General features: G+C 37.4%; 1 non-coding gene across 1 annotated transcript; it reads right to left on the reverse strand.

Moving 5' to 3' along the window:
• Positions 1 to 29,006: 29,006 nt before the first annotated feature.
• On the reverse strand, positions 29,007 to 29,138 carry LOC127664266 (small nucleolar RNA SNORA17). The gene has a single exon (XR_007973129.1). It is a non-coding gene; the product is annotated as a small nucleolar RNA SNORA17 (small nucleolar RNA).
• Positions 29,139 to 72,089: the final 42,951 nt, after the last annotated feature.

The raw sequence follows: 72,089 nt of genomic DNA on the forward strand, positions 1-72,089 counted from the left end.
AGGATCATATGGCAAACTAATACAGTAGAGGTTTCTAAAATATATGAAGTTGATTTAAATGAAGTCACCAAAACATGAAAGACAGAGCCACAACTTGACACACGACACCAAAAGCACCTTCCAGTACTGGAAATCAGTTATGACTAATCAAATTATTGCTCAAAGGAGTCCCACAGGAAACTTAATGCAATCAAGACTGTTGTCAAGGCCATAGGTTGCACTATTTTTGACAGTAATACTCTAATGCCTGAGATAACTTGTACACAGTGTATTGACCATGGAGAGTTAGAGCTGGTGCCTACCTAAGAGCCTTTACCACTATAGTATAATGTTCATGGTATAGGAAGCTACTCAGCACACTACCAAAGAAGAAAAATAAACACCTTACCAGTTTAAAAACTCTTCAGTCTATAATGGTGATCTTCCTGAATTCCTTGTGGGTTCAATAGTGGCACAATGTTATAAAAGTAACCAAACAAGATCTGATGTGTTTTAACATCCACTCCATGAGATAGAACCAACATTCAAGACTGCACAGGTGGCCAATAACATTACACTAGATAGTGCAAGGACCTACAGTGAATCCAAATACTCTGATAATGAATCATAGCAATAAAATTAATTCTAATGTTATTCTCCTACAGTCATAGGTGGATACCTTGAACATCTATCATCAGAGAACCTCTTTCCTGCAACAGAGATGCACAAATTCAGATATCTACTGCAAGGCAATGTACAGAGAGTGAAAGACCTTTGAATAATCAGTCCTAAATGGGATGTTTTCATCAAATCCCTTCACCCAGTGCTCAGGGAATTCTGTATAAGAGAAGGCAGAAAGATTTTAAGAGTCAGAAAGAGTTCAGGACACTAAGAAAGCCAGAGATTCTAAGTTTAGCCCATGCACACAAGAAAGCACACAGACCAAGGCATCATGCACAGGACCTACATAGATCTGCACCAGATGGAGTCCTAGAGGTAATAGGAGAATTGGACACAAGCCCCCATTTGTAAACAAGAAGGATATCTTTAACTGATAATAACATGAAAATTAAAGATTGGTTTTCTTCAAAGTAGTCTTACTGGGGAAATCCCTTTTAAGAATAGGTCCCTCAGCTACTTAAAACCACTGAATTCATGAAATAATTAGGCAAATGGAACTAGAAAATATCATCCTGAATGGGAATACCTAATCCCCAAAGAACACACATGGTATACACTCACTGATAAGTGGATACTAACCTAAAAGCTCAGAATACCTAAGACATAATTCACAGACCAATTGAAGCTCAAGAAGAAGGAAGCCAAAGTGTGGATAATTAATTAGGTCCTTCACAGAACAGGATAAAAATACCCATGGAGGAGATACAGAAACTAAGTATGGATCAGAGACTGAAGGAAAAGCAGAGACTGCTCAGCCCAGGAATCCATCCCATACACAGTTACTAAACCCAGACATTATTGCAGATTCCAACAAGGGCTTGCTGACACACGCCTGATATAGCTGTCTCCTGAGAGGCTCTGCCAGTGCCTGACAAATATAGAAGTGAATGCTCACAGCCAACCACTGGACTGAGCACAGAGTTCCCAATGGAGGAACTAGAAAAAGGATCCAAGGAGATGAAGGGGTTTGCAGCCCCATAGGAGGAAAAACAATATGAACCAACCAGTACCCCCAGAGCTCCCATGGACTAAACCACCAACCAAAGAGTACACAAGGAGGGACCCATGGCTCCTGCCACATATGTAGCAGAGGAGGGCCTAGTCGGACATCAATGAGAGAAGAGGCCCTTGGTCCAGTGAAAGCTTGATGTCCCAGTGTAGGTGAATGCCAGAACATGGAAGTGGGAGTGGGTGCATCGGTGAGCAGGGGAAGGGAGGATGGGATAAGGTGTTTTCGGAAAGGAAACAAGGAAAGGGGATAATATTTGAAATGTAAGTAAAGAAAATATCTAAAAAAAAATTTGTCCCATGTTTATCAGGAGATGGCCTACACAAAACTAACTCAAAGGAATTTTTTGGAAGTTTTTTTTTTTGTTTTTTTGTTTTTTTTGTTTTTTGTTTTTTTTTTTTTGTCTAATAATATTGTGTCAAGTTTTTTGTTTTTAAAAAAAAATAAAACCTTACAAATAAAACCTTTATGCATATATCATGGCTGCTAGTTTTTTTCTTTTAAATGGGATTCCTATGTGAGCAAACATATATATCTCTGCAACTATCTGGGGTTTTTTGTTTGTTTCGTTTTTGTCCTTTTCCAATTTGTTTGTATTTGCTTATCTTTTTTATTATTTTTTTATTTTTCATTAGTCTTTAGATGCCTGATTTCTTCCTATCAAGAAATAGAAATGGTGTAGATCTGCAGAGAGTGACGGGGGGGGGGGGGGGACAGAGTGGTGGAAAGGGAAACTGTAAACAGAATGTGTTGTATTTAAAGAAACTATTTTTACTGTAAGAAAAAAAGGAAAAAAATTAAAAGAGAAAGGAAGTTATTATAAAATTTACTGCTATTAGTTGTTCTTCAACCAGAAGAGCCTTCTGAGCTACCTCCTAATATTCCAGCTTTTAGAATCCCCATGCTCAAAACTTCTGAGTCTTATGGCTTAGCACCAACCTCTAGATTCATACCTGCATCTACTTCCTTTCAATGGGCTCAGTCCTGACACTGAATACACATGTGAGTGATGGGCCTGATCTCTACATTCCTTAAGAACTACTTACATATGTGAAACCTAGCTACCATCCAGCTCATGTTTCTGTTCACTGTGTCCCATATGTTCATGGTTCTTTGAAAAATATATTGGGCCTTAGGTTTAACTCCAGACACAATTGTGGTTGCTTTGTATCTCTAGATGACCAGTAACAGTTTCTTAGATTTTAGTCTGTGAACCTACACTTCTCAAATTGAAGTAGGGACTCAAAGTCATATTTCACTGAATCCTAATATGTGAACTATAAGGAATCCTATAAGGACTCATTTCTCATTTGCATTAATTATCAGCTTTTCTGGGAACTGATGTTCAGAATTTCTGTGAACTTTATTTTTAAAAATAACCCCTGTACTTAGTCTATAACTTCCCCAACAAATCATCATCACACAGTTTAAAGCAACATAAACTTATCCTCTCAGTGTTCTGGAGACTAGACACCTTAATCAAAAGTGCTAACAAAATAAAATCCCTCAGACATCTTTTAAGAAACATCTTCTTTGCCTGTTCTAGGTTCTAGAGGATCTGCAATTACTAGCTTCAAATTCAGGATGGTAACTACTTCACATAAGTTATTTTCTGTATCTTAAAAGGACCCTGTATTGGATTTAGAATTCACTAAGTTGATCAAGATGATTTTTTAAATCTTGGCATCATTAATTTAACCTTGTTTTTAAATGTAAAGACTTCTTTTGGATGATTGATAAGACTAGGTAAAGGGCTCAGCGGTGAAATGCTTGCCTGTCATGCACAAGGTCCTAGGATTTTCTCCTATTGTCTTAGTCATGGTTTGTATTTCTGCACAAACATCATGAACAAGAAGCAAGTTGGGGAGGAAAGGGTTTATTCAGCTTACACTTCCACCCTGCTGTTCATCACTAAAGGAAGTCAGGACTGAAGCTCAAGCAGGTCAGGAAGCAGGAGCTGATGCAGAAGCCATGGGGGGATGTTACTTACTGGCTTGCTTTCTCTGGCTTGTTCATCTTGCTCTCTTAGAAAACCCAAGAATACCAGACCAAAGATGGTGTCACCCACAATGGGCTCTCCATGTTGATCATTAATTGAAAAATTGCCCATAACTGGATCTCATGGAGGCACTTCCCCAACTGAAGCTCCTTTCTCTGTGATAGCTGTCATAGGGAGAAATTGGCACGCAACCTTGATTCGTTTTTGGCCCTCCTCAATTTTATCAACATATATCCTGAATTTTGATTGTCTTCACTACTTATTACCCATTCTCACCCTTCTGCCCTTTGTCTAAAACTGTTGTTCTCAACAGCAGTCTCCCTACTTTGATACTTCTCTTTCCATTGACCAACTGAGTCTTTGTGCTCAGCTCCATGATCAGGAGTGGGAGCCATCCCACTTATTGGAGCAAGGACAGTGTACTTGTGACTACACTCTAAAGATAATGATGCCTCCCTTTTCCAATGTCAGTTAATTGCCCACAATCCCCCAGGTAGGGGTGGGACTTCAGGAGCCATCCTCTGTATGAAAGAGTGTCAATGGGCCCAGTCTTGTGGAGGTTTTGTACAGGTTGAGATTGAGTCAAGTAATGACCATAGCACATCCTAGAGATACTATCTTTAGCATTCCTTATTAACCATTAGCTCTTTTTTTTTTACAAGAAAGAAAAATATGTAGTTTTTTCCTTTTTTTATTTTCTATATTCTTTGTTTACATTCCAAATGATTTCTCCTTTCCCAGTTCCCCCCTCCCCATATGTCCCACAAGCCTTCTTCTCTCCACCCATTCTCCAATCACCTCCCTCCTTTTTCTCTGTCCTGGTACTCCCCTACAATGCTGGATCAAGCCTTTCCAGGATCAGGACCCTCTCCTTACTTCTTCATGGGAGTCATTTGTTATGCTAATTGTGCCTTGGGTATTCAGAACATATGGGCCAATTAATATCCACTTATTAATCAGAAATTATAAGCAGAGATTGCATTCCATGTGAATTCTTTTGTGATTGGGTTACCTCACTTAGGATCATATTTTCCAGTTCCAACCATTTGCCTAAAAATTTCATGAATTCATTGTTTTTAATTGCTGAGTAGTATTCCATTGTGTAAATATACCACATTTTCTATATTCATTCCTCCACTGAGGGACATCTGGGTTTTTTTCCAGCTTCTGGCTATTATAAATAAGGCAGCTATGAACATAATGGAACATGTGTCCTTGTTGCATGGCGGGGAATCCTCTTGTGAGCAGTGATTGCTCTTCCAGAGGTCCTGAGTTTGATCATTAGTTCTTATGTGCTTTTTCTGTGCTTTTTCCTGAGCATTACAGTGAGTATTGTTACCATTCTTGTTTAGGACAAAGTACAACCATACATATTTAGAAGAAATGTTGACAAACTGATCATTTACATAGTCTACATTTTAGGTGAACAGCATGCTATTCTGGAGGTCACCAGGCTACTTTACTTCAGGGAAATGAGATAAATGTGGAAAGGAGATACATACTAGTAATTAAAACTTGGGAATTTGTCTGTTGTCTCAGAGTATCAACCATAATATAATGCAGATTGTCCAGATACATCTCCATTCCACTTGTTCTGGACTGTACTATGTGGAAGAACTATTCTGAAGTACCATATAAGGAGGTACATGGTTCATCATTTAGGTAAAATATTCACTATCTTAATTTTCATCTTTCCTGACATATTTTCTTCTAAGAATACTTCACACAGAGATTTGCTTTCCCAGTTTAAGGCATCCAATCCCGTTTCACTGCCCCCTCTCCATCACATGAGACCATTTCTTGACTTATTTCTTACCTCCTTCAAGTATTTATGCTCAGTTTTCATACCCCAACCTCCTGTTATTGTTGCTCCAGGCTGGGTGTATAACGTTCTTTCAATAATCTTTCTCTGTAGGTCATATCCTCTAATCCTTTTATCATTTTTGGATCCACTCCAATTTATCAATGTCTCCTTCTAAAACAAGCAGCCCAAGTGCTCCATGAAGTGCTGTGCACCTTGGTTTTAAGGAGAGAGATAACAGCTATTAACAAGGAAGTCAAGGGATTTTCAGAAACACACTCTGGAATTAATCACACGCATTAAGGTGGCCTTCCCCAGTGTCTTACATACTCTTTTGTGGCTTCGACAACTGCATTAATTTCTTTCAACTGTCAAGAGGAAAGGATAAATCAGATAGTTAAAAGTGTATTAGTTATGGCTAAAATACTAGAAGTTTCCATTTATTCCGTTTGTGCCCGGGCAAGTACTTATGTTCTGCATGTATCTGTTAACTCATTTCATCCCATACTCTTCAACTGTACAGATGAGAAAATGAGGGGTATGAGAAAGTAGGAAACCTTGGAGGTCTATTAAAATGTTAAGTGGGTTTGGAAGATGGATTTGTAAGTTAAGGCACTTGTTATCAATCTGGAAATACCATAGTGAAGGGCAAGAATGGACCACAAAAGTGGTCATTTCACATTTCACACTTCTGAGTATGAACTATAGTGTGTGTGTGTGTGTGTGTGTGTGTGTGTGTGTGTTTGTGTGTCTGAAGATACAATCCTAATATTTAAGAATACGTTTATCTGTAGCATCTATGGGATATGCTTAGGCACTAAAAAAGAAAGTGTGTTGGTTTAACTCCTAACAAATACTATGAGCATTACTTCATTTAAAGGATGCTTCACTAAACACTGAGTTTACTTAGCTATTTTATTTTCTCCAAAATGTTTTGCCTGTCTAGACTTGGCCTTTGAATTAAGAGTAACCTTTCTAGTGGGTCATTACCTTAAAAGGTCATTTACTCTGTAACCAACCCCTAGGGTGCCATTCAAAGGGGGTAATTTCTCAGTGTCCATAATGAGGTTTTCCCACAGCTTTAACTATTGCTTTTTAAAATTCCTTTTTTTAACACAGTAAGATGTAGATGTACTTACAGTTTTTTTTTGCAATGAAGATATGTGTGTGTGTGTGTGTGTGTGTGTGTGTGTGTATTCTTTATCCATACCTTATCTAGGTCATGATGTAATTTTTATAAAGAAATGTAATTTCTGCTTAAGAACTCATTCATAACAAAGAAAAATAGCAACGGAGAAATCCAAAGCTTAGGAAAATATGGGATGAAGATGCCCAATAGATTTTATTATGCAGAGATAAGCTTTTGGCAGAGACAGAAGGTTCAAACCTGTTTATATAAAAGTACCTGAAAGATTTTGAAACTATATTAAAAAGCCCCCAGACCACCTGGATCAGATTTCCACATGTCAGAATTCAGAACTTGCTATTCAATATTAGAATAGTAATAACAAAAAGCTTGAAGAGAATACTTGCTCTCTCACTTGGATTTGTGTCCTAGACTGTTGACAAAAAATTTATTCACGGGAAGGACCCTAGTGCTGGTTATAGTAAGGACACCCTAGTTTGCATAGTTTTCTTTTGTAAGTGAATTTGCTATTCTATTGACGCTGAACATTACTCTAAACATTTATAAATTACTAACGAGTTGGTTACACTGACTATGATAAAAACAAACAAACAAACAAACAAAAAATTACACTTAAATTTAGTGTCTATTATCTAGAGGAAGCCACCAAAGTATTAACAGCTGGATTGATCCAGGTATCTGAGTACTTCTCCAAACCATGACCTTACAGTAAGCTGGGAAGTGTTGGTAGTGACAGAAGATTAGCTAACAAGAAAATAAATGCTATAGAGAAAGAGAGACAAGGAAACAAAATAAACATTACTATGACTTTCTACAGTATCCATGGCCTGTTATAAGTCCTCAACTTTCTCAGTCTTAAATATGTTCTAAACATAATACAATATTTCAATGTCTAATTGTACTATTATTAGCTAAATGCCCAGCAACACAGGTGTCATCTATCTGTGCTTCAATGTTCTTAGATACAAAGTGAGTTATTATGATGACTAAGTATGTGAACTTCTCTACAGACAAGGAATTATTTCTCAGAAGTTAGGAATGTCCCTTAAGTGTTAGCTTCATTGAAGTACAAAACTCCAAAGATGATGATGATGATAACAATGTCAATGACGACGATGATGTGTCATTGGATGTGTGTGTGTACATGCCTCTGTGTGTGTGTGTGTACGTGGCTCTCTGTGTGTGTGTGTGTGTGTAGATGATTCAGAGAGCATCTTAGCTGATTAAAATCACAAACAATGGGTAGTTCATAAATTAAAAAAATTTCTAATAATTGCCCTTATTTTATTTCTTTTAAGAACATGTTTTCAATATTTAGCAGTTACAACACAGGTACTAACATATGCTGTGTCCACATTTTCTTCTTTATCACTCTCAGTGGCTCCATGTCTTGTGAACATTTTCCTTCATCCTCATTAGAGAGATGAGTAAACAGGAGTAAAAGGTTAAGTATATTGTGTAAACTAGCAGAACCAACTAAACAAAGATGATTATCTTACTGGCTATGTCTCTCCATATATTCTGCTTAAGGCCTCTACTTTCTTGTCATTCTGCAGGTAGTATTCAAAGCAAAATTTCATATGAACAAACATATATATATATATATAAACACACAAAACATATATATATATATTTATACAAATACATATACAAAACATAAATATATATATATGTTTTTCTCTGATGCCCCTTTGGTATGTTTTCACTCCCTTCCACTGGATGTCTTGATTTCCAACCATAATCTGCCTTCTATACTGTCCAGTAGCTATACAACTCCAACATGCAAGCCCCTTATCACACTCACTGGCATATGAACTAATCCATATGCAAAAATTATTTCTCCATTCATAATTCAATTGTTACTTTCTGTTCTCAGTCATTAATGAGTGCAGAGAAAGCTGACTAGAACATACATAGTAAGGAATGTTATACAGTGAGAAAAATAATCTGCACATTTTGGAGGATTTTTTTCCATTCAGTACTGGTTAACTGAACAGTTACCACATGGAGTGTTTGATTTTTGAAAAGGTGAAATAGGATTTGGCCTGGACTTGGGAGATATCACAAGGTGAAAAGGTCCCTGTGTTGCCCTTGGCATAGCCCATAAACAATGGTCAGAGTCATATTGCAAGAATTCACACATTCAAAAGTGAAAGGGGGTATGTGCCCAATGAAGACAGGCTTTGGGCAGGACAAAAGCAGCCTTTCATCATTTTATGACAAAAGCCAGAATGTGATTGCAGGAGGGTTACTGTGTGTCATCTCTCCATAGCAGCCTACCAACCCCTTCCTTTTTTAAAAAATAAAATCCAAGAATGAAGCATTGTACTTTAGCTGACAGTCACTGCCTGTGCAACATGGGCTCTGTCTCTTCCTAAAGCCACACTGAGGTGTTGTATGGCATGATATTTGCAGACTAAAGAATGTGACATTTTCGAGATAAAGACAGGCAGCCCTGTGGTAGGATCAGCTGTCTGGAATTGGGTTCAGTTAGAATGATTATTTTCCAGTTGTCCTGTCATCTGTTTCTCTTCCTAAAAGGTTTTTCCTTTGGGGAAAAGTCTCCAGATGCACTTTAAAGTGCTATCTACCTCACACATCCCAAACCTGGCAGGGAGCCTGAAGGAACTGAGAGAGGCTTTTCTATGGAACATAACATCCAAGCATTAGCAGTGCAAGCAGACCCTGGCCTCTCTGCATGCTGCCTGGCTGGCTTCAAGCCTGACGTTGAGTTTCCTGTGTGAAGACCGCCTCTATGGGCAAGTCAGAACCATTCTACAGCCTGGGGTTCCAGATTGAATTAAAAAATGAAAAAAGGGATAGGTCAGGGAACCCCAGCTTACCCCTCTGATTTCTGACTGTGAATGAATGTCATCAGCTATCTACACTTCTTCTGCATCTTCCCTGCCTCTTCAGGATAGACTATTCCCTCAAAGAGAGGACCAAAATAAACCTGTTCTTTTCAAAGTTGGTTTTGTCAAGTGTTTTGCCTAGAATGTGTCAAGTATAAAACTCAGAAAAGTAGCCAACATAACTATCTTGACTCTTGTCTCTTCTGGCATGTATCTATACATGCACATGAAACGTGTATATATGCACTAGTGAATATATGGAAATGTGCAAAGATGAGCTAAATTAACCCCTAAAAATGACTTATTCTTATTCATACCATAGGACATGGGGATTGGAAAAGACTTTTTCAAAAAGTGTTGATCTGGTGAGAAATGAGAAATCCAAAGGCACAACTGTCTCAGAATCTATAGCAAATGTGCTGTTCTCAATTCTAATAATATAGGAAATACAATAGGGGCTTGAAGCAAAACCTAAAGTCTACAGATGAGACTTGGACACTGCACAGATTATATCTTGAAGGATAATACCCCAATCCTCCTAGGCAAAGGCAGTTCTATTTCCTTCCCTATGGCCCAAAATTCTTGTCCTTCCAGAGCTCCACATTCCATTTGCATCTGTGCTAGAGTTACGGTCTCTAGAACAGAGCATCTATCATCACGGGAGAATCCATGGTCACTGTGTTTTGTGTCTCTGCTCAAGGTCCATGAGATGCTGGCATCTTCAACTAATATTTTATCTATGGCAATCACAAATTAAGTTTTTGAAGAAAAATAATTATCCTCAACTCTGGAGGCATTTATGAAACATAGAAATTAAGATATTTGATTAAGACATATGGGTTGAGAAAGAAGGGCATTGTGACACGGCATGAAACTGGAGTAAACAGCATAAGCAAATGTGCACAGAACATGGGGACATCGGACAACTTTAACTAGAGAGAAATGCTATGGTTAAGATTTCACTTCAAGGGCTTCAGGGAGTCATTGTGTGTCTGATCTGTAGATATACAAATTTCCTCAATCAAAAAGTTGCTTCCTGAATACTTCTACATTTGAGTATCTAAGTCAAGAAGATTGGTGCATGTACATGATTCTGCCTATTCAGAGGGGTGATTTCGGAGGGTTATTTGAAGACTTCAAGATAAGCCAGAACAACATGGCACAACCAGATAAATGAATGAAGAAATGAATATACAAACACATAAATGCCATTTTCTACATGGTAGAAACAAACCCCCCATACACACACACATTCACACCAACACACAGAGCATCTTTATTACACACACACACACACACACACACACACACACCCCGAAACAGCAAAGCATGATTTGGGAAAATATTTGAAATTTGTTTTAATAAACGCAGTATGTATTGCAGCAAAGTAGTAGACATAAACTTGGTCATATGTAGAAACTGTTAAAACTGGTACAGTGACACATAGAAACTGATAATAGCATTTTCTGCTTTTATTTATATTAGCATAATTTAAATAATAATCATTTATTTAAGAACCTCATTTCAAGAAAAATATTAATGACTAAGGTTACCAGGGAATCGTATTTGGTTACTATGAAATGAAACAAGAATGAATCTTTCATTAAATGAAAAAGTCAAAATAAAATTGTCTCACAAGTTAACCCTGTTGTTTCTGTAATTTATAATACTGTAGTAACACTTTGCATATGCATAGTGCCTTGCTGAAAACCAGTCTGATTGTGTCATCATGTGATCTTTGGGGAAATGATGACAACAGCTGGGACACCAGAAAAAGTCTAACTTAGTTGGTCCATAATAAGAACTCTTGTGAACATTTCAGTCTCTTTTTCTGACTTCTGAATTTCTTACAATAGTTGAAATATAGGCAGGGAAGAGTAGTGGGGATTCTTACTAAAATCACAAGAAACACCAAGGCCTAAATATATTGTACAGGGGCTACTGTTCATTTGTAGGAGTTCTGTACAAGACTAAAACTAATATAATGAACATGTGTTCATGTGTATGTGTATGTGTGTCCATGTGTGTGTGCATGTGTGTGCATGTGTGTGCATTTGCATGTGTGTGTGTGTGTGTGTGTGTGTGTGTGTGTGCGCGCGTGTGTGTGTGTGTGTGTGTGTGTGTGTATGTGTGTATTAGAAGTGGAATTATGTCAGTGGCTTACAGGATATGGTCTGACAAGTCTGACGATAGCTGTCTCCTGATAAAAAAAGCAAAGAATCTGATGGTTGTTCAATCCACTACGTGGGCTATTTTAGTTGGTCTTCAATCAACATTGCATTATAATAACAGGAAAGAAATACCTCAGTAGCAGGATAGATTAGATGAACTTGTCAATGAGAGTGAGGGCAAAAGCGTCATTCTTTTTTTATGTGTTTATTTGTTTGTTTGTTAGTGGAAGCCATCAAAAGGTGGAGCCCAGATAGACAGTTTCCCACCTCAAATGATAGAATCAAGAACATTTCTCACAGAAATGGCCAGCTGTTTGGATTTCGGTTGATTCCGGATGTTATCAAGTTAACAACCAAAATTAGCCATCACAACTGTAAACACAGAATCCCCAGAGAAAACTAGAATGGAGTATGGTTCACTTTTGCACTCATACCTATCAGTGTAGACATCTACAGAAGTAAAACAAAACAAGACAAAAAACTGAGTACCACACATTTAATTATAGATAATCTCTATTAAGCATTATATATGTGCAAAAATATATATTTGATAAATATACATATATTTATCAAAGATAAATTTCAATGTCCTCTTAAAGTTTGAAACACTTAGGTTTTTTTGTCCTTTTTAATGGTAAGGTTCATTTCAGTTTTATATGGGAAGAGGCTAAGTCAATAGTCTGGAAACAAAATCAACAATTTAGGATCTATAAAGATTTTTTAAAAATTGAAAATGTAAATGCTGGCCTATAGTCCCACATAATCTGTTGTTATCCCTTCTCTCTGCTTTCTTTTCTGTGAACACAGAGATGACAAGCACTGTTTTGTGCTGAAGGAAGCAAGGATATGCATACATTAAACTGTCTACTCCAGCATCATGACTCTTAACTAACAGTCATCCTGTTCACTTCATATGAAATATGATTTGGTACAATTTCTATTATCTTCTTCAAATTGTCCCACAGAGACTCAGAGTATTAGGGACAGAGGTAAATCTATATTCTCCAAAATCCAACAGAAAATATTATATAACAACAATTTGGAGCATCACATTTCATGTTTTTAGGCAAGAGTAACTTATCATGATCCTATATTCACTCTTTCATGTGTGGGACCTCTTTGTATAGATATAGGGATGACAGTCTAAGAAGACATCTATGGGATGAGGAGTCAGAGTTAAAATCCAAGTTCTTCATTATACAGAGGCAAATCTGTGAGCTCTTTTCAAGTATTACCAGCCTCTATTCTTGTGCTTTAGAGGTTTACCCATTAGGTCATTAGATGCATGGAGCTCTATTTTCCTTCTCTATAAAAACAGTATGACACTGGACTAGTGAGTTGTTATAGTTATGCAGCATGAATAATGTAGTAAAAGTAATAATGACCATATAATGGTCATATTTTATATGGTAGTTACTTACCATGATGTAATTAATGCATTCCATCTTCATTATTTAGTATGGGCCTCCTGCCTTATTTCCTGCAGACAGCTGTTTATTTGGGCACCCAGATGCTACCAGCATCATGTCTGCCGTAGCTGAAGACAGCAGAAAAGAAAAGAAGCCATTCACTTAATATGTTCTTAGGAATTTCTCTTCACACTAAAGTAGGTTTCTCAAGAATTGTGATTTAAAATAGGACTGGCCACAATTTCTATAAGAATCAGTTCATTAGACAATGACTGAAACAATCCATAGACAACATATTATAGATAAAGCACACATTCACATCACTCATGGTAAACTATAATTCCTCTTTTCCAAGGAGTAGGAGATGCCTGGATTTGAAGAACAACTTGCCTGGAATCTCAGAAACGTTAGAGGCCAACTGATGGGTCTATTTGAGAATTCTCAACCTTGTGAGTCTATTTTTTTTTTTAATCTTCAAAGTGCCTTGGTAAGAGGCTAGAAGAAAGGACCCGACTAGAGACCTACGTCTGACCCATTACAACCATTACTCACAACTTTATTATCTTGAATTCACTGGTCTTGTGCTGTGAAAAATCCAAACAGAATGGAAAATCACTTTTTAGAGACAGTGAAGCTCTAAGAAGGTTGCTTAAAGTAGAACTGTGTCTGTTGGGAGCTGCACCCTGACAATTTAAAGGATTCTGAGAGCACACTTTGTTCCCATGTCCAGAAGAGGCTCTGTTTCGGACAGCCACTCCATCATCCCTGCTGAGGAGGTACTAACTCACCCCTCCTTTGTAAATAATGAACTACTACATGGCTAGATTCCAATCTACCCAACCCTGGCTTTCCTGATTATTCCCACTCTTGTGGGTAATTGCTTGAGTAAGCTGACCTGCCAATAAAATGGGCCTGCTGAGATTATGGTGTAGAAAAAATTGGGTGTTTGCTTCAGAGCTTCCTTTATGTTTCCATTTTTGATTAAGCTCTGGCAATGGGTACCAGAAAGGATGCTGTTTCCTTGGCAGCAGATCTGTACAGCACTTGCTAATGAGACCACCACAGTGAATTTTCTTTCTGGGGAGATGAGTGGGAATGGGCAAGTCTTGCGCTCAAGTGAAACAGTTGCCCAAGTCTGTCTGCTTAGCTCTCCATTCGGGAGAGTTGTGGAATAATTCTGTTCTGCCAACAAGGCCATCACAACTAAGCATATTGAAGGAAGATCACAGCTGGGGAAAAAAGATCTAGAGATTTATTGAGCTGGGTGTGGGGCAATAATGACTGAATCATTCCGGTAGAGCTATTTTAACCCAAGAGAAATAGCCAAACACTGTGATTAAGATTTGAAAGTACTATGTTTTAGATAGGAGAGAAGATCATACTCAACAAAGAGCTAATGAGTCAGATATACCTCCAAATAATTATTAGTAATGACACACAAAAAAGTGTTCAGAATTACTAAGAAGTAAACTTATCTGTGTGATGCAAATAAACCAAAGTGAAACAAAGTCATTGGATTTAACATGAAGAAACTGCCAGTTTCACAGTAGGTATCCTTAGCTGCTGGCCTGGAACTTACTGTGTAGATCAGATTTGTGTATGTGGTGATCCCTCTGCCTCTGCTTTTTTAGTACAGGACTGCATGCACACACACACACACACACACACACACACACACAGAGAGAGAGAGAGAGAGAGAGAGAGAGAGAGAGAGAGAGAGAGAGAGAGAGAGAGAGAGAGGTTGTGGTGGTCATTAATCATAATTAACAATTGACTTGGGCTAAAACACCACTACAATAGCAATGCACACAATGGGATGGGATGCCTGGAGGGAATTAACTAAATGGTGAAAATATACCAGAATTTGGTCAGATGCAAGATGGAGTGAAAGAGAAAGAAAGAAGCCCCAGACATCCTCTCTCTGTTTCCTGGCCACAATGATGTCAGCTGTACCATGCCACCAAGTTCTTATCCCCCATACTATAACAATATTATGAAGTTATGAGTTAAAATATATATTGGATTTCTTAAGTGTTTTTTTCTAATACAAGATTTTTTTGTTAGATATTTTCTTGTTTACATTTCAAATGTTATCCACTTTCATTTTTTCCCCTCTTAAAACCTCTATCCTATCCGCACTCCCCTGCTCACTAACACACCCACTACCACTTTCCTGTCCTGGCATTCCCCTACACTGAGGCAATGAGCCTTCCCTGGACCAAGGACTTCTCCCAGTGAGGTATGACAGACAAGGCCATGCTCTTCTACATATACTGCTAGAGCCAGGAGTCCCTTCACAAAAATCTACAAAGAAGAACTCTCAATTCTGAACATCGATGCTTCAAATACAAGGGCACCCACATTCATAAAAGAAACTTTACTAAAGCTTAAAGCACACATTGTACCTCACACAGTAATGGTGGGTGACTTCAACACTCCACTCTCCACTCCACAATGGGCAGCTCATGGAAATAGAAACTAAACAGAGAAACAGTGGAACTTAGAGAAGTTATGAACCAAATGAATTTAATAGATATCTATAGAATATTTTACACTAAAATTAAGAATATACATTCTTCTCACCACCTCACAGTACCTTCTCCAAAACTGACCATATAATCAGCCATAAAACAGGCCTCAAAAGATACAAGAAGATTGAAATAATCCCATGCATCCTATCAGATCACCATGGACTAAGGCTAGCTTTCAATAACAACAAAAACAATAGAAAGCCCATGTCACATGGAAGCTGAACAATGCTCTACTCAATGATAACGTTGCCAAGGAAGAAATGAAGAAAGAAATTAAAGACTATTTAGAACTTAATGAAAATAATGGCACAACATACCCAAACTTATGGGACACAATGGAAACAGTGCTAAGAGGAAAACTCATAGCTCTGAGTGCCTCCAAAAAGAAACTGGAGAGAGCATACACTAGCAGCTTGACAGCACATCTAAAAGCTCTAAAACAAAAAGAAGCAAATACACCCAAGAGGAATACACAGCAGAAAATTATCAAACTCAGGGCTGAAATCAACCAATTAGAAAAAAACAACTATACAAAGAATCAACCAATCCAGGAAGCTGGTTCTTTGAGAAAATCAACAAGATAGATCAACCCCTAGCCAGACTAACTAAAGAGCACAGAGAGAGGATCCAAATTAACAAAATCAAAAATGAAAAAAGGAGATATAACAACAGAAACTGAGGAAGTCTATAAAATCATCAGATCCTACTACATAAGCCTATACTCAACTGGAAAATTGGGATGAAATGGACAATATTCTAGACAAATACAAAATTTAAGTTGTTGACTAACTTTCTAGCCAACCTGAAGGCTGAGCAAACTTTAAACATCTCAAAGGTTCTTTATTTAATTCAGATTTCCCTGCCTGTGGAGGCTTGCAATCAGGAAGGGTGGTGGACTTGGCTTTAGAGAGTTGCATGTCTCAAGGCGTGCCCAATGGCAGACCATTATGTTTCTCTAAGAGCAAAAAGTGTTCATGCACATTACGACCGCAGATATTTCATCTGAAATTTTCATGCCCAGTATGTTTTGCTCATAACATTTTTCTTGCTATTTTTGAAAGGCTGTGTTTATTTAAAGACAATTTTAGTCTGTCTGGGCCTGATACTTTTCCATGTAGCTCAGACATTTTTTTTTTCCTTAAGAAATACATGCTGATCAAATGATGTCATTGCTTGTCAGAAGTGAAAATTACAAATCTCAAGAAAATCTCCTGATCTGACCTAAAAGCATGAATTCACTTAGAGATGTCCAAATGCATCTGCCCCAAGTTATAAGCTTGGCAAACGTGACGCAGTTTTTTTTCTTCCCCTTTTCTCATGGAATTGGATAAAAATGAGAGTATCCTGCCTATGTAGAAATTGCCCTGTGCTTTGTATACTCTCTATTCGATCACAAATGGCCTGTGTAAGTCTCTGGGCTTCCTTATTTATAACGACAACCAGGAGCTGGAGCAAAGGTTTAATCATTTCAAGTACTAGGTGTTCTTTCAATGAGGTTCAATTTCCAGGGTCCACATAACAGCTCATATCTGTATATAATTCCAGTCTATAACTTTAATTTCAGGCCTAGGTAATCCAAAACCTACTTCCTCTTTCCACGGGCATTAGCCATGCATATGGCCTTACAAACATACATGCAGGCAGAATTGTCACATATAAAATAAATATTTTCATTTTAAAAACTTAACTTGAAATTCTGAAAATTCAACTTCTGATACTTTGTACCCCATTGATTTTGGTCACGTTGGGTAATACAGTTCCCTTCTCTGTGGCTCAATGTGGGAACTGTGAGTTGGCTAGTGTGTGGGCAATGGAATAAAGATCTCCAAAATTATTAATAAAAGAACGAATGGCTAACTTCCATCCATGGTATAAGAGAAATGATAACAAGGAGGAAACAGACTAATGGAATGTGTGCATCTGATCACACATCTTCCTGTCCTCTATCTTGAATTGCTTCACAGGACATTAAAGAGAATCCTGGGCTTATGTTGGAATGGCTAGCTACCTGATTGCCATGTCAGACTTGAATTAGGAATATAAGAGTTGATGTTTTGGCCTTGTGGTCCAGCTGGACTCCTTAGTGGGAACTTTCAGTAGCTTCCCGTGAGCTTCAGTAGAGTACTGATGACTGTGTTCTCTTATTTTTTTCCAAAGTCTTCCCAGGTATGCAGATAGTGTCTGGGATAAAACAGAAGCTGGATCTGTTTATTACATCTCCTTCTAGTGGATTCATCTATGGCCCATCAGAAGTATGACATTTTTACCTTAATTTGGTTTTCCTGCAGTCCCCCATGCTGACACCTGGAATCACTCACAGATCCATAAGCCATCACTGCTCTACGTTCTTCAGTTCTCCTACCTCCACTCTTGAAGCCTTTCCACATCAGTTGATCTCAAGTGATGAATGTATATAGATTGAGAGACCTTAGACCGGGGAGCACTCTGCTTTGGCCAACTAGGTAGAGATGTACACTGATGACCACTATTAGAAAAATTCAATCAAATGTTCATACTCTGAAGTTGAAAGTTTTGAATTATTCACTTAAAAATATAATACTTTCATTTAGTAAACCAGTATTTTATACCTGTGATCTAATTTCAAACACATTGGCTAAACATTATGTATGCCTGATGCTATTGATTACAGAGTTAATCTCTGCAACCAAGCCCAGCCACTTATTAGCAAAAGCAAACTACTTTTTAAAAGAACTTTTAAAAAGAACTTTCTTCTAGATGCAAAGAGCCTTAATTTTAAAATTGAGTCTTCCTTCTTTTTAGGAAGTTACCTTGGACAAGTTACCCAATATCTATAATCTACATTTGCCTTATTGATAAAAGCTGAAAATATTGTGCTTGCTGCACATGGTGATGGTGATGATGATAGTGATGATGATGATGATGATGATGATGATGATGATGATGGTGGTGGTGGTGGTGGTGGTGGTGATGGTGGTGGTGGTGATGGTGGTGGTGGTGGTGGTGGTGGTGGTGGTGGTGGTGGTGATAAGAAGGAAAGGAAGAGGAGGAGGGTGAGGAGGAGGAAGATTGTGGTAAAATAATATTATTTCCTTCTAGTGGTGTTGTCAAACATTTATAGTAGGTTGTTATATATCATAACATCACTAGTAAGAACTGGAGTTAGCCTTGCAAGTTCTTGGGTCTCATGTGCCTGCTGAATTGCAGTCAGACTATAAGCCTAAACATAATGGAGCTTTCTTCTGCCAAGGTTCCTTCTGCCAGCTTTCCATGTATAGTGTGGGTGTGTGCTTCAATCCCTCTCTAGTGAAAGATCTCTACTTTGGACCTCTGACAACTTGTCTAGCCCCTATTTACTTTGTTCACCAAAAAAGCAGAATCCCACACTGTATACTTTAGGCTAAGTTAGGACATTGATCTTGAACCTACTCAGTGCTCAGAATTCTTTACCCCACTGCCACCAAATCCCTGGAGTGGTTTATTGCCACGCCTGAAAAAAAAGAAACCAACTTATCCACACTGGAAGTGTTAGTTAATTTTTGGTCAACTTGAAACAAACTGGAGTTTCCTGAAGAGGAGCCTCAGTTGAGGATTAGCCTCCATCAAATTAGCCTGTCAGCAAGTCTGTAGAGCACTATCTTTATTGATGATTGATGTGGGAGAACCTAATCCACTGGAAGTGGTACCACCCCTGAACAGATGTTCTCGTGTTGTATACAAAAGGCTGATTAAACCACAGGCAGCAAGTCAGTAAGCAGCATTTTGCCATGGTCTCTGTATCCGTTCATGCTTCAAGGGTCCCGTCCTGACGGAATGGCTGCCTCGGCTTCCATTTGATGATTGGCTGTATCCAATAAGCCAAAGAAAGTCTTTCTTCTGCAGGCTGTTTTGACCTTCCTGTTCATCAGAACAACTGGCACAAACTAGGAAGGCCTGGTAATATTAGACTCACTTGGGTTCCTTGTACCTATCTTCCCCCCTTTACAAAGAAAAGCAAGCACACACAGATTTCATTTTAAATATTAAATAAGGCACTGCACTTGAAGGTTTTCTCCACAGTAAATTGTACTGTAAGCCTTGGTAAATGACAGTTCATAATGTGTGGCTTGTCATCATTTCCCTCTACATCTCTATATTCTGCCCCCCCTCCTTCATCCCCATTGCACTCTCCATGCACTGAGTGATACAAACCAGCCTCATCTGGCTGAATTTATTAGAAGTTGTAGTCTTCATTTTCTACACCTACAAAAAGCAGAGTGTCTTAGTACCACAGCCCTATTATATTGAATATAATATATAAGCCTTCAATAGCCTCTATGATGATTTATCGTACCTTGTCTTTATTGTACTGTAAGACTCATTGAAACATAAGGGTCTCTCCCTGCTCAAGGAAAGGTTTTTCTAAAAATTTAATTTTTTTCTTAGAATCTATCAGGTATCAACATTTTAATATTTTATATACTCCAACCATACCTTCAGGACAAGAGATTTGTTTACATAGCAAATAAGCTACTGGGAATTCCTTTCAGGAGTTTTCATTCTTTGAATAATTCTAATGATGGTTGAGTTCCTGGGAAAATCTTTTATGAAGATTTGTATTATTTATGGGAGAAACAAGAGCGCCCAATTTGTTGAACACCGAGCTATGTTCCAAGCAAGCTCACAGTAAGAAGTCATGAAATGTTGGTGTGAAAAATATGGCTATCACATGGCCTTTAGCAATGAAGCTGGGTATTTTTGTACTAATAAGCCTTATAGAGACTGTAGTATTAGAAGACAAGATTTTTATCAGAAAAAGTAAAAAAAAATGCTAAATCTTCTAAATTCTAAGCATATTTGTGGTATTGACCCATAGGGTAAGTAGAGAGCTGTGTATTTAATATTTGCACCTATAGCATATACACCCTGAGAACAGGTGTGAATTATCCCTTTGCTCATCCTATTACCAACTCATTGACTTTTAAAAACTGGAATTGGAAATAGTTAAGATGATATTTAGATGATCAGTCTGAAGCAATGACCTAGCATTCTCGCTGCTTTTGTAAAGACTGATGAATATATAAAACCCAAAGAGAAAAAGCAAAGAGAGAGAAAAAAGGAATCATGAGGAAAACATAAAATGATGTAAGACAGTCTCAGAGCCTCTGGAAAGGAAGACATTCTCTCTGCCATTATCAATGGAATTTGGCAAATGCATTAGCATTATCAAAACCAGAATCATCCTATTCCTTTTTAAAATTATTATTTAGATGTAGAGTGTGTATAAATTGTATTATAGAGATTTTGTAGCTAGATTGTATAGAGTATATAACATGTATTAGATCTTGCATTAGATGCATAATTTGTCCTTCCGGGAGCTTCTATTTCTGTTTGTCATGTTCCCTGAAGGACCACATTTCACACTTATGTGAAGGTCTTACAACAACACAGTGGTGCCTACTCTTTCATTTAGAATAGAAATACTACCAAGAATTCTAACTGAAGTTCTTCCTATGATAATCTAGACTGCATAATAACAAACTCAAAAACATCAGCCATTCTTTAATCTGAAAGTAATTCCTCTGTTCTCTTTGTGGATGCTTCTAGTCTTTATATGGGCATCTCTGACATCTCATTGCATTGCAGAGGTCAAATCTTCTTCAACATTTGCAGCAGTAGAGACCATAATTTCTCAGAGCTGTGTGCATAAGAAATGTTCTTACCACTCTTGTCTCTCAGAGACATGCTCCCACTTCTCACAGCTGACTACTAGTCTCTTCCGTACCCCATCATAAGAGTTTGTCATTTTTTACCTACTCTTACTTTTCCAATAACAGTTGTGCTAATCATGATTCTACCTTGGATGCCAAAAGATCCATAGAATTTTTCTTTAATAAGATTAGTTTGATAGGGAGATTTTACACTCAATATTTTCAAAGCATTAGCTAAGAAATAAAAAAAATACATAAGAACTAAAACAAGAATTTAATAATAGAAAACACTGTTCTAGAGTACATTTGTTATATATGCCTAGTCTCAAATACTCAAAGTGATTATACAGAAAAATCATGTAGAAATTGTACAAGTGTTTGCTATTATGAGACATTTTCAATCTCCATATGTCGAGAACACTGTTTTCACTTATATTTGCTCTTCTGTTTGGTCTTGTTCTATTAAAGTACATTTTCTTCACTAAATAACAGTGAATATTGACCAGGAAGTTCACCTCCAAAGCTAACAATGGCTCATGACATACAGCTGTCTCAAAAATCTACACATAGGACAGGTATAACAGCAGTTCGTGTCTAAGACCAGCCCTTGCATTGTGGAAGCAAGAACACCAGGATTGCAAGACCATCATTCACCAGTGATTTAGAGGCTTTGCTGGGCTTTATGAACCCAGTCTTAAAAACATTACAGAAACAAATCTTATTCATATCACATTGTGCTTATAAATATGTACAATTTTGTGCTAGAAAATTTTTTTAAAAAAGACACCTCACATTCAAATCATATTCTGAAATAGTGAATTAAATCATGAAGCTCCAAACAGAGAAGTTATGATCTATTATTAAATTCTTGTTTCAGTTCTTTTTTTAATTCTTTTTTATTAGATATATTTTTATTTACATTTCAAATGATTTCCCCTTTTCTAGGCCCCCACTCCCTGAAAGTCCCATCAGCCCCCTTCCCTCCCCCTGTTTTCCCACCCAACCCTTCCCACTTCCCTGTTCTGATTTTGCCCTATACTGCTTCACTGAGTTTTTCCAGAACAAGGGGCCACTCCTCTGTTCTTCTTTTTTTTTTTTAATTTTTTTTATTCAATATAATTTATTTACATTTCAAATGATTTCCCCTTTTCTAGCCCCCCACTACCCGGAAGTCCCGTAAGCCCCCTTCTCTTCCCCTGTCCTCCCACCCAACCCTTCCCACTTCCCCGTTCTGGTTTTAGTTCTAGAAGTGATGAACATGCAGGTTCTCAGCAAAGCTACATGCCAAGATCTTCCTTCTTCTTGAGCGTTCTGTGGTCTGTGAATTGTATCTTGGGTATTCTGAAAATTTGGGCTAATTTCCACTTATCAGTGAATGCATACCATGTGTGTTCTTTTGTGACTGGGATACCTCACTCAGAATGATACTTTCTAGTTCCATCTATTTGCCTAAGAATTTCATGAATTCATTGTTTCTAACAGCTGAATAGTACTCCATTGTGTAAATGTACCACATTTTCTGTATCCATTCCTCTGTTGAATAGCTTCTGGCTATTATAAATAAGCTGCTATGAATATAGTGGAGCATGTGTCCTTATTGCATGTTGGAGCATCTTCTGTATATATGCCCAGGAGTGGTATAGCTGGGACCTCAGGCAGTACTATGCCCAATTTTCTAAGGAACCACCAAACTGATTTCCAGAGTCGTTGTACCAGCTTTCAATTCCACCAGCAGTGGAGGAGTGCTCCTCTTTCTCCACATCCTCACAGGCATCTGCTGTCTCCAGGAGTTTTGATCTTAGCCATTCTTAATGGTGTAAGGTAGAATCTCAGTTTTGTTTTTATTTGCATTTCCCAGATGATTAAGAATGTTGAATATTTCTTTAGGTGCTTCTCAGCCATTCAAGTTTTCTCAGTTGAGAATTCATTGTTTAGTTCAATACCTCATTTTTCAAGAGGAGTTTTTGTTTCTCTGAAGTCTACCTTCTTTAGTTCTTTGTATATATTAGATATTAGCCCTAATCTTACATCTTATATCTATCAGATGTAAGATTGGTAATTATCTTTTACCAAGCTGCCATTTGCTGTTTTCTCCTATTGACAGTGTTCTTTGGCTTACAGAAGCTTTGCAATTTTATGAGATCCCATTTGTAGATTCTTGATCTTAGAGCATAGCCCATTACTGTTCAGTTCAGGAAAATTTCCCCTGTGCTCATGTCCTCTTCCCCACTTCTCTTCTATTAGTTTCACTGTATCTGTTTTTTTTTTTTTTTTTTTTTTTTTTTTTTTTTTTTTTTTTTTTTTTTTTTTTTTTTGTGGAGGTCCTTGATCTACTTGGACTTGAGCTTTGTACAGGGAGGTAAGAATATGTCAGTTTGCATCCTTCTACATGTTGACTGCCAGTTGAACCAGCACCATTTGTTGAAAATGCTGTCTTTTTTCCACTGGATAGTTTTAGCTCCTTTGTCAAATATCAAGTGTTCATAGGTGTGTGAGTTCATTTCTGGGTCTTCAATTCTATTCCATTGATCTACCTGCCTATCACTGTACCAACACCATGCTGTTGTTATCAAGATTGCTCTGTTGTATAGCTTGAGGTCAGGGATGGTGATTCCAGTAGAAGTTCTTTTATCGTTAAGAATGGTTTTCTCTATCCTGGGTTTTTTGTTATTCCATATGAATTTGGAAATTTCCCTTTCTAACTATGAAGAATTAAGTTGGAATTTTGATGGGGATTGCATTGAATCTGTAGATTGCTTTTGGTAAGATGACCATTTTTACTATATTAATCCTGCCAATCCATGAGCACGGGAAATCTTTCCATCTTCTGAGATCTTCGATTTCTTTCTTCAGAGACTTGAGTTCTTGTCATACAGATCTTTCACTTGCTTTGTTAGAGTCACTCCAAGGTATTTTATATTATTTGTGACTATTGTGAATGCTGTCATTTCCCTAATTCCTTTCTCATCCTCTTTATCCTTTGAGTATATGAAGACTACTGATTTGTTTGAGTTAATTTTATATCCAGCCACTCTGTTGAAGTTGTTTCTTAAAGACTGACAATAGGAAAAAATATGTAGCCTGTTTGAGAACTAGTTCAAGAAAAAGATATCTATTACTAATATTTTGAAAAGAAGGAAACAATCTTAAAACATATATTATTGTGTAGAATGCCTTCAGCTTGTAGACATTCCTTCCTTTCTTTAACCTCAGAGATTGCTCTCTCTACAAGAGGACCTAAGCCTGTGAACAGAAGCAAGACTTGTACTGGGGAAGTTATTGTGAGTGCATCCTTCAACTTCTGAAATGACGTACTCCGTAATCCTTGGGAACACCTTAATTCCTCAGTGCCCTCTCCTCTTTTTAACAAGGCTCCTTTACCCTTGCTCTCATTTTTTACCCAGGCCAAGGTGCCCTACTTGGCAACCTCAGTACTTTGTAAAATGTTGTGTTTTAATGTCCTCACTATACTCCAGTCATTTTCTCACCCTCTTATATTTCTTTACATATGAGTAGTGTCCTTTGTTTCCAGGAGTCCCAGGATTTCTACCTAGTCTTGGATTATTAGATGATAGAGACTAATCTATTGACAGAGAGGCTAAAGAGAAAAAGAAGGGGAGGTGAGAGTCTAAGCATTCCTTGTGATATTCAGGAGTTACTTAAAATATGGTCCATGTAACTATACTCAGCATGCAAAGTGACTACTGAGGACTGTTCTGTCTAAATATTGATATAAAATAAAAACTTTATCTGTTTGACTGATAAAGGTTTTAAGATATATGGGGGAAATGTGATTGTGTTTGCAATTTGAAAGGCAGATGACATATAAAGCAGGTATCATTAAAAGAAAAATGATCATGTCCATTCAAGGTCTAGATTACTTACAACCTTATTATGGAGAGAAAATGGTACATTTACCCAACCAACCTTTCAATAAATCACTGTGCGTATATTGTTGATCAATATTTAAAGTTGATATAATACAAACATTAAAAAAAATCAGAAGACCAAATATCACATTGACAAAGACAATCTAGTTAGAAGACTCATCACCCAACTTTAAGACTTCAAAGGCTATAATAATTAAAACACTGTGATGAGGGAACAGACTCACTTGGGTAAGGTGTTCTCACAAATACTTGGTGATTTTATGTGAAAAGGTTGTTCTTAAGATGATATTGAGAACACCTGGGCACTAAATAATGATACCTACTTCATAACTTCCAGTAGATCAGATACAAAACATATCAGAGCACAACATGGGGAACTCAAAGTTATGAAATTGCCTCACAATAATAGTAAACACTAGAAATGACCTTGGCCACAGCCATGGGCTCAGATACAGCTCCTCAAACCTACTGTCAGTGTGCACCACGTCTTTGACTTGAAGATCGTTTTCATCTTTCTGTTCAATATGTTTTCTATGCTCCATTTTAATTTCTTTATATCATAAGCTATTCAGAGGTGTGCTATTTTATTTTTGAACAAGTTTTCAGGTTATTTTGTTTGCTATTATTCATTTAGTTTTTAGCAGGCTTTTAGGCTAGTATTTTGTTTATTATAATTCTGATTATGCTCAATGAACATGCTCTGTAAGAGTTCAAATATTTAAAGTATGCTGAGAATCACTTAACCACTCACTATATGTTCTGGTTCACTAAAGGTTTTGTGAATCCTTGAAAATAATGGAGATTCAGCTCTAGTGAGAAACAGGGTGACACTGGGTCAAGTTTCCATTAAGTCAAGTTTGCCAGGCATGTTCAGATCATCTACATCCTGTCCCCTGTGTGTGTGTATGTGTGTGTGTGTGTGTGTGTGTGTCCTTTCTTCTTACTTCCATATATTAAAAGAAAGTTTTAAATCAGCTTCACAAATGTGTACATGCTTATTTTCCTTTGCATAACTATGTGTTTATTATGTTTTATTCATTTTTGTTTCTTCATGGACTTTAAAATCAGCATGTCTTCCTGGTTAGTTAAATGCTACCATTATTGCATGACATGACAGGTTTACCTTCTCTAATCTATTGCTTTGGTGGGCATTTTAATTGCCTACTATTTTCATTGGAATCATATTTATAGAATATAATTAAATTATATATCAGATATTTCATATATAGCAGTCATTCTCTACACATAGAAGATTCATTTCAGGAACACTTTGCAAATATTAAACCTGCAAATCCTCATTCTCATATACTTTAATCACCTCTATATTATTTATAATAGGTAGTGAAATTAAGTGCTACACCAGTAGTTGTTATGTTCTTTTGTTTAGTGGCTAAACACGGGAAGGACAAGCTTGTACGTGATCATCACAAGTATCTTTCCTCAGAGGGTTTCTGCTGCTCTCTCTCTTCCCTCTTACTCATTTTCATACCATTTATACATATATATATATTTATATATTTATTGTGTTGTTAATTACATGTATGTGTGTGGGAATTCATGCATGTGTGCATTTGAATATGAGTGACAATGGAGTCCTGTAGAGTTGGTTCCAATGAGTTGGGTCCTTAGGATCTGGAGTTAGAGCAGATTGTGAAGTGACCTATGTGAGTACGGGGAACTGAAGTTGGACTTTTTACAAGCCCTGCTTTCACATCCTTATTGTAGAAAAAAGTATTTCTACATAATTATACCTCAAGAGTGTTTAATATCAATGCAATTGCTATTTTACTTTTTTAAAATATATTCATACCTTTTAACTGGAATTTTTTTTTTTTTTTTTTTTTTTGGTTTTTTGAGACAGAGTTTCTCTGTATAGCCCTGACTTGTCCTGGAACTCACTCTGAGAGCAGGCTGGCCTCAAACTCAGAAATTCACTTGCCTCTGCTCTCAAGTGCTGGGAATAAAGGTGTGTGCCACCACGGTCTGGCTTAACTGGAATTCTTTTTTTGACAATGTTAAAATTAACTTAGTCAATTTTAAGTTAATGTGTTTGCTAAAAAAATGGATATATCTGTCATCTTGTCATCTTATTCTTCTTTAATTGTTAGATTATAATATTCTCACATATCATATATCAATCAATCATGTATCACATGTCACATACATTATATCATATATCATATAATGTATTATATATTAAATATTAAACTAACCATTAACTATTGTATATTAAATATTGTATATTATATATTACACATTACACATACATATTACATTTTGCATATTGCATATCGCATATCACATATCACATTATCATATATCATATATCACATTAGCCAAGGCCAGGTTCAGCCTGCTGCCGAGGCAATGTATAGGACCTGGTTTTTTGAGTGTTGCAGCTAGTGAGGAACATCGCCAGTTCTCCTTCTGTACGACCCCAGACCAAGTTCTCCTACCTGTCATAGATGATGAAGGATGAGAGTGAGAGCAGGCTCCCCCCCTCCCCTATGCTACCTCGCAACAGGCAAGAGGCAGACACCCTTGGAAAAGGCTCACCTACGCCCAGAGCCAGCTCTGCTCTCCTATGCTTTAGCAAATGAGGAGCAGGTACAGGTCTCCTCTCATGTCTGCAGGGATAGCTCTCCTGCCTATTGTAGCTCTTCCACACTGACATCCTTGAGGCCAGCTCACCCACAAACTTGCCATCAGGGTCAGCTCTACTCTGCTGCCCAGGGGAGGTGCAGGGATTGCTCTCTAGAATGCTGCAGCAGGTGAGAGGTAGGGCCAGCTCTCCCCTACTCTGATGACCTTGTGCCAGCTTTTCTGTCTACTCTAGGAGGCAAGGGGTGAGGGGAGCATCTCTCCCTGGCCCATATCACCACATGACAGATATATGGAGATACAGGCTCTGCCATACTCAGACCCTCAGGGTTGGCTCAACAGTGCCCCAGACACCAGAATCAGTTTTACTATGCTGCCCAGGCGAGGTGTAGGACCTGCTCTCCTCATTGCTGCAGCCAGGTCTCCTGCCTGATGCAGATGGTGAGGGACAAGGGACCAGAAAGGTCATACCATCTCATGAGAGACACCAGTTGTAGTGCCTGCTAACCTATGCTCATATCCTAAGAGCTATCCCACCCACAACTTCAGCAATGTGCAGAAGCCTCTGTCCTGAGTATTGCAGCTGGTTAAGGTCAGGGTCATCTCTATGCTCCTCCAAGTACCTGCAATCCCTTGTTGCCTATGTGAGGAGAGGGGCAAGTTCTACACTGCGCTCAGACATTAACAGGTCCCCAGGCAGCAGCCCAGACCAGGGACATCTGCCTGGCCTTTAGTGGTAATAACCCCTAATGCTTCAGGTGCACAGATCTAGATGTACTCCCCAGGGGCAGCACAGGCCAGGACCTCAACATGGTCCCAGAAAGCATCACAGGCTACTTACATCAGGCTGTTCTTCACTACTCTGCAGATTCCAGCTCTGCCTTTATTGTGCCCACATCCTTCTGCTTCTCTTTCTTTTCCACTTCTTCACCAAGTACTTGTTCCTCTATGAGGTGCCCAGGATCTCTGAGTGTCTGGGGTCATCTCAGAAATGGTCTCAGGAGTGGTATGTCCTTCATATATCATGGTGCCAGACAGGGATCATCTCCGGTATAGTTTGCCCCCCAAGGCCTGCATGTGCTAGTCTGGTGGTCATCTCAGGGTAGCATCCTGTCTAGGCCACATGCCTCCAATCTGCTGTTCATCTCAGACTTGCTCTTGACCAGCTAGTCCAAGTATCCCCTGTGAGGACCCTCTGTCTTGTCCTGGGAGCTCCTCCAGACCTGCCTAACACCAGATTGGTGTTCATCTCAGGTTCCCTTTGTTCAGGAACTGACTACTAATCATACAGATGTTCTTAGGTCAGAACAGTGAACATATGCATGGCCTCTCTCCTCTCTGTCAGTTATTGACCCACATGTGACACAGCAGCCACATCTGTACTACCTCCAGGGGCAATGAAATGTTCAAGTTTTGCATTTAGTAGGTTCCCTAAAAAAAGTCCGCATGAAGCAACTACATTTTGTGAGTTTTGCTTTGTGACAATAGTAATAAAAAAGGAGGACTGGACTGTAATTTAGGAAAGCACCTGCCCTGACAACACCAGAGAGGCCAACAGAAGGGAATCTTGCTGCCCTGAGGGCAAGAAAGTCTGGGGTTTTTGTTTGTTTGTTTGTTTGTTTTTGTTTTTCTTGATGGATATATGGAGCCCATTAGCTGTCCTTTTTATGAAACACTCAGTAAACTCTCCCACATTAGTTTTCTTCAGAAAAAAATTCCTCGAAGAACACACACACACACACATACACACAAACACACAATAAGACTTCAGTTTAGGCGAGAACCACTAATGTTGGGAAGGGGGACACAGTTTTTTTCATAAAGTCACTAAATGTCCCCACCTTTATACCAATACAACACACAAACATGGTTGTGAGATTCAAAGAAACAAAACCATTTGTTCACAGGAAGTTTACCTGTTGATTTCTTTACAACCCAATGTTCACTCTAGAATCTGAAATATTTCCTTCAATATTAGCTGTCTTCTGGGTGACTGCCTCTGCTTTCTCACAGGTTTCTCAGTCTTCCTAACTGGCTGTTTGTGCAGATCCCATCAGCCCTAGGGATGGACAGTCACCCTGAAATTGGAGCGTCATCTGTCCCCACAGTACACTGGGGATTTTAGTAGATTAAGTGGAGTTGAGAAGTGTGTTGAGGAGATAAAGGATCCGGCGATATCAGGGTTCCGAGTTTGGGGTCACCTCAGAATGATGAGGAATGGGATCACTTGAAACTCTCTCTTGGAAGCCACATAAACCCAACACCGGATTGTAGGTGAGTTTTCTGCCCACTTGCAGCCTTATCCGGCTTGTCTGGCGCTGCTCTGAATCCTGTCTTAAAAGCAGCGTTTGTCGTATTCTTGAGAAAGCCTAAACTTAAGTGACAGGACATAAATAGCTGGAGAGAAAAATCTAGTTCAATATAGGCCACAGAAAATCCAACCCCCCACAAATCCCCACCCTCAAGTCCTAGACACTGGACTAGGTAAAAGCATTACATCACTAACAGCTGCTCTCATTGGCTGACGGAACCTCACAGACCAGAAAGCTGCTCCTGAACTAACTCTTTCTTGTCCCTGTAAAGCATGAGAAAGCAGGATTCCAGAGGCTAGAACAAAGGCCCTGGGCAGTGACACTCTCAGATCAGCGTACCTTACTGGGTCACTGCTTAGACTTCAGTGCCGCTGCTGCTTGAGTACAAGCTAGCTCCTGAGAAGTGGAGAGATACTGGCTTGACTGGGAGTTGACAGAGATCTCCAGTGAACTAAGTACGTCGGCTTTCTTCTCACACTAGTGTTATTGCAAAGATTCTCATTGTAATAAGTTTTGACAAGAGCTGGCAAGGGGAGCAGGTGCCAAGGAATCCAACTAGTCAGAGGCATTAGAGACACTGTGGGCACCAGAGGATAGAGGTGTTTCCATGGGAACCAAGGGAAAGGTGTTTGGTGGTGGCTGTTTAGGAGACATGTTTTCTTGTTTAAGACAGCTGAGGAGCATCTTGCTGTTTTCTCCTTCAGCCTGAGTGGGTAAATCCCTACTCCCCCGCCCCCATCCCCAGCCTTAAATAGGATTTCAGGAATTTAATTTCTCTGCTAACATGGATAATGCTTAAATACGAGGCACGCCAAAATCCCTTGGGAGTGGCGGAGGTATTATTTTGGTAGGTCAAGACGGTTCTACTCACAGAACTCTTTATTTTGGAGGGAACAGTGTTGTGGCCAGGGTCAAAACAGAATCTCTCTTTTGAAAGAAATTTAAAAAGAGCATCTTGAACTTCAAGCGCCCCACCTCTGCTTGCATAAGCGTCTTTTCATTGTGCATTTTCTAGCATTCATATGTCTGACTTCTCAGATGCTTAAGTCCTGGGAATGACCCGGAATCTCAGTAATGTTGAAAAGAGAAAGAATACCTAAATTTTGCAGGTCTTTGCATTATTCTTAATTTATTTTATTTTCAATTAAAATATGATTACATCATTTGCCCTCCCTCTTTCCTCAAAACATCTCCCTTTCAAGTTCATAGCCTCTTTAGTTATTATTTTTGCATACATCTATGAATGAAAAAACATATAAATATAACCTGTTGAGTCTGTTGAGTGCTGTTTGTGTATTTTTAGGGCTTGCCAGTTGGTGTTATATAAGCAACCAGGAGGCTTACTGCATTAAAGGAGATTGTGGATTTACACACTGAGAGTGTAAGAGTCCAGATTACAACATCCAGTCTGTGGCAGATGCTGTCTCTAAGGAGTGAAAGGCTGGAGGTTTGCCTAAGAGCTTCTGCATGTGCTCCTTCATCTTTTTACTCAAACACCTAAGATGAAATGAAGGGTGTGTGACCCATGATGTCCGTGTCTGTTTCTTTCCAGTCTTATGGGCTACAAGATATCAAAAGAAATCATTATGAGCAAATCAAAGATCATGATTTCATTTCAGAGTGTAAGTATGTCCATTCACCCTCTGAGGCACCCTCACTTGGGAAGATTTGGAATGCTGCCACCCTTTGGTAACATTTTTGTTGCTGCAAATACAGAACTTCTTATGGTCCTGTTGGGTTCCTTAGAAGAGCCAACATTGAAATTACTTGCTGCTATTCTGTTCAATTTTATAAAACATCAGTAAACCCTTGTCTTAGTTTCTTTTCATAAAATTGTGATAAAATACCCAGACAAAAGTAACTTAAGAAAGATCTTATTGTAAAGTTCCAGGTTATAGTTCCTCACAGCAAGGTTGTCTAAGGAAATATGTCACCTCACATCCATAATCAGAAATGGAAACCAATGAATGTATGCATAGCACTTGGCACTGTTCTCCCTTCTAGAGCCCACTTTCCAGTCATATATGAGATGGATCTTCCCTCATTATCTAACATAATCAAGATAACTCCCTCACAGACCTAGCCAGAGGCCAGTCTGACAGACAATTCCAAGTTGAGTTATACTGACAACACCAATGATCATAATATTTGAAACACACCACACACACACACACACACACACACACACACACACACACACACCACATACACACAAACCCACACAAGCAAACAAAAAATAACCTCTCAGTTTTCCTAGAATGGTGAAAATTTTACTGATAAGAAATGGAACTTTTAATGTGATGGTGTGGAACATTTTACAGATCTGGTTAGCTATGATGACTTTTTCCATGAAGTTTTAGTGTTTAAATACTTGAAGAAGGTTTACCTTATAAATTCAGTACTATCATTACTATAATATGACATTAACAGTTATAATAGAGAGCAATTGCAAAAATAAAGTATAATCTTCATTATTTTAATTTGTAAGTTGTTCATTCTTTACACATAGACTTTTTGTATTGTGTTTTTTCATGAAATGATAGGGAGGAAAAATGCAGCTATAAGAGGGGAGAGGTTACTGGACCTACTCTATGACTGATGTATGAGGAGAACAATGCACAGCCTTTCATTGTTTACAGTGGAAAGAGAAGACTACCACATCTCCATGGTGTACGGAAGGGAAACATTTTGCCTTCTCCATGGATAAGCATTCTCGTATTTCATCTCCATTTGTGAGTATAGGCTTTTAAAAGGTTTCTTATAACAAGAAGTCAACTTTATTCATCATTTTTAATCTAGTCAAATGAGATGTCCTGAAGGGAATGTCTAGATTAATGGCATTTAGTAATCTGATGAGAATCTTTCCATCCAGATTCCACTCTCAGTTGCATTGTTCAGAGTATTTAAACTATTGACCTATATTATTTGGCCATTTTGAGAATGCCACTTTTATGTGTTCTGTTTTGACTTTTAAAATACAGAGATATTTTTGAATTATTATATTAGACATAAAAATATGTATAATTAACTTATTTGATCTTTATAAAAATCAAATTTTCACCACTGAGAAGGGACTATAGAAAACCTAACTCCGGGAATGTTCTCCATGACTCTCAGTGTAGGAAATAGGAATCTTATTTATTCCATTAACAGGTCCATGGTTCCAATTTATATTACTTGTGATGAAAAGCACATACTAGTTATCCAGATAATCATCTGTTTCATTTATCATTCTACATTTTTGATGTCTCTTCTCATTGAACAACTTAATGATTTCTCATAATATGAATGGCAAGCCTAGGTAACAGCCTGAGATGGCAGCTTCATTCTGGTTTCATACCACTAATTTTTATCTAATCAGGCATCTATTATGTCCTATGCTATGCTTCTCCTTTTGAAGCTATGTTACCAATGTAAAATCTGTTGATAATGGCCCACAGAGGGTAGAATCTCTGCTTTTTATCTTGTCCCCCACCCAGTTTGATGCTTAAAACACATGTTTAATTGGGGTGCCAAGAAGACTCAGCAGGAAGAGGCATTTGCTGCCAAGCTTGTCTCTGATCCCTAGAACCCACACTGTGAAAGGCGATAACTGACTCCCAAACTTTGTCTCTGACCTCTACATATGTGCTGCGGCATGCTAAACAGACAATCAAAAACATAATTAAATAGATGTTTGAAAAAAACTAGTGTGCCATTTCTAGAGTCTGTTCACCATAGAGACTCCAAACCTGCTGTAAGCATGACTGACGTCATGATAGATTCCTTACTTCCAGAGGTATGTATGCAAAGGATAACCTTGGGTGAGGACACCCTGAAATAACCAGCCTGTGTGAGAGATAGAGCTCTTCATCAGCACTGGGAGGGTTTCAGCCTCCGGGAGATCTTCAGCACCTGTAAGAGCCCAAGCCAGAACCCAACCGTATGAAGTAATAAGTGGTGCTTGTTTGTGGTTACTGGACAGTGAGTTTACTTGTTGGGTGGTGTGCTTTCTCCTCTTTCTTTGGTTCCCTATCACTTTTCTTTTTAGTTTTTGAGATTATAATTTTATCACAGTATTTTTCCAAACCTTCACATATATCCCTTCCTAGTCTCCTTTAAATTCATGATGACATTTTTTCCAGTAATGCTGTTGTATCATTCATGGTTATGTATACACATAGGCATTCCCTAATGTAACTAGCTCAGTCTATGTAAAGTAAACTGTATACACATTTTCAGGAGTGACCACTGGGCACTGGGCAGTCCATTGGTGTGTTCCAGGTTTTGTCCATTGCCTTTAGTTCTTTGTGTGTACTGGAGTCCTCCTGGGACTTTCCCTGTTTATTACAATCTGTTACACATGTTATCTTTGTTAAGCTCACTGTTGTACATTCGTGTTAGCCAAAATTGGCATTGTTTTTCTCCTTTTGATTGAAACCAGATAATTTCTATCAATCTCTCTTCAGCTTACCTACTGATTTCTTCCACCCCACAAATATTTTTATGCCTCATTCTCTAGTGTATAATTATCTTCTGTTATGTTTCATCTAATATATGCTAGAATAATATTGGGTCTTTCCATTTGTTTTCTAAAATATTTTCTCCTTATTTAGGGAAGAGGAGAAATCATAAACAAATGGTTAAGGTTTTGTTTACCAACTCTAACATCAGCACCATTCTGCTTAGTGTCCCCCATGAGAAATGAGAAGATTCCCAGTTTTTGCCAAGGAACTTTGGATTTTATTCTTGAAATTTGAGTATTTCACCATGAGTCCCTGAATTTCATTTAAATCTGAGATGGGGGTGTTGAATTTTTTTAGGAAGTAATCACTTCTAGGGAGTCACCTGAATCTACTACATTGAGATAGGGCTAATATTTCAGCATTTCTGGCCTTCAACTATAATGAGTGTGACCTTCCAACATTCTAGAAGAGCTCTCAGGTACAGAGACAAAGATATTAGATCAGAAATTGGAGGATTTTGGAATAGTGGTGTCCACGGAAAATGATGGGTTTTGTCAGTGCCTGCTAGGAGGGGATTTTAGTTTGAGGTGGTAATGTATCGCTCCCTTGACTCTGCTGCTGTTTCTGGGCCACTCAAGTCATTCAAAGCAACTGTCAGCTCTGCTGTTTTCTTTTGTGAGAGAAAATACAGATCAGTAGCAAACTGTAAGTCTTTCTGGGTTTTGTGTCCCTAGTGCTTAAGCCTTCTGTGATTTACAGCAGTAAACAAATTGTCTCAGTGAGAATCAAACTTGAAGCAGTGAGGCAGTAAGGAGGGGAGACAGTTTTAAGAAAGAAGTAGACAGAGCTCAAAAACTTGCACCAAGACCACACAGAGGGCAACAAGTACCCAGTGAGCAAATGTTGCTAGGGTTTCTCCGACTTTGTTTTTCTGTAGAGGGCAGAGAACTCTGAAGATGCCTGCCCTTCAAACACACAGCCAACATAGAGTGAGGGGATGAAAAATACTGAGTCCCCTGGAAAAAAGATGTGTGTGACTGGACCCATTTTCAACAATTTCTTGCCCCAGTGCACTTGAAAATGTATTTTAAGATGCAGAGTTCACACTCTGAACTGTGTGTATAGCACTGAAAAACACAACAACATATCGCATGTTTATCATAAAACTTAGTTCTGCATGTAAGAACAAGAATATACAAACTTGTCACATTCTTTACCTAAGAACTTTGACTATCTGTTTTTCTTCATCTATTTATTTATGGACTTTTGAGTGAGTCATTCAGCAATTTCACAATCATACAGAAGAAAGTAATATCATTTTCATTCTCTAAACATGTATAAAGACTGCCTTTTTTACTTCCCTAGTTTAAATACAAAGTGTGATAATGTGAGCATTCAGAGAGACCATTTTCTAGATGAAGAAAATGTGGAGAAACTTGTATTTTCTTGCAAGTTTTCAATAAACTGGATTTGAATTTTATAGATTCTCTTGTCTATAGATTGCTTTTCTTTTTTTATTTTTATTTTCTATATTCTTTGTTTGCATTCCAAATGATTTTCCCTTTCTAGGTTCCCCCCTCCCCTTAAGTCCCATAAGCTCTCTTCCCTCTGCCCATTCCCCAATCACACTCCTCCCATTTCTCTGTCCTGGTACTCACCTACAATGCTGTATCAAGCCTTTCCAGGACCAGAGCCCTCTCCTTCCTTCTTCTTGGTAATCATTTGATATGTTAATTGTGTCTTGAGTTCGGAGCTTCTGGGCTGGTTAATATCCACTTATCAGTGACTGCATTCCTTGTGTATTCTTTTATGATTGGGTTACCTCACTTAGGATGAAATTTTCCAGTTCCAACCATTTGCCTAAAAATTTCATGAATTCATTGTTTTTAAATGCTGAGTAGTATTCCATTGTTTAAATATACCTCATTTTCTGTATCCATTCCTCCATTGAGGGACATCTGGGTTCTCTCCAGCTTCTGGTTATTATAAATAGGGCTGCTATGAACATAATGGAGCATGTGTCCTTATTGCATGCCGGGGAATCCTCGCAGTATATGCCCAGGAGTGGTATATCAGGGTCCTCCAGAAGTGTCATGCCCAGTTTTCTGAGGAACCTCCAGACTGATTTCCAGAGTGGTTTTACCAGCTTGCAATCCCACCGGAAGTGGAGGAGTATTCCTCTTTCTCCATATGAGTACCAGCACCTGCTGTTTCCTGAGTTTTTAATCTTAGCAATTCTGACTAGTGTGAGGTGAAATCTCAGGGTTGTTTTGATTTGCATTTCCATAATGACTAATGATGTTGAACATTTCTTAAGGTGCTTCACAGCCATGCAAAATTCTTCAGATGAAAATTCTTTGTTTAGCTCTGTACCCCATTTTTAATAGGGTTATTTGGCTCTCTAGAGTCTAACTTCTTGAGTTCTTTGTATATATTGGATATTAGCCCTCTGTCAAATGTAGGGTTGGTGAAGATCTTTTCCCAATTTGTTGTTTGCCGTTTTGTCCTTTTGACAGTGTCCTTTTGACAGTGTCCTTTGCCTTACAGAAACTTTGCAATTTTATGAGGTCCCATTTGTCAGTTCTTGATCTTAGAGCATAAGCTATTGGTGTTCTGTTCAGGAACATTTCCCCTGTGCCCATGTCTTCAAGGGTCTTCCCCAGTTTCTTTTCTATTAGTTTCAGTGTATCCAGTTTTATGTGGAGGTCCTTGATCCACTTGGAGTTGAGCTTAGTACAAGGAGATAAGAATGGATTGATTTGCATTGGCAGGATTAATATAGACTGCTTTTCTTTTCTTAATTTATGAAGATATATAATCTCAGCTTAGTTTTTTATCTTCAATATATTAGTTAAGTGAGTCATTTTAATTTGATTGGCCATGAGTTACACTGTTGGTAGAATCAACTCAGCCTGATCACTGATGATCTTTACCAAATAAGATACACTATATATTTTTATTTCAGAAGATGCAACTATTTGATAGCTCTATTTTATGATTTGTTATCTTCTGGATGTGATATCAGAATTAATAACAGATTTTTAAAGGAGAGAATAATGACCCATTCACTATAATCATGATAACAATATGAATATATAGAGTTATTTTTGGAAAAGTATGAAAACTGACCAGGGACACCAACTTTTAATAATGCATTAAAATACACAGTAAAAGGCTAATAAGAATTTATTTAACAATGTCAGATTTCCTTTATTTTTGAACAATATTTTTTGGTGATTTATGCTCTCAGACAAATTGTCCATTTCTTCTAAGTTCTCAATTTACTTTTAGAAATTCTGACATTGTTGTGTTTGTTTGTTCAACTCTAGTATATCTATGATTAATGTCTCTTCTGATTCCTGAAATGGCCTATTTTTTTAATTGATTGTCCATTTTTTTTGTTTACATTTCAAATGCTATCTCCCTTCCAGGCCTCTGGTCTATGAACTCCCACAGCTCCCCTTCCCTTTGTCTTTAAGAGAGTGCTCTCACACACCCACAAAGTTCTGCCTCACCCCACTATCATTCCCTTCTCTGGGATATCAAGCCTCCATAGGACCAAGCACCTCCTCTCCCACTGATGCCCAATAAGTCCATCCTCTGCTACATATGTAGTGGGAGCCGTGGACCAGCCCATGTATACTCTTCGGTTGGTGGTTTAGTCCCTGGGAGCTCTGAGGGGTCTGGGTAATTGATACACTTGTTCTTTCTATGAGGTTGCATATATCATCAGGTAGATGAGAACATGCTTCATTATGTTTTATTTTATGTGCTCGCTGACACATAGTTCTGTCTGTCTGTCTGTCTATCTGTCTGTCTGTTGTTTGTTTGCTTTATAAGTTGCTAGCTCTTGAATTCTAGGAGCAACATACTAGGAGACTTAGTTACACTAGATTTTATCTTCATTCAGATAGCTCTACAATTTCTGTTCTGATGACTTATGAAGGAGGCTCCTACCTCAGACACCCACCTTATGACTAGTGTAACACCCTTCTTACTTTATGTAAACCTGAGGAGGCTCCACCACAGGGACCCTCAGATGTCTGAAGACCTGGTTCTTTCAAAATATTCTCCTTATAAAACCAAGGTGAAATTCATTACATTCATACTTAGATCAAGAAGAATTAGAGACAATAGGTTTATTTAAAATGTAGCCATTCAAAAATAAAGACAGATTATTTCAGAAATTTTAAGGTAAAGATTTTAATAATTACAGGAGAATAAATTCATTACTAGGTGTCCTATCAATAAATGTTAAATAATATAATGCAAATTAGTGATAGACCCAAACTGTAGAGAAATTTTTATAACTGCATTGAGAACTTTGAATCTTGCCACTTAAAAACCTACAACAGGCAAGAAAAACACAAATAAGCACATATTCAGAAACTGAATTCTAACTTTGTCTCTTGTCTTAGGATTTACTGCTGTGAACAGACACCATGATCATGGCAACTCTAATTAGGACAACATTTAATTGGGGTTGGCTTACAGATTCAGAGGTTCAGTCCATTATCATCAAGGCAAGAACATGGTGGTATCTAGGCAAGCATGGTTCGGGAAAAACTGAGAGCTTATCTGAAGGATGCTAGCAGAGTACTGACTTCTAGGCAGCTAGGATGAAAGCCCTATAGTCCACATCCATAGTGACACACCTACCCCAACAAGGCCACAGCAACTCCAACAGGTCCACTTTCTAATCATTCTAATCCCTGGGCAGAGAATATACAAACCATCACACCTTTTGCACATGTATGGACAGAGATTCCAAAGACAATTACTCAGAAGTATAAAAGTCACTGTTATCAGCATCAGGGCTTTAATATGAGCCAAACAGGGAAAACAAAAACTAGAGATGCTAATATGGATTGAGGAAAGACTACTACAGGACCACAATCTTATATAAAGAACTATAGGCAACTAAGAAATTCTGAGAAAGAGATAAGTAATCTTCTGCACAGAAGAGCACACCAATTAATTGCCCAGTAATGAACAGTCATCCCTGAAATCATTAACAAGAAACATTATGCAGATAGAGTGTGCAGTACACATGTATTTAGAAATTTATAAATTATACACATGTATGTTTATAACAAGAATTAAAGAAAAAGTAGACCATGAATCTGAAAAAATATCAAAAATATATATGGGAGGGTTTGAATAATGAGTGTCAACAGGGAAATGATTTAATTATATTATAATCTTAAAATATAAAATCTTACTTGAAAAATTATGTTCCCATGAAAAAGATTTGAAAACCTCTTCTATAAGCAATGCCTTTTTATTAGTCTATCACACATAAAACTTTGTGGTAGAGTAATTTCACTGGCCAATATGAGATGTATATTTAATCAATACATTCTGACATTTCCATATGTAGTTATACATATTTGCATATTTGTACAACTTATTGAGTTATATTTAAAAGCAGTTCCAAGATGCCTGAAGTGAATCTCATCTTTTCAGGTTCAGTGACAAAACTCACTCAAAGGAAATTGAATAATTTTGAAAGTCCCGTGTCCTTACCAATAGGAACAATAGAATAATATATGATGTCAGAACTTCACAAAATATATTGAGGCTGTGGTTCTGTGGGAGGCTTCCTTAAGGCACTTTTTCTCTTTTTTCTCTCTGGTGGTTGCTGAAAATTCAGCTCTGAAGGTGCTGATTTCCCTCAAACATACTGTGCACAAGTATTTATCCACCTTTCTCCTTCTCATTCTCAAAGGACTTCACCCAAATATGACCAAGAAGTTGGAGCCCATTTGTCACAGTCCTGATGGAAGAATTAACTATTCAGCTAACCCAACCTATGCTGTAAAGTATTTGAACTTTTGCTAAGATCTATAATATTTCAAGGAGTAACCATACAACTACAAAAATATCATAAAAGAAAAAATAGGTCAAGAGCTCAACATTGTTTAGTCTTACAATTTGAAAAGGAAATTATAATCTTCAAATTTTATCCCAGATACCCATAAATGTCCCTATAATGACAAAGCAAATGGATATAGCCAACTATATTTTTGTTCTTAGAAGATGGAAATGAGGGAAATCTTAATGAGTAATTATGGTGGGTGATGAAAGCAAAAGGAAGTAGCAGAGAATGTGAGTGTGGAGCTCTTCCTCAGCTAGAAATCCTGTGTGTGAGAGCTAATTCTGAAGGGCCATTTTATTTAGTATTGATAGTTAATTAGGAAAGCAGGTAAAGGTTTTCCCAAAGATAAACAACCATTTTCTTTCCTAGCTAATAATAGGACTGTGTGTTGGACAGTGGCGGCACATGCCTTTAATCCTAGCACTTGAGAGGCAGAGGCAGGCTGATTTCTGAGTTCGAGGCCAGCCTGGTCTTCAGAGTGAGTTCCAGGACAGCCAGGCCTATACGGAGAAACCCTGTCTTGAAAACCCAAAAATAATAAATAATAAATAAATAAATAAATAAATACATAAATGAAATAATAGGACTGTGGATTAAAACACATGAGTATGACTCTTTAAGAAACTTCTGCATGGCAGGAGGATCAATGGAACAGGATTGAAGATCCAGAAATGAACCCACACACCTATGGCCACTTGATCCTCGACAAAGAGGCTGAAAACATCCAATGGAAAAAAGATAGCCTTTTCAACAAATGGTGCTGGTTCAACTGGAGGTCAGCATGCAGAAGAATGCGAATTGATCCATCCTTGTCTCCTTGTACTAAGCTCAAATCCAAATGGATCAAGGACCTCCACATAAAGCCAGACACTCTGAAGCTAATAGAAAAGAAACTGGGGAAGACCCTTGAGGACATCGGTACAGGAAGAAAGTTTCTGAACAGAACACCAATAGCGTATGCTCTAAGAGCAAGAATTGACAAATGGGACCTCATAAAATTACAAAGTTTCTGTAAGGCAAAGGACACCATCAAGAGGACAAAATGGCAACCAACAAATTGGGAAAAGATCTTCACCAATCCTACATCAGATAGAGGGCTAATATCTAATATATATAAAGAACTAAAGAAGTTAGACTCCAGAAAACCAAACAACCCCATTAAAAAATGGGGTACAGAGTTAAACAAAGAATTCTCACCTGAAGAACTTCGGATGGCGGAGAAGCATCTTAAAAAATGCTCAACTTCATTAGTCATTAGGGAAATGCAAATCAAAACAACCCTGAGATTTCATCTTACACCAGTCAGAATGGCTAAAATTAAAAATTCAGGAGACAGCAGGTGTTGGAGAGGGTGTGGAGAAAGAGGAACACTCCTCCACTGCTGGTGGGGTTGCAAATTGGTACAACCACTCTGGAAATCAGTCTGGCGGTTCCTCCGAAAACTGGGCACCTCACTTCCAGAAGATCCTGCTATACCACTTCTGGGCATATACCCAGAGGATTCCCCACCATGTAATAAGGATACATGCTCTACTATGTTCATAGCAGCCCTATTTATAATTGCCAGATGCTGGAAAGAACCCAGGTATCCCTCAACAGAAGAGTGGATGCAAAAAATGTGGTATATCTACACAATGGAGTACTATTCAGCTGTTAGAAACAATGAATTCATGAAATTCTTGGGCAAATGGATGGAGCTAGAGAACATCATACTAAGTGAGGTAACCCAGACTCAAAAGGTGAATCATGGTATGCACTCACTAATAAGTGGTTATTAACCTAGAAAACTGGAATACCCAAAACATAATCCACACATCAAATGAGGTACAAGAAGAAAGGAGGAGTGGCCCCTTGTTCTGGAAAGACTCAGTGAAGCAGTATTTGGCAAAACCAGAACGGGGAAGTGGGAAGGGGTGGGTGGGAGGACAGGGGAAGAGAAGGGGACTTACGGGACTTTCGGGAAGAGGGGGGCTAGAAAAGGGGAAATCATTTGAAATGTAAATAAAAAATTATATCGAATTAAAAAAAATTTGGGAGAAGACCCCCCTCCAAAATAATACATGCTCAACTATGTTCATAGCAGCCCTATTTATAATAATCAGAAGCTGGAAAGGACCCAGATGTCCCTCAATGGAGGAATGGATACAAAAAATGTGGTATATATACACAATGGAGTACTATTCAGCCATTAAAAACAATGAATTCATGAAATTGTTAGGCAAATGGGTGGAACTGGAGAATATCATACTAAGTGAGGTAACCCAATCACAAAAGACCACTTATCATGCACTCACTGATAAGTGGATATTAGCCTAGAAGCTCAGAATACCCAAGACACAATCCACATATCAAATGATATCCAAGAAGAAGGAAGGAGAGGCCCCTGGTCCTGGAAAGGCTCAGTGCAGCAGTGTAGGGGAATACCAGGATAGGAAAGCAAGAATGGGTGGATTGGGGAACAGAGGGAGAGAAGAGGGGTTATGCGACTTTTGGGGAGGGGAGGATCCTGGAAAGGGGAAATAATTCGAAATGTAAATAAAGAATATATCGAAGAAAAAAGAAAAAAAGAATGCAGTTGAAAAAAAGAAAAAAAGAAACTTCTGCATATTTCTCTTTCAAATTCCAGAAGAGATTAAAACTTCCAAACATTCCTGTGAAGTGTCAAACTCAACCTTCATCAACAGCCTCCTGCAGGAACTCTGCATACCTAAATTGGCAAGAATGGCCACTTGTACCTGACTGGATGAACTCAGAAGGGCAGAAGAGCCTTTGGGGAAGAGGACATAATGCAGCTCAAAACGTCTTTACTCATTAAAGCTAACTTAAGAATAGCTGTGTGAATTAGTGAGCAGAGTGAATAATTGAACACTCTGTTGAAACTTTCATCCAAGGTTTGCCCTAGTCCTGGTGGAGAGAGGGACACTGGTGACAACTTACTCCTTAGCAACCAGGTTCACAAAGTTACTGAAGATGTATATTTTTAAAATGTGTTTTATATCATCAATGTAAACTAAGTAATGAGTTCACTAATTACTGTTAGCAATTATTTTGGAAAGGCCCAAATAGTAGTCACTTTTTTGAACTTTATCTGTTTAGCATTTACTGATCAAAGCAAGTCATCGCCTCAGAAAGACATTGTAATGTTTTCCACATAGAAAGTGTTCTGAAGCTCTGAATATCCAAGGCACAAATTGCATAGAAATGACTCCCAGGAAGAAGTATGGAGAGGGTCCTGATCCTGGAAAGGATTGATCTAGCATTGGAGGGGAATATAAGGACAGAGAAAAAAAGGAGGGAGGTGATTGGAGAATGGATGGAGAGAAGAAGGTTTATGGGACATATGGGGAGGGGGGATCTGGGAAAGGGGAAATCATTTGGAATGTAAACAAAGAATATAGAAAATAAAAATACCAAAAAAAAAAGAAAAAGAAAGTGTTCTCTTCTATGTTGTAGGGCAATTTTGTTCCTCAAAATTTTATGAGTTAGAATCATAAGCCCTTTGTTTCTCAGAATGTGATTACATTGGAAATTTAGACTTATAAAAATATTGAGTCATTATGTTTGGCCTTATTCTAACCTGGCTGAAGAAGAGAGCCAGAAAACATACTCTTCCAGACAGTTTTGTGTGAAGAACCAAGGAGAAGCCATTACTATAAAAGCTGAAAATGGAGGCCACAAAACATACCAGCCCTGACTATGCCTCATTCTTATACTTCTAATCTGTGCAGTTCTGAAAAACATTACTTGTTGTTTTAGCCAGACAGTCTATAGAATTTGTTTTCTTCCATCCAATTATTGAAGAGCTTGTATCATTATGTTCCAATCCACCCAATGAATACTGAACAACCTGTATGACTTCAGTTTGAAACTATCAGTAAGTAATAAGATTAAATGAATTCTTGAGGATGAAGTCATAAACACAGAGAATTAGTACTCTCTGAAGATACACACACACACACACACACACACACACACACACACACACACACACACACAAACCATATACACACTACAGTCTCAGAGGTAGAAACGTGACTCACTGGTTAAAGTGATTGCTACACAGGCTTGAAGACCACAAAACTCCCACAAGGTTAAATCTTCAGAACTCATCTAAAATGCTAGGTAGAGACAGAAGAGCAGTTATCATTCCACACTGAAAACTACAAGGAGTCATAAAGTTGGATAGGGAAACTAGCCATATCAGTAACCTCTGGGTTTGACCAAGAAACCTTGTTTCAATGAATCAGATAGACATAGGATGTGTGTACAATCAGTGTGATATAGGATGATTACCGACACCAAATCACCAACCTCAGGATTCCACATGAGCAAACACAAATTTGTGTTACCATGTATGCAACCATGTGTATACTTACACACATACACACACACATGTGAATACACACATGTGAATGCACACATGTGAACATACACACCAGATAAGAGAGAGAGACAGAGAGACAGAGAGACCAAGACAGGAACAAAGACAGAGTAAAATAACAAAACATGCTTTCTGTCCCAAAGAGATGCCCTAGAAAGGGGACAAGAAGATGGAGTAACTGAGACAACAGAAGAATTTTGAAAATGATACTTCCATTGTTGATATTAGACAGATCATTTCTGGTTCTCCTTTTGTTCATTTTATTTTACAGGCAGGGTCTTATTTTATAGCTCCAGCTGGCCTGAAATGTGATGTGTAAAACTGTCTAATCTCAAATGTGTGGTGATCCTCCTACTCTGATCTAGTAAGTACTAGAATTAAAATGTACACTATCATAGATGATATCCTCTGTTATCATATGGTTTAAATTTTGGTTGTATAAGACTTCAGTTTTCCTGGGCTGTGGTGGTGCATGACTTTAATACCAGCACTTGGTAGGCAGAGGCAGGCAGATTTCTGAGTTCAAGGCCATCCTGGTCTACACAGTGAGTTCCAGGACAGCCAGGGCTATACAGAGAAACCCTTCTTAAAAAAACAAAAATCAAAAACCAAAAACCAAAAGAAACAAACAAAAAAGCCCTCAGTTTATTGAACTCTAAAAATCATTGTGATGTTGGAGATTGGACAAGAAGACCGTCCATATCCTAAGATGCATATGGACCTGCATCCTCAGCTATGAGTGTTACCATGCCATCATAGCAGAATAATGCACAGATTGAAAAATAGCAAAGACCACATTCTGATCCTTTGCCAAAGATAATTACACAAGTGTGGAAATTGCACTAGTAGATTTATGAGATTTTATAGTATAGGGTAAATTTAAACAAATAATCAATCATTGGGAATTTAATTTTCAAGTAGTCATATATTACTTTTGGCATTGATATATTATATATTTTGGTTATAATGCTCTTGCCTTCATGACTTTAAGTTACACATAAAATATATTATTATCTTATATATATTTAGTTTTATTTCACATTTATAATTTTTGCTATTATTACTAATATATTAGAATATATTTTTTCATGGATCTTTCAAAATGCTTAAATAAGTTACTCATTTCTTTTACTGCTCCCCTGAACATCATATGCAAATATGTGACATGTATTTTACCTGTATGCTGATTCATAAAAGTGCCTCCTAAAATTTCATTATTGACAGTGGGACAGTATTTGTTGGTAGGTGAATCCTGTAAGCTCCTTTCTTGCCATGAGCTTAATGATCTAATAAGTGAATTTCATACATGAATCTGCTAGTTTCTTTCTGAACCTTTTAGCATTTTCCATGTGGAGATGATGCCCAGTTAGTCCTCAAAGTCTTGAATTTCCTGGACTCCCAGGAAAAGTATTATATTGCATAAATCAGGAAACACTGAAACATTAATATATGGTGGTTAACTAAGTTCTACAAGGTATAAAATATGCATGACATATGAATAATATTTACCCAGTTGACATGGGAGTTAGAAAGAAGATGAATGTCAAAGACTTTTGTAATGGTCATTAAGCTGATAACCTTTATTACATTGTCTTATTTAGTTATTGATTATGCAATACAGATTTAAAATAGTTGCATAAAAGAGCAAATCACAAAATGATACATACTTAAAGAAAGCACAGAATTAAGTATTCTGAAAAAAAATTCCAATATCATTCCCTCAGCAATTCAGTTCCACTCCCTGCTGCTTATCTTCACTAGCATTTTTAACCTGACTGAATACAGAAGTATCTTCTTTCAACACCCCTTTCCTGCCCCACAAAGTGACCATTACTAGGTAGAAGAGGCATCAGGAGTAAAACATTTAGTCTGAATATTGGTAGAAACTTATGTTGTAGATAAGCATAAGGAGAAATAACTAACAATATTGCAGCAGCAACCATTTATGGAGGAAGACATATTGCTAGTTGAGCTCCAAAAGACACTTTCTGTACTTCTAAGGATCAACACTCTCGTGGTACCAAATCTCTGATCACAATAGTGAAGATGTTTTTATCTTCACCGGGATCTTGTTGTAAAGTCAAAGATTAATACATGGTCAGAGATATCAGAGACATGATGTAATCTAAACTGTACATAGACAAAATTATAGAAAAGTGTTGAGTGTTAAGGGTATGCAAAGCATTCAGGAATGTTGGAGAATGCCTGTCCATCTCTTCACTTGGTAAAGTTGGAAGAGAGAGAATTACATGCTCAGGATGATAACTTCATACAGCTAAGTCAAAGCATGGTATGTAATATGTATGACTCTGTCTCAAAATAAATAAATAAAGGAAAAACAAAATATCTTGCTATTCATTAGACTCAAGCTCTTTGACCTTTAGTGAGCTACCAGACTGGCACTACATCAGTAAGAAGACAACAGAGTAGGTCATCATTCATCAGAAGGCACATTAGCACCTGAGACCTGAGGATTGCCAACTTGTTCTCAAATGCATTTGTAATTTTTAAAACCATGGTAAAAAGAACAGAATTCTGTCCAGTATTCTTGATACTCTTAACACTATCTGACTGGTACTCATTGTGAGATTATATGCTCAAGTAACAAAAATAATTCCCAAAGAAGTTCAGGTACAACCTAAGTCGCACAATAACATAAATCTCACAATCCCACATGCATAATGAAGCTAAAGTGAGGGCACTGGAGAGATGGTTCAATGCTTAAGAATACCTGATGCTCCGCCAGAAGATTTGAGTTCAGTTCTTAGAACCTGTGTCAAACAGATGACAACCACCAGCAATTCCAGCTCCAAGGGGTTTCATACCTTCTTCTCTCTCATGCAGGTATTGTACTTATGTAGCAGACACACAGAGACACACAGATACATGTACATAATTAAAAATAAAATAAATATTTTAAAGTAAATATATAAATCTTAACTATTATGGTTATTTGATAAGGAAATGCAAATTTGAAGTGTGAATTATGGAAGGAACTAAAGAATCATGGGAAATTAAACATTTAAATTGTGATTGCAAAAGAACCAAATGACTATAAATAGTCAAAGCTTGATCCACTTTATTCTTCATAATAGAGAGGGTAAAAGACACAGGCAGGCGAGAGTAGAAATTGAAAGGCCCAGTCATACACTTAAAAATAGTGACTTCTTCCAAAGACCCAGAAATTTGCTATTGAAAGTTCTTCTAGTGACCCAGATGAAGCAGTCTACAAGCAAGCCTTTAATGACTCCTAATGGCATTCTATTATGCACAAAGATAAGTGCCTTGCTTAAGAACAATAATACTGGAGAACATCATACTAAGTGAGGTAACCGAGTCTCAAAAGATCAATCATGGTATGCACTCACTGATAAGTGGATATTAGCCTAGAAACTTTGAATACCCAGGACATAATGCACAAATTAAATGATGTCCAAAAAGAATGGAGGAGTGGCCCCTGGTTCTGGAAAGACTCAGTGCAAGAGTATAGGGGAATTCCAGAACAGGGAAATAAGAAGGGGTGGATGGAAGAACAGGGGGACGGAAGAGGGCTTATGGGACTTGTGGGGAGTGGGGACCCAGAAAATGGGAAATCATTTGAAATGTAAATAAAAATATATCAAATATATTATATATATTTATATATTATATATATAAATAAAAAATATATCAAATATATATTTGATATATTTTTTATTTATATATATAAGAAAGTTCTTCTAGTGACCCAGATGAAGCAGTCTACAGGCAAGCCTTTAATGACTCCTAATGGCATTCTACTATGCACAAAGATAAGTGCCCTGCTTAAGAACAATCAAAAGTTTCCTCCTGAAGTAGATAGACACAAATACAGAGAACCTTAACTGGACAATGCACAGAGAAAGACTTGGGAACACTCAGCCTTAAAAAGGATGACTCAAATAAAACCCCTCTCCTCAAAGCTCAGGAATCTATGCAGAAGAGGGTGAAAAAAGGTCAGTAGAGAAGGAAATAATGGGTGGTTCCAAGGCAACAGTTCCTTAAAGATATGATGAACATATGGACCTCACAAAGACTACAGCAGCATGAACAACTTGGCCTGCCCAAGTTCAAGCCCAGATGGGGTCTCAGTGTTGAAAGCAGAAAGTAGATGGCAGCTCCTATGCTTAACCAAGATGCCATCTCCAGTAGACAACCACTTGCACAGGAATATTTGTCTTCTCCATTAGAGTTTTACTGTATACATTAACCATCCTTAAGGTTAGGTTCCATGCACAGAAGATGCATAACACAAAATGATCTCAGTGGCACTATTGTAGACACGTTGTATGATATTTTTGATGCACTATTCCTGAATTGGATATTAGCAGTTTATCCTCTGTTAGCATCTATGCTCCCTGTCCAAGTCTGAGGCCAAAACACTGCAGCCCGAGTGCTAGTCTCACACGGTGGAAGTTCATGAAGCACAAGGAGAAAAAAAAATCTGAGAGTCCAGTACTGGAGGTGATATATGCATAGTTCTTGGTTTTCATCTTGGAAACATAAATTATATTTTAGGGACCATGATATTACCAACTTCTAAGCTACTTAAATGTGTAAATAATAATAAATAATGCTTGAGAGCAATGTCTAAAAATGTAAATTTCTCCTCTAAAATAAAAAAAAAATGTTAGACTACCCCCATGTGACTAGTTGGGGGCAGAAGGCCTGATTTTGTTTGCCCATGTGCCTTCTATTTCTATAATGCTTTGTTCACTGCAGACACATAACAAAGGCATGCTTTGATTTTCAGAAAAACACCACACATCAATGAAAACAAAGTCCCTCTGGTATATCCTGGCAAAGGTAAGATGAGATCACATCACATCAGAAACAAAATAATTTAGTGCTGCTATAGATAGGGAACCATTGACTGAGAGGTCAAATCTTAAATTTGAATGTCTAGAATAAATAAATCCAAACAGATTTCTCAGAATGCTTGTGGGAAACAAAACAGAGAGGAAACAGTGACAGGGAACAGAGGGCAGAATGAATAAAAGTGGAGGTGAAGTTTTATGATAATTTTGTAGTCACAGAGTCATCAAATTTCAGGTTTGGCGAGAACCCCAAAGGTCGCTGCTGCCAATCACATATCTGATGCTTGAAAACCCTAATTTTGTCTCCCCTCCAGTGGGATGACTCAGTGTCTAGAGCCTCCCTCCTTTTCTCTGTGGAAAGTTGTGCCTGTAAAAATGCTCCCTTCCATACAGACTTTGCTTCAGGCCCGTGACACTCCCTTTTGGCTTCTATTTTCCTCACAGAACAAAAATGACTGAAGTCTCAACTCTTCTCTGTGCATCCAGTGTTATGTATTTTAATTTTAATGCTACACACAGATCCATGAACAAACACATACACACACAAACACACACATGTACATTCACACATACATACATTTGCACATACATACTAACAGGCATACACATAAGTAGAAAATGTACACACACATACAGACACTCACATGCACACATACATGCATATTCATATACACATACATACACACATATATATTCACACACACATTTAAGTATACACACATTCACATGCACATATCATTAACCTCCACAAACTCCTCCATTCGCAAATGTGGTGTATATGTACCTGTATCCATATCCGTATCCATATATGTATATGTGTATGATGTATATGTATATGTATGTATACATACATGTACTCATTCATACACACACACACACACACACACACACATATATATGGTGTTAGGTAGGTGGGTACAAGCAGGGGCGTGCAGGTATCTGAGGAGGGCAGGGATGTTAGGTTGCCCTAAATTCAGAAATAATGATGGTTGTGTGTCATCTAATCTAGGTACTGAGGTCCCATATACTAGCAATCAGCCCTCTTAACCTCGCTATTTACTCCAATTCTGAGTTCTTCAATCACAATTCCCTTCCTCTAAAACAACTATCCTTTCTTAAAATGTGGAGCCTGTATTTGAGTAAACAGAATGACATTTTAATTTTTTAAAGGAAGAACTCTACCTATTCCTGATTCCTAAAACTTTTAATGAAGTTTGTTCCTCAACACCAGCTGAGATCTGTTAGTCTCCTCCTTTATGCCAGTCAACTGTAGAGTCAAGATTCAACTTCTAGTTTTTCAGCAAGACAAAATGCTTATGTAAAATAATACCACACAGCTAAACTAAGACATGAATCTGTTTGCTTACTCTAAATACTCATATAAGAACACAGAAATTTAACATCCCTTCTTCATACTAGGTCGCTTATCAGCATTCATTTCAGTTTATAAACAGTTAAATCACCCACATAATAAACCAAGTAACTAAATTTTCCTACTATTTAGCTCTAGATGTTTCCAGAGGTTCCACTAACACACATGGAGTGTGTCATATTAACCATATAATATATGTAACTAATTAGAAACATAGTAATGCTTTAATTTTGAGTCCTTCAGCCCTGAGAGTGTGTTTGCATGTGTGTGCGTGAGAGTGTGAATGTGTGCTCACACATGTGCATGTGTGCATGCATGCGCAAAAGTTCCCGTTTTGCTTGTGAAAGTTAGAAGACAAACTCAGATGACAACCATCAAGTGTTGGCCACCTGAATTTTTAGACAAGGTCTCTCACTTCTCTGAAACTCACCAAGAAGTCTTGGTGGCTATACAACCTGTCCCTACCTCCCAGGGTCAGGATTACAAGTCTACAATAGCAAGTCATCATTTTTGCATTTTGTGTGAGTTCTGGAAATCTAATTCAGGTCAACTGTTTTTAAGGCAGTGCTTTATCTGACTAAGCTATCCCTCAAGTCCTTTTCAGAGTCTTATGGTACAAAATTTTATCACATCAAGATTGTTGCATATTAACTTCCTCAAGATTTCCATATAGTGCCCACAAGTCACTGAATTTTTATCTTTTGTTCTTCAAAATCCTTCAAATAGCTCTGGAGACCACATCTGAAATTTCACCTAAAAGCTCTAGAATTTATCTCAGAAATATCCATTTGTATATAAAAATAAAGAATCAGTAGAATTTGTAGATTTCTGCCTTCCTTTCAGTCTTTGTCCATGAGGTTCCCCAAATAAAAAGAATTAGAAGACTGCTTAAATCTGATTTGATGTACTGATGTACCTGAGCCTATGCTGACATTGTATATAACCTGAGTCTTTAATTGAATTCTTATGATACAAAATACTGGCCTGGTTAGCACCTAAAAAGGTACATAGATTCAGAACCTACCTAAAGAAAATTAGACTAAATCATTGGATGAATGATCATATAATGTATCCAGAAGAGTTTATATTTTCATTTTAGACCTAGCATAGTCCAAAGTTGGCTTAAAGTAACTTGAAGAAAAGAGAAGTACTTCATCATGATCAAATTATATGACTGCAACACATATTCTCTCTCTCTCTCTCTCTCTCTCTCTCTCTCTCTCTCTCTCTCTCTCTCTCTCTCTCTCTCTCTGTCTGTCTTTAATACTTGGCAAGCTTCTACAACTGGAAAATTTCCTGCACATTATATGAGAAGTTTCAGGAATGCATGTTTATAAGTTACCACTTGTATTGGGGTGGATTTTTTGTTATTTCCATTTGACTTACCTATACTTAACTCTTTTTCTATGCACCTGGAAGTATTTCAACAAGTTCACAAAGTACACAAAGAACAAAGTAATGTTTTTGGGTGATGTCATTTTATTGGTCTGTCATTATAGCCTTAAATAGTGTAAATAGATAATTGTTTGTGTTTCCCTGAAAAAGGTACACAGCATGTTTTAAAGAGTGCCTATGTGGATTCTCCTACATGTATAACCAGAGGGATGGTGACTGCTCATCAAAGTCCTAAGACATCTTGTTCTGTGTGAAACTAGAAAAGAAATAGGAACATTTATGCTAATTAACTAAGACTGTGACACTTCCTATTAACTTGCTGAAGGAAGAAAGCAGAACCCCTTGTAGCCACTCCAGCCTCCTTCTTCCTCGGGTGCTCTGGTGTGTACATTCACGTCAGTGAATTCATCCTTATGGTGCCCTTCTCCAATCTAGCACCCTCTGCATCTCTCTCCAAGTCTTTTTATAATGATACAACTTAGCAAAAACTTGCATTTATTTTTGGATTAAGCTGATTTCTGTCAAATTTGCCTCTCTAATTGGTACCATGGGCCATGATGAGATGTGTCTATCCTTGTGTATCTGCAGAATGGAAGATTAATATAGACCTAAAGGGAACTTGAAATCCCTTGGAAAGTCCTAAGAAAGGAATTCAGAGCTGGGCGGTGGTGGCGCACACCTGTAATCCCAGCACTTTGGGAGGCAGAGGCAGGAGGATTTCTGAGTTTGAGGCCAGTCTGGTCTATGGAGTGAGTTCCAGGACAGCCAGGGCTATACGAAGAAACCTGTCTTGAAAAAGCCAAATCCAAAAATCAAAAAAAAAAAAAAAAAAAAAAACCAAAACCAAAAACAAAAAAAGGATTTTGGTTATAGGATATTGCAACCTAGAAGAGACAATAGCTAAATCACAGAGCATGTTTTTGTAATGCAACCGTTTGTCCATATAACTTGTCTTTGTGTGTATGTGTCTTTGTGTCTTTGTATGTATCTGTGTATGCATGTGTGTGTGTGTATGTGTGTGTGTGTGTGTGTGTGTGTGTTCAGGGGTTTATGAAAGGTCTATGCAAATCTAATATGCTTTTAATAATTAAAAATAAATTGTTTTTCAATCAATTTATTAATCTTCACATAAGATATCCGACAAGAATATGAGCTCAAATTATACTCTATATTCAGCAAACCAAAACATACTTTACATCTTGGTTTTCAACATATTGACCAAGAATTCAACAATAGTGTCAGAAAAAAGAGTTCATTCAATTCTGTTTTAGGATAAAAAACAGCTTATTTTGTGTCCTCAAGTCCGTTTTTCTTTTCTGTTTTTAATAAAAAATTAATATGAATGTTCAAGTTCTTCAACAAAGCCTGCTGAGATTATAATTGAGATTACATTCGACAAATAAATCAATTTGACAAGAATTGGCATATTGGCATGTACTTCTCTGAAATGGTAAAAACAGTTATCTCTGTATTTATTTGTCTTGGATTTTCTCATTAATGTTTTATAACTTTCATCAAATATTGGGTTATTTTGCTAAATTCAGCATTAACTAGGGTTATACTTGATGCTAATACAAAGTGTTGTTCTTTGTTTTACATGTGTATGCATGTGGCTTGCCTCCTACAATCTGGATAAACTTGCTCATTAGTTCTTAGTAGTATTTTGTATGTGCTTGGGGATTATGTGTGCAATGAAAATTTCTGCAGATAGAGATAATTTTATTTCTTTTCCCAAACAAAAGCATCATTTGTGTATTATTCTTCTACCTTGCTTTCCAGAGTCTGTAGCATTTGAATTTTAGTTGTATACTTTTTTCTCATTCTTAAAAAATGGGAATGAATTTTTCAATATTATGTGTAATACTGCCTGAAGATACTTCAAGTAATTTTTAGCTAAACTAGTTCACTAATATTTCTCTATTTTCAAGATTCTCCTATGGATTGTAATTTTCTCCTGCATGTATTGAGATGACTTTACTATTTCCCCTTTGTATTGTATTGGCACGGACAGCTGTAATACTTAGTTACATTTTTATTAATTAGAGTTTGCATTTGCATATTTAAAAGAGCCTGATTGTGACTTTTGAGTACTATTTAGTTATCTTGTTTTAGGATTTTGAGGGTTTTCTTGTTTGTTTGTTTGTTTGTTTGTTTTTACAAGTTTTTCTTTCTTTTGGTATATATGGACCACAGACTGGATGAGTTGAGAATTTCTCACTTATGCATTTTAGAAGTTTGTGTGAAATTAATTTTATCATTTCCTTAAATGTTTTGCATAATTTTTCTTTTTTTATATTCTTTAATCCTTTTTACAGTACTATCTTCATTCTCCACCCAGACTACCCTGACCACTCCCTATTCCAAACCTCCTTCCCAGTCTCCTAGAGGATGTCCCCACCCCTACCCACACCTCCCCAGAGTTCCCCATTCCCTGGGGCCTCAAGCCTCTAAAAGTTTAGGTGCATCTTCTTCCACTGAGGCCAGACCAGGCAGGCCAGACCAGGCAGTCCTATGCTGTATATGTGTCGGGGGCCTCTTATCAGTTGGTGTATGCTGCCAGGATGGTGGCTCAGTGTCTGAGAGATGTCTGGACTGACCTGGAGTTCAATTAAGATAGCTGGTCTTCCTGTGAGGCTGCCCTCACCTTCCTCCTCAGCTTCTTTCAGCTTTTCCCTAAATTAACCACAGGGGTCCCCAATTTCTGTCCTTTGGTTGGGTGCTAGTATCTGCATCTGACCTTTCAACTCCTTATTGGGTCTCTCAGAGGGCAGCCATGCTAGGCTCCTGCCTGCAAACACAATCCGGTATCAGTAACAGTGTCAAGCCCTGGGACCACCGCTTGAGCTGGATCCCAACTGGGCCTGCCACTAGACCTCCTTTCTCTCATGATCTTCACCATTTTTGTCCCTGCAGTTCTTTCAGACAGGAAAAATTCAGGGTCAGAGCTTTAGGTTATAGGATAGCAACCCCATTCCTCCACTTGATGTCCTGTCCCTCCATTGGAGGTGGACGCTACAAGTTAACCCTCCACATTGTAGAGCACTTTATCCAAGGTCTCTCCTTGTAAGTCCTGAGAGTGTCTCACTTTCTAAGTCTCCAATACATTCAAGAGGGTCCCTGTCACCGCCTATATCCTAAGGTCCATTCATTTTGCTGGCCCTGAGGGCTTCAGGCTTGTCCCCCACCAATAATTAATCATGCTCCTCTCTTCACCTCCCTGTCCCCTTTCCCCGCAAGGTCCCTCCCTTTGTCTGACCCACATGTTGCTTTTTTTCTCTCTCCCTAATGGGACTAAGGCATCCTCACTTGGTCCCTTCAGTTTGCTAACCTTGTGGCATTCTGTGGATTGTGTCCTGGATATTCTGTACTTTTGGGGTAACATCAGCTTATCAGTGAGACCCTTTTATGTCTGAGTTATCTAATTCAGGATAATATTTTCTAGTTCCATCCATTTACCTGCAAAACTCAGGATATCCTCATTCTTAATAGCTGAATAGCATTCCATTGTGTAAATGAACCACATTTCTGTATCCATTCTTCTGCTATGGGACATCTGGGTGGTTTCTAGCTTCTATCACAAACAAGGCCACTATGAACATAGTGGAATACTATTTGGATATTAGCCCTCTATCAGATGTGGAATTAAGATTTTTTCCCCAATCTGTAGGTTGCTGGTTTGTCCTATTGACTATGTCCTTTGCCTTACAAAAGCATTCTAGGTTCTTGAGGTCCCATTTATCAATTCTAGATCTTCGAACCTGGGCCATTGGAGTTCTGTTTAGTAATTGTCCCCACATGTCAATTAGGTTTAGGCTCTTTCCCACTTTCTCTTCTATTAGATTCAGTGTATCTGGTTTTATGTTGAAGTCCGTGATCCACTTGGACTTGAGCTCTGTGAAATGTGAAAAATACTTATCTAGTTTCAATTTTCTACATATAGACAGCCAGTTAGACCAGAACCATTTATTCAAGTGCTTTCTTTTTTCCATTGTATATTTTTGGTTTCTTTGTCAAAGATCAAGTGTCCATAAGTGTGTGGTTTTATTCCTGGGTCTTCATTTTTTTCAACTGAACAACGTGGCTGTCTCTATACTAATACCATGCAATTTTTATCACTCTTGCTCTGTAGTAAGGCTTGAGGTCAGGAATGGTGATTCCCCCAGCAATTCTTTTATTGTTAAGAATTGTTTTTGCTATTCTTTGTTTTGTTGGCTTTCCAGATGAATTTAAGAATTTCTCTTTCCTTGTCTTTGAAGAATTGTGTTGGGATTTTAATGAGAATTGCATTGAAACTGTACATTGCCTTCAGTAGGATAACCATTTTTAATATGTTAATTCTGTCAATCCATGAGCATGAAAGATCTCTCCATTTTCTGATCTTTTCTTTGATTTCCTTCTTGATAGACTTGATATTCTCATTATATAAATCTTTCACTTGTTTGGTTAGAGTTGCCCCAAGTTATTTTATATTATTTGTGACTATTTTGAAGGGAGTACTTTCCCTAATTTCTTTCTCATTCTGTTTATTATTTGGATAAAGGAAGGGTATTGAGTTATTTAAGTTAATTTTATATCCAGCCACTTTACTGAAGTTGTTTATCAGCTGTGGAAGTTCTGTGGTAGAATTTTGGGGGTTGCTTATGTATCCTACCATATCATCTACAAATAGTGATATCTTGAGTTCTTTGCAAATTCATACACCCTTGATCTCCTTTTGTTGACTTACTGCTCTAGCCAGCACTTTGATTACTATATTGAATAGATATGGGGAGAGTGAGCATCCTTGTCTTTTCCCTGATTTTAGTGGGATTGCTTCATGCATCTTTCCATTTAATTTGTTATTGGCTGTCGATTTGCTGTAAATTTCTATTGTTATGTTTAGGTATGGGCCTTGAATTCATGAGCTCTCCAATACTTTTGACTTGACAGGATGTTATATTTTATCAAATGTTTTTCAGCATCTAAGGAGATGTTCATGTGATTTTTTTTCTTTGAATTTATTTATATAATGGATTACGTTGATGGATTTTTGTATATTGAACCAATCTTGTTTCTTTGGCATGAAGCCTACTTGATTGTGGTAAATGATGGTTTTGATGTCTTTTTGGATTTAGTTTGTGAGAATTTTATTGAGGAATTTTGCATTAATAATCAAAAAAACATGACTTTTACTTTATATTTGATAATTAACTATACATTTACTTCCTATTTTTATGTCCATATGTGTAGGTATGTCCATATTTGTGCATGCTTGTGAGTGTGTAGGTGCAAGATTATATGTTTCTGTGTGTATATGTATGCATGTGTGTCTGTGAGCTCTGGGATTGAAAAGTTTGCTCACACTTGAGGTAGTTTGTGTGTGTTTAGGGGGCTAAAGTTGACCTTTCATGTTTCCCAAGAATGTCCTTTATCAGCTAAGCAACCCATTCTGAACTTCTTAATTATTATAGGATCACAAAGCCCATTTAATCTTGAAGGCAATTTACTGTTACTTTTATGCTAAAAAGTCTATTTTACTCAAGTTGCCAAATTCATTATCATAAAATCTATAATGCTTCTTTCCAAGGGACATGAATCTGGGCAAAAGATCCTGCACATGACACATGGTGTTCGACCTTTAAAAAATTACTGAAAATGTGTAGAAAAATTTGTCAATTTGTTGATTGTTTTTGTAAAAACAAATTATATTTAGTATTCATTTATTTCTCCCATCTTTATTGAACTTTTTCTTTCCTATTCATTGATTGAATGTTACTAGTTTTTACCTCCCTCTACTTATGGTAAACTTTTCGTTTTGGCTCTTTCTTAATGTGAAAATTTGTTTGATCTGTGGTTTACATTAAAGTAATAAACATTTAGTATATCATAAAATTTATTTCAACTGTGATTTTATTTATGAATAATTTTCTGTATTTATGAATTTTCAGCCTTTCATCAGGGAAAGTAATAAAACTCTTTTCTTCCTATCACTAACACAACTATAAAGACTATGTTTTTGCCTTTAAGGGTACTGCAGTAAATAGTAGACAGAACATTGAGAAGGAGCATCAACATTCACAGTTATTATAGAAGTAGTAGAAAGCCTGATTTATTTATTTATTTATTTATTTATTTATTTATTTATTTATTTATCTATTTATTTATCATTTATCTATCTATCTATCTATCTATTTATTTATTATTATACCTTTTAGAGAAAAATATCTCCTTTCTCTGAGGTTGTAAGCACTAGTATCTACTGATAGAACCTCATGGGTAGCTTGACACCTAAGTAATAATTATAAAAGTGAAAAGAAAGAATCTAGGGATGTATCTCATACTCCCTGATTATTTTGAGTGTATTTCCATACTGACTTCCTTGTGTTGAAGCTCTGTCTGTTTGTACATACTAAGTAACCACTCTGGGTGACAGATCATATTAAATTCAGGATATCAGGCATAGTTTAATTAATTTATTGTTGATTAATGTTTTTTCCCATTTTTCAACCAGTGCCACTAACAATATAGTCATAAATATTTTTATTTTTCTCTGATATTTGAAACATCTCTTCTGTCTATGAATGTGGTTTTGTTAGTTGCTCTTTCTCTTGACACCAGGTGAATGGGTTGGTATTTTCCTCTCTTTTAATTTGCCTTGTAGTAAAAGTAGAACCTGAAAAGAAGAAATGAGATTTTTTTCCCCTTCTATCATTCTAGTAATGTACACGACTGAATGAATCTAATCAGGTAACATTTGAAAGCTACTGTTGGTATGATTATCTTCAGTATGACAATACATTTAAATATCTCTTTTAAGGAAAGTGTTTGGCACTGGAACCTAGATGCTAGTAACTTATCTGGGTTAGTGATCTACCCTCACTATCCAACCTACTTTTTGTCACTACCCTGAAGGAAGCTGAAAAGAATCTCACCACTTCTGATTGAAAATTTTGGGCAGATCTTAAGTTTATTACTAGCAGTATGATCTTTGGTCTGGCCCATTCTCTTATCACAATTAATTCTAATGTATTGAGATCTCATGATGTATTTATCTTATATTTTATAGTTCTAAACATTCTTATATGGAATGTTTCATAAGGGGGTTAATCATGTTAATGATGTTATGCCTAATTTCATGATCTAGAAAGGGAGCGAAGTCTCTGAGAAAAAAGTCTTAGTGGGAATTCATCCATGAAGAGCGCTATGAAGTCAAAGATTCTCTTAAACTGTCTCTTCATCCTACAGCACCTCTACTTCCTAGATAAGGGGTTCTTCCATGTGCTTTTTCTCATCATCCATGATTTGATTCCTTATAATCGTATCAACTCAAATTGGACTAAATGACCTGACCCAATGTTCTAAGCCAAATAGTCTTTATTCTAGAACTACTTCTCTTGGGTTACAATGATATAAAACTGTTCAACACCAATGAGCATTTCTGCCTCAGAAAAGTTACTTTGTCATTTATCTGCAAATGGTCTACAGAGATAGTTTCCTAAATTTTTTCTTCCAGAAGATAGAGGCAAGTATTTGCCATCTGAGAATACCTGTAAACCACAAGAATGGTCTGCCCCTTCTCTAACAAAAAACACAAAGCAAGCAAACAAACAAACAAAAAAACAAACAGTGGACTGTATACAATCTAGTTCGGGATTTTTTAATATTCCCTTGTTTTTTGTTCTTTTTATAGAAGATTTTATTCTCTTGCTTCATGGATGATGGAAACCTGGAACATAGTATTTTCTTATACATGTACAATGGTGTCTTTTCTCTTCTTATCTCCTCTATGGTCTAACATTCTATCTATCATGTTTTTTATCAATACCAAGTTAAGAATCAAAGAAATAATTTTATATGTCACTGAAGATTATCTTCTGTTGCATGACACCAGAATGTCAGACAGGTATGCAAATCCACCATTCTTGACCTTAAGCAGTTTGCTAAATTTTCAAATCATTAAGTTTCATTTATATGGCGTGGCTGAGAGAATGTCTCTTTTTTTAGTGCCCTAACACTTGTGAGCTTGTGTGTTCCATTTTTCCTTGAAGGTGGGAGTCATACTTTACATTTCTTGTTATGTTCTTATAAATGTAGAATTATGATAAGTTATTTTGAAACACAGCAATTTGATAGTTTTATTAGACTCTTCTGAGTTTGCTAAAAGGAACAACATCCTTATAAATTTTTTGCATTCTTCATGGAGGAAGAAGATCCTGGTCTTTCACTTCTGTGTTGTTTCTGTTCAGTTGTATAGCTTTTTTTTCTCTTTCTGTCATTCGTGTACACAGACCACACATGTGAAAATATGTTTTTCATAGAATTGGAATTTACTTGTGTTGATAGTTCATTAATTAGCATGTAAATATCCTTATTCCTCTGATTTATTTTTTCAATATGTATGTTCAAATTTAAGTAATTATCACAAAAAGAAATTCTATTTTTAAAAATTGATATATTTTATTTATATGAGTACAGTGTAGCTGTCTTCAGACACACAAGAAGAGGGCGTCAGATCACATTACAGATGTTTGTGAGCCACCATGTGGTTCTGGGAATGGAGCTCTTGAACCTCTGGAAGAGCAGTCAGTGCTCTTAACTGCTGAGCCATCTTTGCCACCCCACAAAAAGAAAATCTTAATTTATATTAAAATGATCTCTTTGACACAAACACTAGTAATAGGCACTAATTTGATATAAACCTGTAGAAGCTATTTTTGTTTTGCTTTGTTTTCTTTTCTTTTTCTTGTTTATATTTTCTCTATTCTTTTTGAGACAGGGTTTGTCTACAAAGACTGGCTATTTTGGAACTCACTTTGTCAACAAAGCTGGCTTCAAGTTCACATAGTTCTGCCTACCAGTTGTAGGATTAAAGGAATATACCTTCAAACTCAGATTGTAGAAACTATTTTTCAACTAAACATCATTTTAAGCAAGAAGAGACAAGGGGAATACTTTGAGTTTGAAGTGAAGCTAATTTTCATTTTGAATTATAGGGCAGCTATGTTTTTATAATGGGGTTTTGTCTCAATTGAAAAAAGAAAAAATGAAACAGAGGAGGAGGAAGAGAAGAGAGAGAAAAAATTATGAATGAATCTAAGTTCGTAGAGCATCATTTTATAAAGGACTTTACCTGAAACTACCCTTTTTTTCTTATTTCTTTCCCATGAGTCTCTCACACAGAATTATAGTTTTAGAAGAATTAGGAATGTCTCTGCTAGAGCTATCACTGCATTAAACTTGAGGCTCAATTCTTCCTTTTACACACTGAAAAGAAAAGATTTAGTTAATTCCCTGAGGGACTGGCCTCATGGTCTATGCACTTGTATCCCAGGGCTTTGTTGAATGAGTTATATCCCCAAAATACATCACCCAAATTTCAGCATTGTGACAATCCTTAAAGCAAAGTAGTGCTTGGCCCATGGAACTTCAAAAAGTTGTTATACAATGACAGTTGTCATTGAAGAAATTTTCACCTATTACCTAGCAAGTTCAGGTCACCTCAAATAAACTGATTCTCTAACTTGACTCTTCATAACTTCTTTGTGCATTTATTAGAGAGATACAGGGAAGATACAGAAGCTAAGGGGGGGAAACAGGAAAAAAATTGACATCATTATTTGCATTTGTCTCACCAACTGGGGCCTCAATTAATATATCTCAAACTGCCTTAGGATAGTGCCAAAAAAGATTAATTTAAAAGTGATACACCCAGTCTTTTATCTGAATTGTATGACAGACATCTTGTGAAGCTGAAAAGCTGCTAATTTAGTAGTCAACAGCATCAAATAAAATTTCTACACTGTATGTCTATAAAAGAACATCTTAGCAATAAGGCACAGCAAATATGCCTTAAAACAGTGCAGTCAGCAAATCTGCTCCAGGTTTTGAAATATCTGGCATCAACATTTATTAGAAGGAAACTATAATATATCAGCAATATAAAAAGCTCTCTCTTCATCAACATTACTTTATTATAGGCAGTAATTTTTTTAAAAATCCCTTAGATTCTTTGCAAAACACCTGCTGAACTTAAAGAAATATGGTGAGTACTTGCAAAGAGACAGATGCAGCTTAATCACATAATACTGAACTTGACTTCATTGCTTAACAATAAATGAACCAAATACAGCAGCACAGAAGGCCTAAGTCTTCCTCAAATTTGTACAAATTTTCATGAATACATTGTGATGATTTCTTCTTCATCAGGTTTGAGGATACAAACAAATAGCTATTATAAGAATCTAATTAAAATGAGATTTTAATAAAATTAAATCACATGCAAAATCATGGCCTGAAATTAAATCCCTTCTTCCCCTTTTCCTCCTCCCACCTATTTCAATTTTCCTAGATGGCTGCTTTCTGTCTACTTTTCTCGTTGTAGGACTAACCATGCACCCACCCATCCATTCATCCATTCATCATGCTCTGTTTATTCTATCAGATTACTTGAAAATTTCAGGTTATGGATGAACCTGCTAGAAGGTCAGGTAGGATGGCATTATAGCTCAGTAAAAGATGGAAATAGAATAAGAAAGACCAATTTCTCATTCTCTCTTCTGCTGCACATGATTAATTCTATATGTTGATTGATTTTTGGTGCCAGGTTAAGTCGATTTCAATGAATTTCACTCACCCAGAGTTTACCAGATTAAGATCCATAATTGTTTACCCATATCACTTTTTCCTTCTCTCTTCCCTCTCCTTAACCCATACATTCAGAGGAAATCTTATTTGCAATGTGTGAAAAAGTGTCTACCTGTATTCCTGTCACCTACTGAATTAACTATTCTTTCTTCATTGATTTTTATTTACATTGTAATGGTAAATAATAGTACTTTAATTTTACTTCTTCAGATAAGCTGTGTGCTTGAGAAAACCGTAAAACAATGAAAGCTCATGAATATTCATATCAATGACTAGGAAGCATTATAGTCATAATCTCTGAAACTAGTTCTCACCAGTTCAGAATTAATTATCAAGTTCAGTTTTAATTGCATTCTTCTAAATTACAATCCCCTCCCCCCAAAAAAGAGCCTATAATGAATTATCTGGTAAGTACTTTACTGGGACTAATGCGTCAAGAAGAGAAGAACCCTGAAATCCCATTCTTAATGTCTAATAACCAAACAAAGGCATATGATCCCGAGCCCATGTTCTAATCCTTGTTATCCAGTGTATTAGACATTTGCAGCTGCTTCTTGGGGTTTAATATCTTCTATTTTCATTCAGGATTCACTAAGAATTTAATTGAGTTTAGGAAACTTTTTATTAAAAATTAAACCATAAACACTCATTACTTTTGTTTTCTTGTCCTTATGAAACTGAAACAGCATGGAAAAGGGGGTACTTGATGGAGCAAACCTGAGGAGCATCACTCAGAGTGTTGGCATACCTGGATCAAGCCAAGATTAGACAATATGTTTCTACACTAACATTTCATTCTCTTTAGAACTGGGACCAATTTAAGTCTTCCTGTCAGAATGTTAAATTGCAGTTTAAAAGTATTTAGTACAAATAAGTCAGCCATAATAGTCTTTTACTCTGTAATTAATTTTTATTTTTTGAAATTAATATATAGTTATAAAAGTTTTCATCTTTCCTTTCCTTCTTCTAATGCATCCCCTTCCACTGTACTCTTGTACTCTTTCTCAAATTCATGGATTATTGTCTTAGACACCACACACACAAACACACACACACACACACACCACACACACAGATATATATATATATATATATTTATATATATTTTCAGTCCAAATACTGTTATTTGAATGTATATGATTTCAGAGATAATCACTTGGCATTGTATTACTAATTGGTATTTTCTTCCCTGGGGAAAAATATTTTTCTCATTGCTAGCATTCCTTAGTCATCTGTAGTTCTTTGTCTATATTTGAGGCTGCATGAGACTTTCCTCCTCCATGTTATCATATACTTCAGTGTCCTTGTTTAAATACTGCTTAGGCAGCCATGCTGCTTAGACTTCAAGAGTACAGAGTCTTTGATACTTCTAGAAGATGTGATACACTTCCTGATCATTTTTCTGGTTCTGACAGTTCCTGTTGAGATCTTCTGTGAAGCTTAGAGTCAGGAGTTGTATTGCACATGTATCAATGGGCCCTGAGCACCATACATCATTTGTTCTCTGCATTTTCTTTAGTTGTGAATCACTACACTGTGTAACATTCTGTATGCATTTCAAAGAAAAGTTTCTTTGATGAGGTGTAAAAGCCATGCTTCTCTGAAGGTATAAGAACGGACATTTAGTATGCAGTTAAAATTATGTTGGTTAATAAAGTATCAATTATAAGCTATCATCTGTGATCCATGAATTTACCAGCTCCATGTACTTAGCTAAGTTCCCAGTACTAGGCATGAGTTGCTTCTTATTGAGTTGGCTTTTAAGGTCAAGTGTAGTGATTTTGGTTACTGCCAAAATATGCATGCTACCCCTGGACACTTAAGAGTTATTGTGATGTACTGTTTTTTGGAGATTGTTTCTGAGCAGGACTGTTGGTGGTTTTCCCGTTTGAAGGCTTGTGTGGAACCTTCTGATCCCATGAAAACTACTCTTCATGGAGCATGTTTTCAATTTTAGCTTCCAGCTTGAATCCTTGGGATGTTGTGTCCAAAGTATAATGTGTCTTCAGCAATAAGATCTTATATTTAACTTCCAAGAGGTGAACAGGAGCAATACCAATAGCCTATAATGTTTTAGGAATCTCTTTTAGTACATTGACCAACAAAAGAGCTTATCATAGTGCTAGAAATTATTATATAGAATAGTCTATGACTCGAGGGTAGCAATATCAACCTAGAGAGGATTTTATATATATATATATATATATATATATATATATATATATATATATATATATATTAGAAGATTTATATACATACAAATATATAATGTGTGTATTATGTGTAATCTTAGGCAAGTAGAAAATAATGTGATTCCTTATGACTAGTTCAGATATCCTTACTTTTTATTTTACCATCCTCGCTATTTCTTCTGTATTGATCTTCCTCTTTTCCCTAATTAAATTCCTGTATTTCTCCATTTACCTTTTAAAGACACCTCTACCTTTTTCTGCACTGTCTATTGTTCCCCACCATAGATCCTTTTCACTTTCTAGGTTTTAGTAGTTATATTAGGATATACTTACATTTGAAAATTTGGAGCTAGGAGTTACAGAGGACAGAATATAAGCATCATTTTTTTTTTCTTTCTAGGTTTGAGTCAATTCACTCAATATGATCTTTCTTATTTCCATCCACTTATCTTGTAATTTCATAGTTTCCTTTCTCCTTACAGCTGAATAGTTTCCATAGCATATATGTCAGACATTTTCATTAGCCGTTCATCAGCTGAAGGACATTTAGGTTGTTTCCATTCCTAGATATTGTGAATAAAGTTGCAATGAACACCAAGCCATAATATTGTTATGATAATTAAATGGTAATATATTGCAATAAATAAAAGTAAAGAAATAGTCAACATTTTGAATCAAAACTAGATCAAGAGTTTATCTTATACTAGTCAAAGTGGTGAAGAGCACTAAAACAAATGATATTACATATTGATATTGATATGAAAAGAGAGGAATTTAATCATTTCTATTTGGAATGCAAATGGCTGTTATGAAAATCTAAGTGGCAGTTTCTCAGGAAAATGAGAATAGATTTACCTCATGATTCAGCTACACTTCTGTTGGAAATAACCCAAAAGAAGTTTCATCCCACGACAGAATCATTCACACTATCATGTTCATTGCTGTTCTACTCATAATAGCCAGAATTTGGAAACTGATGAATAAATAATAAAGATGTAGTAATTTGTCTAAGGGAATACCATTCAGATGTTAAATTCAAAATTGAATGTAAATAGATAGAGCTAGAAATAAATCATTCTGAGCAAGATAATCCAGACTGAACAAAACAAATATTTTATTTTTCTCTTACATGTATATGTTGGATTTTAAAACTTTTGATAAGCATATTACCATCTATATAACCAGAGAGTTAGTTGTTGTATAAAGGTCTGGGTGAGAGTAGGATATTTGAAGCAAGGGAAAATAATTATGGAAAGACAGGCATGGGAGACTAAACTAGATGTGGGATGGAAAAGAGTAACAAGGGAAAAAAATAGAGAGGGACAACAAATACGAAGGGCTATTTGGAATCAGGATCATATGGATACTACTTCTGTAGATACTTCTTATAATACATAATATAGGAAAGAAATATAAGTGAAGTATTACAATAACATGGAAGAGAATGCACCAATAAGATAACCTTTCAACAGCAAATGAAAAGTCTAGTGTCCAGAATGGGTTTCATCCATCTAATTGTTGACCAAAGGGACAATACAGACACTCTTAATCATCCCAGCCTATTAGCAAAGCTCTTCTCCAGATACTAATTATAAGAATTTTTGAAGAAAATAACTATACAACTTGTCGAACATGGAGAAGGTAAGATGGTACTTAACTAGAGCCTTTGCCCTGGTGACTAGTTTCCATTGCTCTCAAGGTACTTTGCAGGCCACAAAAGGATAGAGGTAAAACACAAACCCAGGTACTAAAAAGTAAATCTACAATTGAAACTTGCCTGCAAGATATGCTAATGCAATAGTCACACAAAGTTTGTGAGAGTAACCAACCACTCTCTGTGAGATATGTAAAGCCCACTTCGTGAGATGGAATTATACCCAATATTGCGTGTGTAGCCAAGTGTCTGAAACTAGATAGGTTAGAGACCTAAGAAATGCTACTCTTATGATAAAGAAATGTAGTAATAACATGGGTCCTAATCACATTTTTCTGCATTCACAAAACAGTGTCTTGTTCAGCCTTCCATCAACAACAGATAGGAAACAATATAGAGACAGACCATAAGACAACATATAGAGAACGAGAGACCTTGGAACATTCAATCCTAATGAGATGTCTCCAATAAGCCTCTCCAGGACCCAGGAAACTCTGTGGAAGAAGAGTCATAAAGATTCTAAGAGTTGGAAATGAAAATGACTCCAAGGATGGTGCCTATTATAATAGGCCCTACATATGTATGAATTCAGAAAGACTGTGACACTAGAAACAGGTTTGTATATTTTCAAGCCAGATGAGGAAGGAAAGCATAGTTAGACTCATATATCTAGTCTATTTGCAAATGATGCCTGTTTCCAAAGGGGGAAGATAGTTTTCTCCAGTGGCATCTCACTGGGTATATCAACCACATTTAATGAAAGATCTCATATCCAGGAGTAGATAAGCAACAGGAAACAAAGTCAATATTATTTTTGTTGATTTTTTTCTCAGATTGTTTTGCTTGGATACATTTTGTTTTTTGTGGATTGTGTGTGCATGTGTTGTATGTATGTGTGTATGTGTGGGGGTATAACATGATTGTATTTATATTCTTATGTTTTGAGTTTGTTTTATTTGTTTGCCTATTTGCTGTCTAGAGAGATAAAAGGACATGGAGTTGGGTGAGTGTTAAGTCAGGATAGATCTGGGAGAATTTGTGGGAGGGAAAACGCATGATATACTGTATGACAAAATTCAATAAAATATTTAAAATGTTCTAAAATAGTGGAAGGTTGAACTATAAGTCTTACTAAAGTTTATTGTATAAAAATCTCAAGATAATGTTTATTATGCAGAATGATATATGATCTATGGTATCTAGAAAATTTTCAGTGCATATTTAAATGAAGACTGAGACACAGTTTTGCTTTGTGCTCTGATAGTGGGACCTCAAGCAAAGGCAGGCAATCATCATTCAGCATCAGTTATTCCAAAACTTTCCTCCTCTCTGAATAACTATTTTGGGGTGTTCAACTACCATAGGAATTATCACAGAACAGCAAACCCCATCACCTGACCTAGCAACTTGTCTCTGTTTGGCTGTGCAACAAACAAATTGTAGAGAAGATTTTCTAGTTACCATGCTCGAGGTTGACCAGGAGCATTAGAAAAATGATGAGCAAAGGAAAGGTGTTTTACATGGTTAAGTATGGCAGAAATATATTTGCCAGAAGAAAGTAATTAGCTAAGTAAATACAAAAGTTATAAAGGATGGAATCTATATTGACTGTCGGTTTGATGCTAATGAATCAGTAAAAAATGGCAATGAAATCCTTGGCAAGTCCTTGAAGAAGCATCTGACTTAAAACCAACAATTGGTCTATGTTTCTACAGAGATGCAGTAACCATCCTGAAAACAAAGTTTTCACAATGTTTTGAATCTGTGGAAACATAGATCTATATATTCAAACGAAAGAACTGTTCAAACATTAAGAACAATGGAGCTGCATGACTGTCATCTCATCTCTCAGTCAGTCAGCTAAAGAAAGATGAGATGCTCTTCAAGGCCAGCCTGAATCCATTGTAAGAATTGGTGCATATAATCAAAGCAATAGAACAAAACCTGAAATTATGGTGAAGTTTGACCCATGATAGCTGAGCTCATGACCATCTATCTAAACAAGACCTGAGCAGTGACACCAATAGACAATGAACAGGGAAATTTCAGACACTACCAATAAACAAAGAACTTTAGGCAGCTAAAGATGCTTGAAAGGCAGTGAAATAGTCTTCCTGAGGAATGATCTCCTAACTGTTATCCGATACCCATTGGTCAGCCCAAAATTCACACACACACACACACACACACACACACACATGTATGTATGTATGTATGTATGTATGTATGTATGTATGTATGTATATATGTATGTATGTATATCAAACTGATCATGGTGTTTTGGTACATATATACATATATATACATACACACACATACACATACATATTCATATATCCCACTGAGTCTAGACAAGGCTGGTTATTTAGGGAAGCAGTATCCACAGGCAGGCAGGCAGGCAACAGGCTCAGGGGCATTCCCTGCTCCAGTTGTTTGTGGTACCTGTATCCTGTATGAAGACCAAGTTGTTTATCTGCTACATATGTGCAGGGGCCATAAGTCTAGCTTGTGTTAGATCTTTGATTGATGAGTCAGACTCAGGGATCAATCAAGGGTCCAGATTAGTTGACTCTGCTGGTCTTCCTGTGGAGTCCCTATCCTGTTTGGGCCCATCAGTCTTCCTTTCTGGGAATCCATTTGGCTGTTTCTCAGAAGATTGGAGTAATTCTAGCTGAAGACCGGCTATACTCAAAGATACTCCATTATTCCACAAGTACTCTTCTTCAACTATGTTCATAGCAGCATTCATAATAGCCAGACACTGGAAACAACATAGATCTCTCTCAATGGATACAGAAAATGTGGTATATCTACACAAAAGAATTCTACTCAGCCAGTAAAGACAATGTCATAATTAACATCATAGGCAAATAGATAGAACCAGAAAATATCATCCTGAATGAGGTAACCCAGACCAAAAAGGACATCATGGTATGCATACACTTAAAAGTGGATATTAGCCATAAACGGCACAATAACCAAGTTATTATCAAGAGACCCAAAGAAATCAAATAACAAGGAGGACCCAAGAGAGGATGTTTGAATCTTTCTCAGAAGGGGAAACAAAATAGATACAGGAAAGAGATAGAAGGAGGGAATGGATGAAAGAGGGGATAGGAAGGGAAACAGAATAGGTAGGGGAGATCACATGTAGGAAGGGCAGAAGACAGAGAAGGGAGATTGGAGTGGGGGTGGGGGTGGGGGTGGGGAGTCAATCTCTAGAAGATGTCAGAGACCTGGGATGAGGAGAGGCCCAAAAGGATCTAAGGAGGCAATTCTAGCTGAGATCTCCAGCAGTGGGGGATATGGAACCTGAAATGGTCACTTCCTGTAGCTAAGCAGGACTCCCAATGAAAGAATAAGTACACAGGTCACCCATAGTTCTTGACTGAAAATGTATCGTGCCTACAAGACATTCAGAGACAAAGCTAGAGCAGAGACAGGAATGGCTAACCTATGACTCCCCCAAGTTTAGGCCCATCCCCTGGGCAAGAACCAATCCAAGACACTAATAATTATCCTGAGTTAGGTTTGCAGACAGGAACCTATCATAACTGTCCTCTGAGAGGCTCCACCCTGCTGTCAATGGAAAGAGAAACAGAGACTCATACCTAAACATAAAATGGAACTTGAAAATTCTTACAGAAGACTTCAAGTAAAAGTTTTAACTTGAAGAACCAGTGGCTGGGGAGTCTCAAGCTTAAGGAATCGGACAACAGAAAGCTCTGAGTAGGAACTTGGTGAAGTGATCAGCAAAAGGGCTTCTAAGAGCTTTCTAAACTACAGGGCTAAAAAGCATTTGTTCAGAAATGAGGACACCAAGTCCACCAGTTGGTAGATATGGGTGAATTGGTCTTTAATTCCACATTTGATCCTAAAATAATCCTGGGAATTTAACAGAGGTACTAACAGAGATGAAAGTGGGAAGACTGATACAAGGACTTCTTTAAGGCTTGCTTGAGGAGTGTACTGGCTAGTTTTCTGTGTCACCTTGACACAGGCTGGAGTTATCACAGAGAAAGGAGCTTCAGTTGGAAAGTGCCTCCATGAGATCCAGCTAGGGGGCATTTTTCTCAATTACTGATCAACTGGGGAGAGCCCCTTGTGGGTGGTACCCTCTCTGGACTGGTATTTGGGTTCTATAAGAGGGTAGGCTGAGCAAGCCAGGGGAAGCAAGTCGGTAAAAAACATCCCTCCATGTCCTCTGCATCAGCTCCTGCTTCCTGGCCTGCTTGAGTTCCAATCCTGACTTCCTTTGGTGATCAACAGCAATGTGGAATTGTAAGCTCAATAAACCCTTTTCTTGCCAAATTGCTTCTTGGTCATGATTTTTGTGCAGGAATAGAAACCCTAACTAAGCCAGGGAGTCCACGTTAATTGTGATTGCTGGTCCTCCTCCACGATCACCCTCCTCCTCAGCTTCTTCCAGATTTTCCCTAACTCAACCACAAGGGTCAGCAGCTTCTGTTCATTGGTTGGGTACAAAGATCTGCATTTGACTCTTTCAGCTGCTTGTTGGGTCTTTCAGAGGGCAGTATTGCTAGGTCCCTTTTTGTGAGTGCTCCATAACCTCAGTAATAGTGTCAGGCCTTGGAGCCTTTCCTTGTGCTAGAACCCACTTTGGGCCTGTTACTGGACCAGTTTTTCCTTAGGCTCCCCTCTATTTCCATCCCTGCAGTTCTTTTTTTTTTAAATATGACTTTATTTTTTATTTTTATTGAATATGTTCTTCATTTACATTGCCAATGGTAAAACCTTTCCCTTCCCCCTCCCCTAAGACTTCAAACCCCTCCCCTTCATCCTCCCCCCTGCCTCCACATATATGCCTCTCCACCCAACAAACTCCCTCCTCCTACCCCTCGGTTTCCCTTTTTTGGGGCCTCTGTTGAGCCTTTACCTGACCAAGGATCATTCCTCCCACTGATGCCCAACAAGGCCTTCCTCTGCCACATTTTTGGCTGGAACCATGGTGTGCCCCTTGGTTGATGGTTCAGTCCCTGGGAGTCTTGGGTCCTCTGGGTGGCCGAAATCATTGTTCTTCCAATCGACCTGTAAACCTGTTCAGCTCCTCTGGACCATCCTCCAGCTCCTCCATTGGGGACCCCATGCCCAGTCCAATATTGGTTGTTAGCATCTGTCTCTGTATTTGTAAGGCTCGGGCAGGAGACAACCATGGCATGTTCCTTTTGGTATACACTTCTTGTCCATAGTAGTGCCAGGATTTGTTGACTGTTTATAGGATAAATTCCCAGGTAGGGCAGTC

Source organism: Apodemus sylvaticus, chromosome 13, assembly GCF_947179515.1.
Source record: "Apodemus sylvaticus chromosome 13, mApoSyl1.1, whole genome shotgun sequence".
In the NCBI taxonomy this organism is placed as follows: domain Eukaryota; kingdom Metazoa; phylum Chordata; class Mammalia; order Rodentia; family Muridae; genus Apodemus; species Apodemus sylvaticus.